This window comes from Melanostigma gelatinosum (assembly GCF_949748355.1).
Source record: "Melanostigma gelatinosum genome assembly, chromosome: 21".
Lineage (NCBI taxonomy): Eukaryota > Metazoa > Chordata > Actinopteri > Perciformes > Zoarcidae > Melanostigma > Melanostigma gelatinosum.
This window is the reverse complement of record NC_136654.1, coordinates 4,428,759-4,487,048: the sequence shown is the minus strand read 5'-3', so window position 1 is coordinate 4,487,048 and position 58,290 is coordinate 4,428,759. Positions and strand designations below refer to the sequence as shown.

General features: G+C 43.6%; 6 protein-coding genes and 1 long non-coding RNA gene across 12 annotated transcripts; 2 read left to right on the top strand and 5 right to left on the bottom strand.

The window, feature by feature from the left end:
- Positions 1-287: 287 nt before the first annotated feature.
- On the bottom strand, positions 288-1,345 carry LOC306795286. Its single transcript, XR_013772979.1, has 3 exons — positions 1,219-1,345; positions 844-937; positions 288-574 (listed from the first exon to the last, which is right to left on the bottom strand). It is a non-coding gene; the product is annotated as an uncharacterized lncRNA (long non-coding RNA).
- Positions 1,346-3,319: 1,974 nt separating this feature from the next.
- sh3bp1 (SH3-domain binding protein 1) lies at positions 3,320-13,942 on the bottom strand. 2 transcript variants are annotated; one of them, XM_079293181.1, is made up of 18 exons: positions 13,730-13,942; positions 11,413-11,455; positions 11,122-11,226; positions 10,956-11,032; positions 10,545-10,656; positions 10,138-10,214; positions 9,964-10,051; positions 9,776-9,844; positions 9,599-9,689; positions 9,373-9,509; positions 8,860-8,971; positions 8,487-8,568; positions 8,323-8,403; positions 7,993-8,106; positions 7,370-7,467; positions 6,355-6,523; positions 5,873-6,222; positions 3,320-4,505 (listed from the first exon to the last, which is right to left on the bottom strand). In XM_079293181.1, exons 1-18 carry the CDS (start codon positions 13,777-13,779, stop codon positions 4,219-4,221), a joined length of 2,142 nt encoding a protein of 713 aa, XP_079149307.1. In that variant the 5' UTR covers positions 13,780-13,942; the 3' UTR covers positions 3,320-4,218. The 2 variants fall into 2 exon arrangements, with proteins under 2 accessions (XP_079149307.1, XP_079149308.1); XM_079293182.1 differs by having other exon boundaries at positions 11,122-11,264; positions 13,730-13,765.
- A 2,136-nt stretch (positions 13,943-16,078) lies between these two features.
- pdap1a (pdgfa associated protein 1a) lies at positions 16,079-20,924 on the bottom strand. The gene is made up of 6 exons (XM_079293135.1): positions 20,756-20,924; positions 19,744-19,826; positions 19,590-19,664; positions 19,116-19,240; positions 18,819-18,970; positions 16,079-17,872 (listed from the first exon to the last, which is right to left on the bottom strand). The coding sequence occupies exons 1-6, from the start codon at positions 20,766-20,768 to the stop codon at positions 17,838-17,840; spliced, it is 483 nt and encodes a 160-aa protein (XP_079149261.1). The 5' UTR covers positions 20,769-20,924; the 3' UTR covers positions 16,079-17,837.
- A 635-nt stretch (positions 20,925-21,559) lies between these two features.
- On the bottom strand, positions 21,560-24,192 carry cby1 (chibby 1, beta catenin antagonist). Of its 3 annotated transcripts, none has more exons than XM_079293120.1 (5): positions 24,132-24,192; positions 22,896-22,994; positions 22,533-22,638; positions 22,270-22,382; positions 21,560-21,929 (listed from the first exon to the last, which is right to left on the bottom strand). In XM_079293120.1, exons 2-5 carry the CDS (start codon positions 22,971-22,973, stop codon positions 21,849-21,851), a joined length of 378 nt encoding a protein of 125 aa, XP_079149246.1. In that variant the 5' UTR covers positions 22,974-22,994; positions 24,132-24,192; the 3' UTR covers positions 21,560-21,848. The 3 variants fall into 3 exon arrangements, with proteins under 3 accessions (XP_079149246.1, XP_079149244.1, XP_079149245.1); XM_079293118.1 differs by lacking the exon at positions 24,132-24,192 and adding an exon at positions 23,230-23,304; XM_079293119.1 differs by lacking the exon at positions 24,132-24,192 and adding an exon at positions 23,145-23,290.
- Positions 24,025-30,115, top strand: plbd1b (phospholipase B domain containing 1b; the record flags this gene model as incomplete). The annotated part of the gene is made up of 11 exons (XM_079293117.1): positions 24,025-24,132; positions 24,811-25,033; positions 25,551-25,634; positions 26,046-26,187; positions 26,279-26,425; positions 26,944-27,088; positions 27,404-27,604; positions 29,046-29,186; positions 29,292-29,477; positions 29,558-29,664; positions 29,939-30,115. Exons 1-11 carry the CDS (start codon positions 24,066-24,068, stop codon positions 30,113-30,115), a joined length of 1,620 nt encoding a protein of 539 aa, XP_079149243.1. The 5' UTR covers positions 24,025-24,065.
- Positions 30,116-31,604: 1,489 nt separating this feature from the next.
- Positions 31,605-44,662, top strand: kctd17 (potassium channel tetramerization domain containing 17). 3 transcript variants are annotated; one of them, XM_079293481.1, is made up of 6 exons: positions 31,605-32,011; positions 37,073-37,181; positions 37,522-37,613; positions 38,552-38,647; positions 40,210-40,335; positions 42,342-44,662. In XM_079293481.1, the coding sequence occupies exons 1-6, from the start codon at positions 31,661-31,663 to the stop codon at positions 42,369-42,371; spliced, it is 804 nt and encodes a 267-aa protein (XP_079149607.1). In that variant the 5' UTR covers positions 31,605-31,660; the 3' UTR covers positions 42,372-44,662. The 3 variants fall into 3 exon arrangements, with proteins under 3 accessions (XP_079149607.1, XP_079149606.1, XP_079149605.1); XM_079293480.1 differs by having other exon boundaries at positions 38,549-38,647; XM_079293479.1 differs by having other exon boundaries at positions 38,549-38,695.
- A 748-nt stretch (positions 44,663-45,410) lies between these two features.
- gucy2cb (guanylate cyclase 2Cb) lies at positions 45,411-56,279 on the bottom strand (the record flags this gene model as incomplete). Its single annotated transcript, XM_079293715.1, is given in 28 exon segments — positions 45,411-45,624; positions 45,780-45,856; positions 45,997-46,091; positions 46,239-46,337; positions 46,548-46,722; positions 46,799-46,991; positions 47,140-47,298; positions 47,453-47,544; positions 47,632-47,708; positions 47,879-48,016; positions 48,122-48,306; positions 48,308-48,318; positions 49,072-49,158; positions 49,345-49,449; positions 49,613-49,678; positions 49,781-49,840; positions 50,036-50,138; positions 50,452-50,533; positions 50,666-50,774; positions 50,910-50,992; positions 52,165-52,306; positions 52,813-52,927; positions 53,241-53,343; positions 54,015-54,133; positions 54,261-54,476; positions 54,686-54,753; positions 55,174-55,284; positions 56,082-56,279. Coding segments are annotated over 28 exon segments (3,282 nt in total).
- Positions 56,280-58,290: the final 2,011 nt, after the last annotated feature.

Sequence of the window (58,290 nt, the reverse complement as noted above, 5' to 3'; positions counted from 1 at the left end):
CCAAAAGAAGACGAGAATGTACAAATATTTGAGTGTAGTGTAATATTAGGTAATGCTTCAGACTGGCAGTGACACGGTCACACCACCATGTGGGGAAATGTAGTCATTGAATTCTGACGGTTCATAACTCAAGAAACGTGTTCCTTTTCAAAGAAATCTCATTGCATTTTCATATTTTATGAGACTTAAAAATTACACCACAATATTATGAGAAGCACAAATGTCTTAATTACCAATATTGCAAATGACACTTGCTTTTAAATGAGATGATATTATCTGTAGTTGTTTTTTTTATAATTATTGATTTATATCTTCATTCCAGTCATCCATCCACACATCATGCACTGAGCTGATGCTATCTTTGTAGCCCAACATTAGCCAGTCACACACACACACACTCTCTCTCTCTCTCTCTCTCTCTCTCTCTCTCTCTCTCTCGCTCTCTCTCGCTCTCTCACACACACAGTCCTTTAACCCTGCAGTTTGTGTTTGAGGAGGGTCAGCTGCTCCATGTCGATGTTGCTGCCACCGCACACGATCACCAGCAGGGGGCCCAAGAGAGCCGGCAGCCAACCTAAAAAGTAGTGCAACAAAACTGATAATCTTCTCCAGAAGTTTCCCCTCATCAGAAAGGAATTACTACATACAGTAAATTTAATCATGATCACTGTTTTTCAAACATATTCTGTGGATATGGCTGTAGTCTGAAAATATTTGCTCCGAGACATTTGGCCTCACTGTGACGAAGCAGAGGAGGAGGAAGTCAAGTTCCGGTTGCATTCGATACAACTTAACCGCCAGAAAAAAACAAAAAAAAGCATCTGAACACCCTTAACCTCTCACCTGGTGATGTCATCCAGGGTGACCAACCTCCCCGCCTTGACCGCAGCGTTGAAACAGTCGGCCCCAGCCGTCTCCATTGCGACGATGGGCACATCTGTTAAGTTAATAGGTGGTCACACTGTTTTCTGGCGTAATAATAACAGTAAAAAATAATACACAAAACATTTTCTTTTCTTTTCAGGTCTGTAAAGCGAATTTCTTTCAAACAGAAGAATTAAAAAATAGAAGTGTAAGAACGCAAGCTGGTTGAACAAGAACGTGTGACGCAGAACAATCTTACAACAACAAAACGTGACGTACAGAAAGCTACTAACGTGTACTGTAACGTTACGTCATTAGGTCACAGCGTGTCTAAAGTATAAATTGTTGACTTACGTTTGGATGAAACGTCTGGTTGAACGAGCCTCTGAGCTTTAAATGACAAGCTGGTTTAGTTCATGCAAAGTGAATCACAGTTTCAATGCACGCTACATGATGCTAGGCTATATGATGCAGCTAGCACGGAGCAGAGGAGCCCGGTGACAACAATCACGAGAAAATAGCGAAACACTGCCACTTCCGGTTGAACTTCAAAATAAACTTTGTACTTGAATTACCTTTTAAGTAATAATGGAAGATATAGAGCATCTTTAATAATATAAATAACAATAACACTAACAATAATATTGTTCAACATTTTCACAATAACAAGGCGAATAAGTATATTTCCCAAAGTGTCAAACAGTTCCGACAAAATCAATTCATATTTAAAGATGAATCAATACTACTTTTAATACTGCATAGTGCGTACCGTAATCAATCAAGTTGCTCCTACCAATCAAGACACTTATACGCAGTGGTTAATCTAAGTGAGTAGCAATATGTTGCTGCTTCCAGCCTGGGTGTACTGATGTCGTGCTATAAGCAGTGTCTGGCAGGCGTACTGCAGAATGAGAGAGGCCTGGTACAACATGGTCAGTGGTTAATGAGGCACGGCTATGTTAGGTTGACAAAGGGGATTCTAGCTATTTGGAATGGATGTTGACATTAATAAGTGAACGCGAGTGTGATTATTAACCAGACTCAATAATGTGCCGTGTTAGAGGAATGGTTCCACATTTTGGGTAATACACTTATTCGCTTGCCAAGCGTAGGCGGGAGAGAAGATTGACACCGACCTCCTATCATATGAAGCTTCGGCCACCTGATGTTAGCTTAACTTAGAGTAAATGGTGGAAACAAGGGGAACCAGCCACAATTTACCTTCTCACACCAGGTAAGACGAGAAGAAACAATTCAATTTGTCTCAGTCCGGACTGTGGTTTGCCCTCAGTTGATGACGATGTCTAAATCTGACTCCTTCCATTGGCCGAGAGGCTTCCTGCTGCCACTCCTGTCCTCTTCTGCATGGCCACACCCACCACGATAGACGGTAACAAGACCAAACCACGACAGTAACTGCCACCAAAACAACATCAACACGTGACAAAACAATGAGCACAAAATCACCATCAACATTAAGACGCCACACGACAACAAAAACAGATGAGGGAAGAGAAGAAAAAGGAGCCAACACACAATAGCTCCCATCATCTCCAAAGGTATGTCATGTGCCCCAATCACCATGGTAAACAGTGACACACACACGTGCTGTCAACTATGTGTTTCTATGAAGCAACAGCTGCTCTCAAACTCAAGACTGTCCATCACGAATACAAGATTCCACCCGAGAGTATGAATCTCAAATGCAGAAATGAGAGAAGCGATATCTCAATTGAACCTCAATGATAGTTTGTATTGGCGTGTATATATATTGCGACATCTTTGGGCAGTAGCAGCCACACTGTCAATATTTCTTGCGACATTTTCTAGTTCACTTTATACTTTTCACACTTCCTCACTCACGAGGGGAAAAGATTCTCAGTCACTAATGAGAGAGGAAGCAGGGAGCAGTAACATAGATTCAATCTTATTAATACCTTTAGGCCTCCTTACAATCTCCTGACAACTCCTTTCACTCAGGAATACACTGCCGGGAAACAAAAAGGGAAATAAAAGATCTGGAATCTCAGATAAACCAAACATCTCAGTTAATAAACGACATGGACTGATGGGATATGACAAGTACTACTGGTATTTGCTGTAACTAAAGCTTAACCCTTTAATTGCTGCAGACCTTCTATAGAGAGACTCCGTGCACCTTTTATGATTAGGAAGTCTGACTCCTGTATTCCTTTTTTTAAAGCATTGTCATTTATATGTTGTTTTATACATCTGTACATGAAGATATTAACTGACCTCCTATAAATATGTACTTACAATATGAGCACCTGCAGTAGTGCAATTCACATCCATCCATATGCTGCAGTCAGTACCAATTATATATTATAATGATGACATGAATTGACAATACAAATGTTTTTAATTAGTTTGAAGATGCATTTATGGACATAGTTTCCCCAGGTTTAAGGTTTGAAGTCGGTTTCAAGGAGTTTCCCACACAAAACCCCTTGAACGTCTGAAAGGTGGCTGTTAAACATTTGTTATTTAAATTAAACCTCACATGAATTACATCGTTTTTGTATATTTATGGTAATATTCACCCTAAAAACACCAGAAACAGAAATTGGAAGGCGGTTCTGGATGGCTGGATTCATTTATTGAGTAGCTATTATTTTTGACCTGAACGACTCGCTTTCCGCCAATTAGCCTACTTTACAGGGAAATAAAGGGCAATAAAGGTACCTGAAGAATAAATAAATGAAGCTCGTTACAGAAACGTTGACAGTCCAAACAAAAGGGAAGTAAAGTTGCAACATACGAGATTCAGAGCATTAATATAGCAGCAAATAACTATTTGCCATGTAAAGATACAGTGAATCAATATCTACCCGGGCAGAGAATAAAGTTGCAGTGTGTGTGTGTGTGGTAATCCAAGCTTGTCATTGCTCTGTTGCCATAGCTGGGCCAGCCGTGCTCTGCACTGCTCTCGGCGGTTGCAGCTGATAGCAACGTCCCGACCGACGGCGTCATGGCGGAAGCGTGGCACCAACCCACTGGTTCCCCCCTCAGGTAAACACCGTTAGCTCTGTCAGCACTTTAGCGCATTGTTAGCGCCGTTAGCTGTGAGCCGCTGGCTCAGCTGTTGCCATGTTGAGAGCCGTTGAGAGGCAATCGTAATGCTCTCAATCTCGTATTAAGCACCTTTAAGCTGCAATACTTAATAAGATATTAAACAACACAGACAGACCGTGTGGAAAACCTAACATGTTTAAATAGTAACATAACAGCGGGGCTGAAAAGCAGTGTTCTGCTGCCCTCTCTGGTTGACAGTTTCAAGCCGGTTTCACCCCCGACCACAGCCAGCGTTGCTGATATTCCACATGCGTCGTTTTCTTACTGTGCTGAAGAAGGAACCGCTTTCACCTGTGATGGTGGCGGAAGTGGTGGAGGGCACTTTGGGGCTTTGAGTCCAGGCTTTTTTTGAGGGGGCTTTTTAAGGTTGGCCAACTGAGCTCGGGGCGGGGGTATCGGCGGGCTTGCTGTGTCCACCGCGGCCGGGGCTGTGGGGGGGAGCCGAGGGGCCTGGAGCCTTGGCGGTACCGAGGGTCTGGGTTTACAGAACTGAACGGTCAACTGCTCGTTAGCTGGCTGAGATTTGGTCAGGTTGAAAGATCTTTGAGCTGTAGGGTGAGCGACAAAAGAAAAGACAGTGGGATTATAAGGACACCATGTGAGAACGACCAGATTAACACAAGGTGGTAAATGTTAGCTAAGATATTGCTGTGTAACTACATGCTGACTCTACGACTCTTATTTGAATTTAGCATTGCATTATTTTAGCATGATTATCCTGTAATTGTAAATGTTTTAGAAAAGTTACATAGTTTCACTTTCAATTTAATTTTTAAGAGACAAATGTGATAAAACAATACAATTGTTAGATGCACATTTAACATAAATTTTAAAATACCGCAAAGGCAAAGATTTAAAATAACCTCAATATTTTATGACGAATGTATTTCATGAAGTGAAAAAATGAGCCAATCTCATTTTGTCAGTCTGGATCTTGGATTGCCAGTTTCAGATTTTTAGTTTCAGTTTTAAAACAACCACTATTCTGCTTTTAAGTTCAAGGAAGGAAGTTATACCATTTGTCTGACAGGCTGCTGCTGCTAAAAACTGCTGCATTTCTATTTTGTGAGAAAAACAATCCTGAAAAACAAATTATACTCAAGTTTGTAAAATCTGTTTCGTGGTCCGACAAACATATCAGGATGGGAAGACTTACAGTAGAAGGGAAAGTATTTCAGCCTCTGTCTTATGAGTGAGGCAGTTACAACAATGAGAGAGTCAGTGGTTTGAGACTTCCTGTTTCCTGTGCACTTCCTGGTTGTTACAACAAGAGCAGTACACTTATTTTCCCGCTGTCAGCTTGACCTAACAAGCCACCCCTTTGACTTAGTGAGAGGAAACACGGTAGACGTGAAGAATCTGTACAGGACATTACACAATAGAGATAATAGATAAATGATGTGATGTTTCTTGTGCCTTCAGTCCAAAAACAACAGTGAATGAAAGGGGAGCTGCTGTTTCTGTAGGAAAATATGTTTTGGGCCACTTAAAGGGCCACTTCACCAATTTGACACTTGGTTCAGTTGACTTGTCATGAGGAGCACTACCCAGCCATAATCATGTCATATTTGGGTTGCGTGCTTCAACGTCAAAGCCTTTGTAGTGAACTTGAGAGGATACGTTTGAAACCTATGGGCATTTACCAGGCGGGAGGGTTGTAACAAAAGACACAATTGAATTGCATGATGGGAAATGTAGGATCCAGTGTTCTTTGAGCGTGGCCCGCTCTAAGAACTAAAAATCGTGATATCTCAGCTTCTGCTGCTTCAATTTTGACCATTCCTTCATTAACATGTCTCCTGTGAGACCCCCAAAGGAACAAAGGTGCAATGCTAAAATACTGGCGCGCCAAGCTCGTGTTCCTGAACAATTCAGCATCTGAGGTTTGGACAGCCATTGGACACATTGGACTTACGTTTATATGGTGAGGAGATCATCACAAAAGCTCTTGGGGAGTCTGGAGGAGCCTCCAAAATTGGCTCCAGTTGGCCTTCATCCGAGCACTGCATCTGGACGGGACTCCTGATCTGACTTGGGTTCGGCGCCGAGCCCGTTGCTTTGGGAAGGGCCGCCGTGCCACAGGCGGCCAAAGTGTTGGAGGCCACGACAGGACCGGGATCGAGGGAGGAGGAGCTGCTGGATGTTGAGCTTTGATGCGTTGGTGCCGCTGTGTCAGCAACAGGGTTGGCCCATGTGGAGGTGCCACTGCGACTCACAGAGCCAGATTTCACCAGGACGGAGGCAACACTGTCCTGAGAGGCTGTGCTGATGGGAAGAAATAGACGGAAATACTGGAATGAGCTCCAACGATTTCAAACCGTGACCTCTTGCTGCCCTTTGGAGCCGCTAGTGCGCAAACCTATAGCGCTGTCATCCCCATGATGATGTGTGTGGTACCTGTTTGTCTTTGAGAGAGCGAGGTGATAAGAGGAGCAGGAGGAGGCTGTGGAGGAGGAAGATACTGTTCTCATCACTTTCTCCTTTTCTGAGATCTGAGACTGGGCGACGGGGGCTGGCATGGAGACATCCGGGACCTCGGGAAGTTCTGGGATCTCAAAAGATACAGCTAACCAAAACAAGAAAAAAGTAACATTTACGAGTGACACATCAAATACACTGCATGTCATTTAAAGATTCATTCTAGGTTATTTGTTTAGGTCTGACCATCTTTCCCATTGGTAATAACATCATTGCACTTTATTGCTGAGATGTGACCTCGCCAACCAGAGGACCATTTGGGCAGGAAATAGGACCGATTAAAACCCAAACCTAAACATTTATCAGAGTTTACAGACTTTCTGGTTCAACTTTGACATTCCTTATTTGCAGTAGTGGTTAGTGTTTCCTGTCCAATGTGTTTCCTGACTTTCAGTTTCATCTCCACATATAGTTGTTCGGATTAGCAGTTTCCAGAGTGGTAAGATCAGTTCACTTTTTAAATGAGACATTGTCATAAACGTTTCGCTTCATTAAAAAATGAGGCAACATTTACATGAACTGAATAAAAACCTGTTTAATATGCACATCTTACAGTCACTTGTTGTCATAGTAATGTTTGGTAATACTGTCTGATAATATAAAAAAAATTCCAGGACATTAAGGTGGCACCTTTAAATCTGTATTAATACAGTTTATACGTTACATACTCCTTCAGAAATCTAGGCATTAAACAAATTGCCACAAACTAATTATTAATTACTAACTAATGCATATACAGTTGCGCAGAAAGTGGCGTCAAAAGGGGCCTGCAGCTCATAGCATTTATTAATCCGGCCTGATTGTCAAATCGTCCGAAAGTAAGAAATTATGAAATGCCAAAACTACAACACTGAAATCCAACTATGTAATAAACCATGATCGCTTAAAGACTGAATACCGACGTTACACAAAGAGCGTGCGTGGGTGTGTGTACCTTCGGGGAAGAGGCTGGCGCTGTACTGAATGAGAGGCTCAACGACCGTCACCACCTGGACTGCAGAAGCTGACGCCATGTCAAACAAAGCAGCTTCCCTAAAAAAAAAAGGTAAAGACGAAGGACATGTGGGACAGACAAAGGCTCCAACTGCAGAATATGGCGACTTCCAACTCTGTCTTCATGGTTGGAGAAATGCATTCGTCTCACGTTATTTTTCAGAGACAAATTTGACCACGGTGTCACCGAGGAAAAACACTCTGCCCATTTAGGGTTCACCACTGAGAGCACTTCTGCAACCAAACATGCACATCCTGCAATTCGTGCACAATAAAAATAAACTTCCCTGCACATAAAGTGTTTGAACAAGTAATAATAAAGCCTGGTCAACCATCTGTCACGGTTTTATCTGTTAACAGGATGCTGCGGTTCAGTTCCACGTGACCAGCCGGTCCGGTTGATGAAACGTGTCACCAGCGCTCATCGCTTTAAAATATTAGGACACAAACGTGATGAAAGAGGAAGAGCAGGCAGGACGGGGGGAACTTGTGAACTTGTGAATGGAGTATGGTAATAGTGCATGCAGGGTGAAGACAGACGGACGATCAGCGTCACATACGCACCCTTCAGCTCGTGGCCAGAGCAGGTTGGGCCCCAGGACGATGGCAACGTTGCTGGGTGTCATTTTGTTGACAGCCTGCTGCTCAGACAGCAGAGACAAGAACTGGACCAGATACCTGACAGGGAGGAGGAGGAAACAAACGAGTACTACAGGGTTTTTTCATGTTTTAAAATGTATTCGGTTCAAGTTGAAGATGAGGATGTCCTCCTTTGTTCCTGACATGCTGACCCTTTTTCAGATACGTTTTAAACCGACAGCATTGACAATGTGTGACTGCCGGAGAAACGCAAAGAGCCATCGCATCATGTGATCAATGAGGAGGCCAACACACCTGAGGTTGTTGTAGTTTTCTGGCGGCAGTTTCTTCAGCAGTACTCTGAACTGCTCCAGCTTCTCCGTCGGGTCTTTTTCCCTGCGAAGAAGAAGTTAAAACTCAACGAAAACGCCTTTAGAGTGTAGGAATGAAGAAACATATGGTGTAGATATTATACGCACCCTGCTGCTTTAAACCAGTCATTGTAGAGTTCAAAGGTCATCAGAGGTTCGGGAAGTTCTCGCAGGTAAGACTTCAAAGCTCCTGTCAACACATTCAGAGACTTTCAGTGGACCCACTTCTGTGTTGTCAGATATAATAATCTATTACTGTTCTAAAAATCCTCTAGCACACAGGAAATTGAGCATTTCAAGTTACTGGAAGCTGCAACAGTGGCTGTATTTGGATTAAACAAAAACACAGAAGAGGAAGTGGGCAGTTAGAAGGAGCCGGGAAAGTCACGTTGGCTGAATCAGCTGAGGAAGAGTGGCCGCAGCAGAAACTCAAACTCCACGAAGAGGAAATCTAAGGAAAAAGAAGCGCACACATCCTTACCGGCCACGGCGTGAGGGTCCATGCTGAACTCGCTGTAGTCGACCACCTCATGATCCAAACAATTCTTCAGCCTCTTCACCACTGAGGCGGCGGCCGCCAGACGGAATAGCCCCTGAAGGAGGAGGAGGAGGAGGAGGAGGAGGAGGAGGAAAAAAACAAAGATGGAGAAAAAGAAGAGATGAAATGGGGCAGGAGGGGATAGAACCAGGGCTGCAGTCAAAACCAGCCATGCCCAGAGCAATGCTTGTCAAATACACTTAACAGCCAGTAACAGTCTGCAAAAGATATAATTTGCTGCATGAAAAAATACACTTATTCATTTGCCTGAGCCTCTGCACATCCTTCATTTTAGATATGTATGTGTAGATATTCATACCTCCACTGCTTATATAACAACTGACTAAGAACTAATTCAACTTATCTTCGTGAGGATTTAAAGTAAAAGCTAAAGATGTCGTGTAGAGTGTCAGGATTTTAATTGAGAACCGTGTCGTCTCCTCCCGTCAGTCCCACCTCTTCAGTCATGCCCGTTGTCAGCAGCATGTAAACACACTCCTGGATGGGTGCAGCGATGTCTCTGTTGCTTCGAGACAGATGAGAGAGCAGAGGCTCCCCATAGACCCTCTGACCAGAGAGGCTTAGCGGTGGCGCTGCGGAGCGAGCACACAGAGGAAATCAGGACAGAAACACCCACCCAATGACAGCGCAGCCAACAAACCGCTGCAGAATAACTACCGACCTGTTTGACTGTGATTCTCTTTGAGCTCGCTGATGTTTTTGTTCAGGAACTCGTGTGAATGTTTGTGATATTCCGCTTGCAGCTCGAGAAGCTTTGGATTGGAGACACAAGAGAGGCACGTTTGGTTTTGACTGAGGAAGAACAAAGAAAGGGCCAGCCGTCACAACTGCAACTCACGCGGATGAAGTAGTTAGCGTAGCCGTCTTCTTTAGTTGCAAAGAGATACAGATCTGCGGAGTACTGGTCCTACAGAGACAGATATACAGAGAGGTCAGAGGTCAAGGCTACGGTACTGATCACACAGAGGTGCCACCGGGGCGGACGCTTGCTGCTGCCATGGCGGTCGGAAGAGAAAACGATGGTACCTTGATGCTCTCCAACCTTCTCCAAGCTTCTTCCACCTCCTCCCTGAGCCCGTCCTGCTTTGCCTGGGGACCAGTGCTGGCTTGGCTCCTGACCACACACACACACACACAGAGAAATGAGTATGATTTGCAGTAGCTTTGTTGGTGGATAAACACGCTGGCTGTGTAACTCACCTGGTTCTTGCGGTGGTCCAGTCTGTAGTGAGCTTTGTAAACTGCTTCTTGTTCTTGAGGATCTCTGGTAAATCATCCTAGAAGGGAAAGAAAACATTGAGTGGAAAAACTCAATTTGAATTGGTTCAATATCATTTTGTTATATTTCATGTCTGTTCAGCTACAGATAGTTGTCCATGAATATATTCCGGGACAGAAATGAACAACAAGACATTGACTCATGTGCCTACTTTACACTTCGAGATGAATACATACTGAGGATGAAAAAAAGAACACAAGCATCCGATCAACACAATTCAACCCAATACAACCAGCCCTCTGTGTATGTTCTGGTACAGATGTGGTGCAGCTGCCGTCACACCTGCATTGTACATGAAGTTTTTAGTCGGTATACGAGCCATCCTCACCTCGCTGAGCTTGTTGAGCGGCTCCAGAACTTCCTTCTCCACCTTCATCTCAAAGTCCGCCAGCATGCCGGCCAGCTTGTTCTCCATGAAACAGCACATCTCCAACACCCTCCTGCCACACACACACACACACGCACACACACACACACACACACACACACACACGCACACACACACAAGCACACACACGCACACACATTTACATTAGGATCTAGGGACTAAAAACCAATCGCCACACATGTAACGAAAAGACACAAACAGCTAGTCACAAGCTGTCAACAGTGTGTGGGATCCTCTTTCTTTTTCATCCAGAACTGAAAACTAAAGCCATGAGGGTGTCACATGACAGCAGTCAACACTGCTATTAGTCAAGACGAGTTCAGGTTTGCGGAGGGAGCGGCTGGACGTCACCTGATTGAGGACGCCGCGTCAAAGTATTTGAGGCTCTCTGCCATGCTGTTGGACAGCAGCATCAGAGGCAGCTTTTTCTGAGGAGACGGAAGCAGACGGAAACACCGCTCAGTAAGCGCTCCAACGTTTTCTGGGCGTGTGCTGGTGGATGCAATCGTTGCGGTACCATTCGTTTTTCGGCCTCCAGGCCCGTCTGACTGTGCATGCAGCCCTGCAGCTTCTTGTGCAGGACCTGAGCCGCCTTCTTGGCCGGTTCCACTCGCCCCTCCACCTTCAGTCAGGGAGGCACACACAGGATCAGCTGTTAACCTGCAGCGAAGCAAATTTGAATGTGTGCCATAGATTTCCCATAACACTGATTGGGAATTAAGTTTGAATCACAGTGTAACAAAACACAAATAAAGCAATCTCGTGTTAAAAATAAGTCATTCACAGTAGAACTTTCTCTTTTTCTCACCACAACCAGGTCCTCGTGTAGAAGTTCAGTGGCATCTTGTGACCTGTAGAGGAGTATGTTGAGTTGAGTTCGTGAATATACAGTAAACGACCCTGATGTCAAAACCAACTTTGATCCTCAAACGTCGTTTTAATTCACCGACTCTCGCCAAGAAAACATAAAAAGCACATCTTCCACAATGTCGAATATTTCTTTATGCTCTGTCGTAACCGTTCATTCATCAATTAAAAACACCAAGCGATTTGCTGCTTTCGCTCTCTTTTATATTATTGTGCATTAAATATCTTTGGTTTTTGGACCAAGACCAAGACCAAGTTTTGAGATACAAGACTTATTATTGATGCAGAGACGCAGAGAGTTTAAATTTAAAGTACACCGCTTCTGCTCTGAGCTCTCAATAAACTGGCTGATCATTTGGAACATTTTTAGGCCTGAACGACAAGCGAACATGAAGCCAGCCACCCAAACCTAAACCTGCGAGGGCAGCTGCTGCTGCGGTTCACTTCAGTACCACGACACGCACCATCTCTGCTGCGACACGCAGGCCTTTAGGGAGATGAACAGTGGGAACAGAGAGGTGACACCACCTTCTCTGAGAACATCGAGCTGGTGTCACACCAAAAGGAAGCCCGACCCAGTTCGCAGAGAGGTCAGACGAGCTTGAAGCAGCACCTCCACAGCGCAGCTTCCTCCAGTCAACGCCTGACGTTTCAAAAACATAAAAAGGAGAATTCCCCAATGTGTTTGAACCGTGCGCCAGTTCCTATTTTTAAAAAAATCTCCGACTCTCATTTCAACTTTTCCTTCTGAGGCGTAAAAAGCAAATGATTCCACAGAAGAGAGTAAAATCAGAGCGTGTGAGCAGAGGTGTCGTAATGTAAAAGTCTTTGTCTTTAGGCTAATAGTGTAGTTCAGTGCTGATTACTCCCTGACCACGCTGATGTATCAGAATAAACGTGTTGTTACACTTCAAAGTATCAGACTTAAAACTGTTATGTTGACATATAACATGCAGTACATGGAAATGTACTTTGAGTGGGTGACGTGTTTTATTTTTGTACATATCAGTACAAACTGTGAACTGGGTGCTGCTGTGGTAAGTGAAGCCCACGCTGCACTGCTGCAGATGCACGCTGTGTAGGTTTATTAATAAGTGTGTCAGAGGTAGAGGCAGCATGAAACACGCACACACACCCACACACACACCCACACACACACACACACAAACACACACACGCACACACACAAGTTTGTACCAAGAAAAACAGGGTGTAGATGTGTGATTTGGTCAGCCTCTCATTTACGAATGTCAGTCAAGCACAAGCTCTCCAGATCAGAGGGATTCAAACGCAGGGAAACAAAGTGGCGCCTGTTGATGATGCAACTGCTGAAATTTCAATGTGAAAAAGTTGCAACAAATTCTTGCTTCTGTTACAAAGTTTTGTTTTCCTCACAAAGAGACGTGCGTTGCCAACATGTACCACAAACTGCAGTCAGTTTGTGATGGAGCCCTGAAGTTTCCCCTCAAACAGCCTCCTTCACTTTCAAGAGGAACCAGCAACTGTTGTCATTCCAGCTCGACACACTTTTCAACACCGTGTTTGCGACAAAACCAGAACATGGAAACCGAAGCCGAATTCAACGGTTCCTCAAAGCCGAATATTGTGCTGAAATGAAAACCCTCTCCGGTATGGCAGAGCTCCTACGGGCTTTGAGAAAGGTTTCTGGATATGAGGAAAATTTAAAAAAAAACGGGCCTTCAAAGGTTTCACAACTGAAATGATCCATCATTGGATAAACACTCAGAATCCTGAGATTGTGTGTAGGTTCAAATGAAGCCTTGACTTTTGTGAGTGGCAGTTAGGGGAAGAGGGTGAACGATGACAACAAAGTGTAACGGTTGCACAAGTGGAGGAGAGTCGTGACGGCAGCTAAACTAACTCAATCGTCTGTTTCACAGCGGAATCTGTCTGAAGTCTGATGACATTAGTCAACAAAACCAGTCATACAAGACCAAGTAACACAGCAGCAAAACCTCAAAGTGTTGCTTATGAATTCAACTCTATTTATAAGAAGTTTGTTTCAATAATTACAAAGTGAAGCTTTTAAAAACACCAAGAAATTGAAATGCTTCAACCCCAATGTGTTCGTCACGAGACCAAAAGCTACACGTTTGGGTTCACTCATGGCCTTGAGAGCCCTTGAGTTCAGTGTACACGCGAGTCCGAGAGCCTTGATGTGCTTACGACAGTTTCAACGCAACGTGTTCGACAACAATCCTCATCAGAGGAGGTGAATATCACATTAAAGCACTTACTTTGCCGCAGAGCCAAACTGCTTCAGGATGCTCAAGGACTGCCGGAGCATGCTGGCTGTGGAGTCTGACCCGCTTCCCTACACCTCGACCTTCTCAGTCCTGCTTCAAGGTACACCTCTGCTCCAAAGACGTCCAGATGTGTCACTTCATATCGGGGAGAGCTCGGCACGCACCGGTCGCCTCTGTGGTCGTTGCTTTTGTGCGTCTGTTGGCCGTCAGTTTTCCTTCTTGTTTCAGGAGATTAGCTCTTAAGTCACACCGAACACAAGTCAGCGAATGAGGAAGTTGCACAGATGAGGTGTGAGCTGTGAGGGGGAAGAGAGATTTGACTGTCACACTATGATTTAAGAGCTATCCAATCAAGACACTCCACTACTGTATTCACAGAGTGAGTTGTTATGTTTTATTGAGGTGTAATTGAGGTGTTTTTTTACTCTGTAGTTTCCCAGACAACAAAAGTACTATTTCCTCCTACTGTCGATACATCTGTAATGTTTCTGGATTGTAATCAGACATCAGCAGAGCGACGCTTCTGCTGTTAAAAGATACCTCGAGCAGGCAGTGGGTAGTACACACTTCTGTAAATGCAGACAGTGTGCGCTGAAGAATTAAACGGATGTGAAAAGGCCAAAAGAGGAAACTATCAATGCTGCTGGTTGTAGCAATTTTGTCAGTCAGTTTAAAAAATAAAGTATTTAAATGTGTCTCTTCTGGAGCATTCTAATTGAACCGAGGTGTTCTCTGATACATATGTTACTCTCATTAGTGCTCACATGAACACCAGCACAGGCTGAGTCATGGCTCCACAGATGTGTGCGGGGAATCGTCATGAGTGCTATTGTTGCCATCTTTGGTTTGTGGTGAAATGGCATCCGAATTGAATTCCATGTCATTGCCGAACGTCAACCTGTTTAGATGCTGGCAGTGCGTCAAGAGCTGCGCACAGAGGTTCAGGCAGAAGGCTGTAAGTTAACCAGTCAGACGCTGCAGTCTGGTGGTGGGAACAGCTGAATGCACCAACATGCTTCTCCAGGTTCGCACCCAGGATTTGTTCATATCTTGTTAGTACCCAATCATTTCTCGGAGTCGCCATTGGTTTCTTATTTTTGAGCTTCTCGTAGGTGAGAGGAAAATGTTACAAGCGATCAAAAGCACTCTTACCAAGATTTTAAAAAAAAGAAAATCTTTTGATTGAGGAAAAGAGAAAGATGGGGAACAGTCAGAGGCTTGAGTTAAACGTTGTAGTTGTGCAGATGAACCAAAGTAAGCAGAGTGTGTGAAGGAAAGAGAGTTAGAAAAAAAAGATTATTAAATAACTAGATGACCAGATGCAGTACATCCTGGTATTTGTGGCAAACTGTATTTGATATACTATGTATTGGGACATACTAGATATTTTTTCTGGCACACTAATAGAATGGTGTTATGGTAATTGGAACACACACATATACACCTTTATTCGACTCACTTCTTGAGTCGGGACAGCATCAGTGTTTAGCACAGAAATGCAACACAAATGAACTTTTATGTTGGTGGTTTGGGATTTGACCAACAAATCCACTGAAAGAGGAGATGATGGTTTCCACAACTCTGCACTACTACAGGCATGTGAGATCAAATACACCCAAGAAATAAGTGTGCAACGAAGGAACCCATTTGAAAACACGACAACAATTGTAACGACTGACAGGGAGACAGAGGCTTCCTGGCTACGGTTTCATCTTCATGGAGGTATCAGGTAAAGAAGACTGTGTCATTACAAATAGGTCTGATGAAGTCTGTAGATATATATTTATATATAGAAATGTACTATGTATATATATATATAGTCCTTTAGTCATTTGTCACATAGAACACAGTATGTTCATATAAACTGTATGTACTGTATGTATACTGTTTATTTACAGAGTAGCACAATAAAAATCAATGTATGACAAACTTTCTAAATATGTCTTTGTATTAGAAACAATATATTTCTGAAATTATTCTAAAATCTGACAATATACGACAATTAATATACAATAAATATTGTGCAAATTATAATCGAATATCTTTTTAATTGTCATTTGACTCAAAGGCATTACTGTTGGTACGGTTAAGTATTGATAAATATAATATTACATGTTGATATGAATAAAATGGGGAAAGCTTTAGATTACGGCAACGTAATTCTTCCCAATTGAATTCAAATTAAATCATAAATCATTGTAATCTTTACTGATGATACATACATGTAGGTGTAAGGGAACAAGATGTGACATTAATGAATAAGGGGGAAACAATGTGGGAACTTAATGAATTCACATCATTATTTTTTATAACTGCTGTAGTTTGTTACATGATACAACAAATCTATGACAAACTGACTTTGTATTGAAGTTGATGAGAAAATGTACCCTCCATCTCACTTCATCCATTACCGCAGTAAACGTTGCTAAAGTGAGTTTATCGTCTCAATCGCAAGATTCAAGTCTTCTTTAGTCATCCAAGTTCTACAACATTCAGTGTTTTATAATCTGCCTTCACGTTCAGTGTCAAAACAACTAAGACACTGAACAGAATGAATCATAAGAAACACATATTCCAGCTGCTTTAGGAGAGTAACTGAAGAACACAAGTCATTTATCTATTAATGAATTTATTTTTAAAAATGACTTCAAATACATGATGGAAAACTTCATTGTTTTATTTTTCTTTTGCGCTGTGGCTCCATTTCTCTCACTCCGGGGTTTTCAACAGTTTGTTCTTGAAGCCGTTTCCATGTTATAGGGATCACTGTTTTCCTGATCAGGGCGTTTCTGACTCCACACACTGAAGTAACAGTTTATCATGTACACTCTAAACATTACTAACGCCCTGCAGTGAAAGATCTCTTTGTGGAGCTTATTACTTTGCGTTTTAGTTTCGCTGTCTGTCCATTTTGGAAACTTACTAGTGGTGACGATGTAAAGGATTTGATCGGATTCTAAGTGTACCTAATAAACTAACTCGGTGCAGGTTCTTTGTAGGACTTTAATCGCAGGAGAAAGACAGTGAACTGGTCTTGTGTAAACTTTGTAAAAGGCCACAGAAGACACAATCCCTCCTATAGAACCACAGAGGACCCCATCAGAAAGAAGGCAGGCCACAGTTACTGAGGCGGTTTGGGACAACGCTTTCCAACTGACCAACAACTTAAAAATGCTTATTAAAGGCAATTCAAGTAATATTCCAAAACACACTGTGAAACACTTCTGAACTGACAGCAATAAGAGGATTCAAGTGAGCAAAGTGTGACTTTGGAGAACAGATCCATGAAAACTAAAGAATAAACTAAATATGTTGTAGACGTGTTGTGATAGGAGGACAGCTTATTCCTCCAACTGGAAATTTCCCATTGAAAAAAAAAATAAAGGGGATAAAAAAAAAACCAACACCAGGACAAAAAAAAAAAAAGAATATTTGTTTGTATGCTGGGTGGGGGGCGGCGGGGAACTTAAATCTTTAGAAAATTATACCAATGTCTTGTGCAACATATCCACAAATACTAAATTACATATTGTATAATTCTTATACATCAGTTATCCTCTGAATCGTGTTATTTTTCTCCAACTGTCACTGATTCTTACAAATCACGCAAGATTGAAGGAAAAGCAAAGCACCAAAGATATCATCCCCCCCCATGCACGCTCACTGTAAAAGCCGTCCAGTCGTTAAGTAAACTCGTATTTGGTAACAGTGTACAAATGTTTGAATCAATGGAAATAAATGATAATAACTTCAGCAGCTTCAGAATTAAAACCCTGGCGGGTGGGGAAGAGCAAAAGAGGCAGTGAAGCACTTGGAAAACCTGCGACCGTCTCCTCTTGAGGAAGAAACCTAGAGGCATCCCAAATGTTGCATTCCTCTTCGGCTCCCTTTTGATTCATCCGTTTTCCCCCCCAGTCCCGACCGCGCCGTTACGGAAGACCCACGCCCCTCCGATTTGAAATGACGGACAGGAGTTCAGGATCGCCCCTGATCTGATGCCACTCGTGTTGGTCCCCCTCCCCCGTTGTCCTCCTCCAGATCTCCTTCTCTCTCCGGCCCTCTGAGACTGGAGTGCATGTCGAAGCTTTCAGGTGGAGGACTAGCGCTTTGCTTTGGATTCGTCAGTATCTTTATCTGATAAAAACAGAAGAAGCAACACAGAGAACAGTGTGAGGCTCCAAACAACATGTGAAGCACACAAGCGTCTTGGCCAACTAATGTCACGTTGAGCGTAATCTCGTCATATATCGCCCGTGCCTAGTTGGAAGTTCCCGACTTCTTCTCTAAACTTAAACACATCTGCATTTTTCGTGCTTTACATGCCACAAAGTATCCAGTACATGTACCAACAAACCTTACAACAACTCCTCAAGCGCCACAATCGGTAGCTTTTTGCATTGGAGCTCACCTCACTGGTGACTGAAAGCAGCATGATTACATGGCTGTCAGGGATGATTGGGTGATATTATTGCTTTAAACCACATGTTCTCATGTTGCTGCCTCACGTATCCCGCGTCCGTTTGGAGCATTGGTCGTGTTCATCCTCAGAAATGAATGCAAAGCGAGATTAAGCAAGTACTGTATATCTCCAGTCTGTAATCCACCAGGGGTGCAGTTCGTAACTATAATAAAGTCAGCTATGTGTAAGCTGCAGTAAGTTAGTTAGCTAAAGGCACTTGCATTTGCTGCACATGTGATGTTAGGCACACAGAGAGACAGGATCCAACAGTTTTTCCTGCTGATACCTCACGTCTTATTGCCTGTATCCACTTTTGTCTTCCTAAAAGGTTCACTTTTTTGGTTCAGTGGCTTATAAAAACTTACTTCTTTACCCTGTTGGTGGTGCCTCCCACCACACAGCAGCTTTAAAGCATGCGTTTTCTGTTTGCTTGCAGACCAAGGGACAAGAAGGTACCGTCACACAATACAAAGTCAATGGAGAGCGATTCATTGCTTCCCCCTCCGGTGTGGGCAGCACTAAGTTGGGCTGTTTCTATGCAACATGCTGATTAAAAGCACAATCTCCACTTTTAGTCCACAAAGTTTTAACTTTACAGAACTGTTCGGTGTGTTCCATCACCTTTCTTGAGGTCGTCTCTCTTCTTGGCAGCATCCTCCCTCTGTTTCTTGATGATGGCCAGTCTGGCCAGGTCGGCCCTGGCCTGCTCAGTCTTCCCCTCGAGATGGAGCTTCATGTAGCGTTCCTTTGATTTCTGCTTCTCTATCTCCTCTCTGACAGAGACAACAGGAGGGCATACACATAAGACAAAAGAATACTTACCAAGAGTCCTGGTGTCAGCAACAGTGCACATTTTCAGAAGCCAAACAAAATGCAATAAACACAAATACGGACAGTCATTTGCTGCGCGCCACCTACCGTTCCCTGCGAGACAGCTCTCTGGGAGCACTGACGTCTAACTCAGCAACCTTCTTGCTCTTCTGAGACATACGGTTGGGATTCTCAATCTCGATAAGCCCCTCCACTCCGCATTTTTTCCTGGACTGTGTGCAAAAAGAAACACCTTTGTAACATCAGTGAAGACAGGAACACATCATTACAGAGCTTGTAAATTATGGCAGAGGCTGGTAAACCTGTTTGTCTACCTGCAACTACACAACCATTTTTTTGAGTGTAGCTTTGTCCTTTAAAAACACATTTCCAGACATTTTATTGTTCAACGTGCATTTTCTTATCCCCTGTGGCAAAAGGAAACAACGTTACATAAGAACATTAACAGCAGTTACAATGGAATTTAAGCTAAATGCATTTGAGCAAGATTAGGTGCAAGTCCTTCAACCCCACCAAGTAGTTTCCCTGCTCAGTCAGCATTACACCCCTTCCCTCACTCACCTCATTTTCGTCCTCACTGCTGCTCTCATCCTCAGAATTGGCAGAGTCCACCTTCTCTGCATTAGGATTTTCTTCCTGTGAACATAAGACAGTCGATGACAACAGGCCTCGATTAAAGCTGACTCTGTGTCTGTAACAAAGACCGTTCACTCACCAACTCTTTCTGTGCCTTCATCTGTCTGTCGATCTCCTCTGGGTTGCTGAATTGCTTCCCTCTGCCCTTGTGGCCCCTTTTCCCTGTAACACAGAAGTAAGAGTTGTTACTAGCGGATCAGCTGTATCCCACTGTTTTTAAGTTAGTCATTCAACGAGCAAACGTTTGTTGAATAATTTTCAGTACAGGGACACATTCACTCCACAACAACTTTATAATGACTTGTGACTATTTCTGGCCCTTGATAAATACTGCCTTGGTGACGCTTGTTATTGAAATTGCGAGGCCTAAACTGGACACCATGATAATTTCGTCAGTCAGAGTTTGGGGTGATGCAATATTGTGGCGCAGGTATAGCCGATTTTATATACACCCTCCATATGTGGACACATCTGTCCCCAACCACCTCTGAATCACAGATCTCAATACAGTTCAAATTATAGTTAATTTAAGATTTCATGCGATTGTAAAGTGTGAAAAGGTTTCAGAGTACGTGTGTGTGTGTGTGTGGTGGGAGATGAGTCACACATGACGTTCACTGAGGGCCAGCTACGTTCACCAGCAAAATGTCATAGCTAGTGAGAGTTAGATAAGACGAATACAAAGCTCGAGAACATGTTAAACGGACTTGTGAACGGATCGGGTTATAGTAACAACCGCCATCTGCCAGGAGTTAAAATAAATGATAATACTGTGTTTACGTTAGCTGTCTCTTGTGCACATGGTAACGCTGGCAATTACACACAAAATGGCCAAAACAGTTAACTATTCAGACCATTTAGCGACTGAAATATACCAACAAGTGTTCACGTTCATTAGCTACTCACTATTGGTACATGCCGCGTCTTCTCTGAATCGTTTAAACCCGCATACACACCATGCTAACCAGTTAGCATGCTAATCGCTAAACATGTGAGTTCAACGGAAAATCATACTACTTTAGCTAACAATTCGCGAGCTAGAATTAGCTTGCTAAATATTAGCATGTTACATTTAGGTTCATAATACTCACCGCCCCGAGGCATTATTAAAAGTGAAGTGGACACAAATGAAGTCCTCTTCTATATCGCTGAGTAACCTGACAGTTGTACAGGCCAAGCCGGCAGTTTAAAGTGCTCAAAGTAAAGGCTAAAGTAGAGACTACTTCTTCTCTCCCGCTGTCGGAAGCACAACCGTCGAAACGCTGCATTAACTTACGACCGCCTGCGCCTGCGCAGTTAGAAAGAGCCTGTCAACCACTCGCTGCAAGGAGCACTTGACTGACATGTGCATCTACCAATTAGGACAACCCAGAGGGAGTAAAAGTAATTTATAAAGCTCCGTACCTTTAATTCACAGAAAACCAGTAATCCTTTTTAATACAGAATATGATCAACAACAGATCTACTTTATAAAAAAAAAAAACACATTTAGGAAAGTATATCCTTACACAAACATTGAAATTCCAAACTACATTTGACAAAGGATTTACTTACTGGGCTCTGAGTAAAAGCAAAGCGCTAGTAGTGGACCTTGAGATAACATTTTTGTCAAACTTCTGTTCCCTCGGTCAAAAATAACATGTCGAACTACTAGGATTATATATACAAGCGCAGGCAACATTACTGCCCAAATATTTTGAGGAATTCATATTTGTCCTTGTCTTCTTGTGAATTTGTCAATGATTATGACTCAATTAAGTATCAATTTAATAAGATGTTTGGGTAATATTGTTTTCAAAAACTTTGAATGACAATAACACAACACTCTCTCTGATGGATTTTACTTTTAATCAGAATAGAAAATACAATAAATACAAAAAATCTTAAAAGTTGGCCATTACTTGCCATACATATGTAGAAACGATGCAGTGTCTTGAACAAAGATGTTCACAGTTGTTTCAGATTCACAGTTACGAATGCAGACAGAAAACCGTAGACAGAAAAAGTATACAGAAAACCTGATTAAGGAGTACCTGCTTTTCCGATTAAATACAAGCAGGGCCGAGACCTACGGCACAAAAATCCTCAAAAAACAAAAACAAAGTAACAGCTGTTTTTTTTATCAACAAACTTCAAGCTCTCTGAGAATGAAGAACATTTATTGTGATGAAGGCATCCGATCTTTCATTTCTTCCTTCGATGTTGAGTCTTTATGTCTTCCACTTCTTTCTCTATCAGGTGGTACTCCACAGTAGTCTCTGTCAGCTATAAAGAAAAGATTAAATATGCTGTTATTTAAAAGATTTGGTAACAGAGTAAATTACATCAATCACTGAACTGGTAATTAAGTGTGTGATCAAAATGTATTGAGCGAGCCTTTATTATAAATCTAAGTGTTACATGTTCTAAACTGAAGAAAAGCATGAATATGGAGACTGACGGTTATATTATCTATTTACATAACAAACAGGTTTATCCAAGATCACTGCATCCGTCTGAAAGGGGTATGAGGAGGAGGCCAACATACACTTTCCTAGTACTTCCATACAGCATATTTAACGTTTTTATGAATGGAAGGGCAAAATCAAAGCTGCTCAGTTCTTACCATGTCCAAGAGAATTTCAATTTTAAGTTTCAGGAGGTTGTTCTCTTCTTCCAGCTGCACATTTTTTTTCTTAAGCCGCTGCAATTCCCTACCGGACCCATTTCCACCAGATTCTGGTTCAACAAAACAGGAAAAAAGCAAGGGTTAATGTTGCTTTGGCTATTCAGGGACCACCAGTGAACAATCAGCAAGAAGATTGTATTGTTTTCTGTGGAAGTAGCCACTGCACTGGTCTGTATTCTGATTGTTATCACACTCATTACCTGATATCCACTGCCCCTCTTCAAATTTCCAACTCTGACCTCCAAGGTTCATCACAGGAGGTCCATACTCAAGACCCAATTCTACGTCTCTGGTTGAACGATCCAACTAAACAGACGAGGGGTGAAAACAACAGATCAGTCTGCATGCAAGGACAAACACAATGTCGAGCTGCAGCCCACTGAGCACAATCCACACCTCAGCGGTCTCAAAATGTTATTTATTTAATTCCCTTATTTTTGTTTATCCCCTGGGTATATGCGATTAGAAGAAGGGGAACTGGTTTTATTTGAATTCATCCACCAGTGCAACTAAAACAGCGTGTTTGTTGTTAGTGCATGATGCTGCTCTGACAGTTCTCTCACCGTGTGGAGGCTGGACAGAGATGCAGATTTTCGGGGGGGAATCTTCTTCGGACTGAACGTGTTTCCAAAGAGCGGCATCTTTAGTGATTTCTTAAGGTCCTGTATAACAGATGGTACACCAAGGGTAGCATTAGCGGCTATTTAATAGAAGCTAATATCACGTAGCCACAGTTGTTTGTCGTTGCTATCGCTACATTACCGAGCTAATGCTAGGTGGCTATAACACTCGCGAGCTACTCATACCGTTACCTGACATTTAATTGAAACGGACGACTGCCTCACAGGTGGGTTAGTAGTTGTTTATTCACTGAGAGTGGATTTATAATATATTTACCTCCATACAGACTATTTACTTAAATTCTTAACGTGGTGGTTGAAACTATTTTCTCTCCAAACAAAACCATACTTGCCACTGCGCAAGTGTGAATGTTCCATTTGTCTAAAATAGACACTGAAATCTTGCAGGGTTAATATAAAGTAGTTGGAAGAGATTTGCCAACACAAGTAAGTTTGCGACATTTAGAATGTAACTATTTACTTAAATATTATATCTAGGGCCCTTGTATGCATTTTGTAATGGTCAAAGTTGCATTAGGATTATATAAATACCCCTATTTAGGCGAGATAATGGAACCATCCATGAAACCTGAGCACATAACTATGGTGCATATAACGAGGCACCCGGTCTTTCCAAGCGTTTTATTCCTGAACAGATGAAATCAATGCAAAGTGTTGCGTTTTATTCCTGAACAGATGAAATCAAGACAAAGTGTTTTGTCAGGACTTGTCAAACGGGAGGTTTTGAGTTTGAGAAAATACAAACTCTACAACGAAAATCGGGTTGCGATAAATCCGGATATAAATTACGATGACTCCGCCCCTTTCATATAGTGCCCCAGTGGCCTAATGGATAAGGCACTGGCCTCCTAAGCCAGGGATTGTGGGTTCGAGTCCCATCTGGGGTGGTTGCTTTTTCTGAAGATCAGGCAATCCATCAACAGGATGAACATGGTGACGAATATTGTCTCATGCAATTAAAAAAAAAGCAACCGAAAACAAGGCTTTATTCGCTCTGTGGAAATTATGCTGCACCACCGTCGCTCTCAAAGAACCAAGTTTACTCTTTGAAGTACATGTAAGGCAGAGATTCGCAAGAAAACATCAGTCGACATGGAGAAGCAAAGCATCAAGCTGTGCGTACTGCTGAGCACTCTGGCTGCATCTGTGCAAACTTACCGTGAGTAATGTTGCCTTTGGGTCGTCTGAAAATGAGGAAAACTCATTTTAATCCAGCATAATTCAGTTTAACCTGTTGAAAACGGAAAAGCTGTGTTGTTTAGATAGATAGAGATAGATATGTACTTTATTTATCCCCAGGGGGAAATTTGTAAAAGCTGCTGCAATAGGCTGCCGCTGGCACGGCACCATTTTTTCCATTTTATATGGAATTGCATAGGACCCACATATATAGTTAGCAACAATATGCAAGATGTAATGGTGGATTGTTTATTTGTTCTATTCTATTCTGCTCTACTCTATTCTATTTTACATATATTATCATCTTTTTTATTTGTATTATTATTTTTAATAATACATTATATGTTTACCAATATTTGCTGGGAGAAAACCTTGTATGCTAACCCATACAATAAATCAGATTTAGTTTCAAATAGTTAATCATCTTCTTCCTGAATCACCAATTAACAACACAGATCAATGGGAACCCCTGTGCTAGTCTATAAAGTTTAATATTCATTTGACAAAAAACAATCCAGTCCCAAATAAGAAGAAGTAATCTTATTCATGAGCTGCGTTTTCCCTGTAGTTCATTCTATTGGTGTGATGGCATTATCTTATATAATGCGTGTTATCCAACCTCAACCCTGTAACCCTGCCCATCCTCCTACAATGGTAGAGCTCCGAGAGGCCACTGTGTACTGGGATGCTGCCCAGAAAAGTGTGATCCTGAGGGAAGGGGTGATGGAAACAGAAGGGGGAGCCTACGGGTACTTCAATGACACTCTGCTCCTCTCTGGATGGGGCGTCTTGGAGATCTGCGCAGGTCATGGAGGAACCGCACAGGAAGATGAGACCACCTTCTTCCTGGCTGGGTACCTGGAAGGCTATCTCACTGCTGGGTGAGTGTCGCAGGTCGTCTAGTGAACTGCAAACAAAACAAATGTGTCTGAAATATCAGAGTCAGTCACCTGTAGTTCACTATCAATGGTCAAACTGACCTGAAAACGTCATCAATTCCATTGTGTGTGTTAGATAATTCAGCAGAATCAGGGAATAGCACAACATGTATTCTGTTCTCGGGAGTATTTGCTCTTTAACTCGATTAACATTTCACCCACCATGACTGATACGGTCCCTGTCAGGACCAATCAGCATCATTTTAATGACCATAGACTCCATGGACTTTATGCCTGTGGGTGTGTCAAATGTTGAATATGTATAATGCAAAAATATTTTATATATTGACTTTACATCAGTCAGCTGGAGGATAATAACAAAAATGACAATTTGATTAATTGGATAACAGTTCTGATTACAATCTTGACAGTGTAGCTATTAGCTGTCGCTGAAACTGTGCGTTACTTTTAGTGACCTAGAAATGGTTTAAGTCCCACTGTTGGTATTCTTTCTCCGCAGACAGATGTTCAATCATTACTCCAACATGTACCCTCAACTCCTGAAGGATGACAAGGTTTTGAATCCTCTGAAGAGCTTCTTAAGGTACATTCTTAAAGAGGTTCTTCCCGTTGGCTGCAGAAAAAAAAGGTCTCTAAAACTTGCAAGGAAGGAGAGAATGTCATTATTTTGAGTTTCCATGAAGAGCTATCATGTCCAACAGACATCAAAGGCCTCTCCACCTGACGAAACAGATATACTCAATATTTGTATGATTATTTGTTTTCTTATTTTGTGTAGAAATGAAAAAATGAACACATTGATTGATGAAATATTGTCAGCTTCAGCAGTATTGACACGAGTCTATATACTAAATACAAATGCATGCAGTGGTTGTTGTAATTCTGAATTTACACAGCGAAATCAGGCCGCAGACAGCAGCCACATGCACTTGTTAGGAACAGAAAGAGCCCAAAGTGTCTCTCAGCTGTGAGGAATGTGTGGAATGATCCGCAGCAAGCAGGACCAGTGGGCCAGCGAGCAGGTGAAACTGAGGAGACACAGCGACCCCTTGTGGAACCACCTGGGACTGATCCTGGCCCAGCTGGACGGACTCCACGCCGGAGCTGCACGGTGGGCCAAGAGCAAACACAGAGAGGTGTGTGTGTGTGTGTGTGTGTGTGTGTGTTGTCGAAAATGGTGAAAGTATCCTCTCATTCATCTCTGCCACTTCCACACATTCCTCCCAGCCTCTATCAGCATTTGCCCTCCAGTTTCTGAATGGCGTTGGTGACCTCCTGGACCTCGTCCCAGCTCTGACGCCTCGCTCCAACTCCTCCACAGGGACCGGTGCTTTCAGGATGCCAGGAATGGGCCACTGCACTGCTCTCATCAAGGTTAGGCCAAGCTCATTTGGCTCAAGATGTGAGGGAGCACTTGGTAGGCCTCAGCGCCTAATTAGTTTTATTGTGGGCGCTTGTGCATTGGTAATTACCTCTTTTTTAAGTGCAGAAAGCCATTGGGAGGAGGATGTATCCTCTCCTCCTATAATCATTTCGGCAAAACAAAGTGCAAATAGAATGAGGACACTTGGGTAATGTGCAATCTAAAAATCCTACGTCATTAGGCTTTAATTAATGAGATTTTAGTTCTTCTTATCTGGTTTGATTACAGGAACATTTTCAAATTCGCACTAAACACAAATCACAGCTGATGGGATTGTCATTAGTTCTGCAGGTATGGAAGAATAACATTTTGTACGAGATGAAAAGTTCAGGCGTCACGTCACCAGATTACAATCACAACAATTCAAGAGTGATTCAGTGAAAATAGCACACGTGCCCGAACCAGTCCGTTGTTTCAGCGTCAGGCACTTCTTCACCACAACCCATTCTCCCCCTCCTCTGCGTCCAAGGTGCTGCCAGGCTATGAGAACCTGCTGTTTGGCCACTCTAGCTGGTATACGTATGCGGCCACCATGCGTATCTATAAACACTGGGACTTCAGGGTGTCTGACACACACACGGCCACTGGAAAGATGTCGTTCAGCAGCTACCCTGGTACGCACACTCACACTTACATCACACATAAGAGCTGCACAGGACTGCATTTACAATTATGGCAGATTATGGCAGATTAAGGCGTAAAAGAGGATAGCGGTAGTAGCAATAGTAGGAATATAAAAGAAGAAATATGATTTCTTCTTCCTTGATGTCGTAATCTTGACAGTAAAGTAAATATACAGCTAGTTCCAAACCAAACTTTGTTTAAGGTCTACTGTACACGCAAGCTGCAGGTAGTTGAGGATATGACATGATCTCAAACATTCCCTCTCTGATGTTTGTCCTCCCCACCACTTGCTCCTCCGCCTCCAGGCTTCCTGATGTCCCTGGACGACTTCTACCTGCTTGGGAGCGGCCTGCTGATGACTCAGACCTCCATCGGCGTCTTCAACGTCTCTCTGCTCTCCCAGCTCAGCCCTCTCAGCCTGCTGGCCTGGCACAGAGTCCGCCTGGCCAACAGCCTGGCGCACAGCGGAGAGGAGTGGGCGCACGTCTTCTCCAGATACAACTCAGGTGAAATATGAATCATGTTGGCTCGATCACACAATCTCAAAATTAAAGAAATGACTGACAACCTACAGCGGGACCATGACTCGGGGCCAGCTGACGGTGGCCTATACCAGGTATGCATAATAATGCATGAAAGACTTCCACACGTGTGATTTAAATCAACAAAAGGGTTCATGGTTATTTATATAATAGGGAGAACCATTTCACTTGAGACCACATGCCAACCTCATGGTGCGCTTGAGGAAAAGTCTGAAATGAGAGCAGACACGAGGAAAAGAAGACTTGAATGATTACTTTAGTCTGGAACTAACTGCCTGACTCAAAATCCACAGGACACATTTCCATAGAGATTTAACAGACTCTCAAACAAACCATCCCTCTCGTTACACAACACTTGTGTTAATTGGGCAGCTGCTTTGATCTTTCACGTCATGTTGCTATGGGAGGGCAGAGGAGAACAGGACAGCGTGTTCTTGAGACTGACAGTCCTCTCGTTGCCCGTCGGCTTCCGCTCTCCTACTCCCCGTCCTGCTGAAGAGCCTTTACCGACCTTTGGGTGTTTTTTTTTATTACATGTAGATAGGCGAGCCAGAAGTTCACCGTGTTTTTTCTCTCCTGTATCAGATCCCTCAGGCGCATGCGAGACTGTGCATGTTATCTTTCCTGTGCCAGTCGCGTACCAGCAGCAACGCAACTAGAGACGATGATGACACGTTCTGTTATAGGTCTTTAGCCGCCATACTGCCCAAACCATGTATGTTTTATATTACTGCGAACTTTCCAACGGTTATAGTTGTTCTTAAATTGATTGCCTTCCTTCTAGAAAGTCAGGAGTTTATGTCAATACAGTATTAATGTACTTGCAGAGAGACAGTCTAAGTTTTTTTTGTTCAAGGGTGTGTTGGCATCAGATATTTGGAAGATCCTTGTGTTTGGCACGCCTGTTTGGCAGCAAGCTTCAGGATTTTTTTTAGCCAGGCCACAGCAGCCCGGCTCTATGTCAAAGTCAGTCCATCACTTTGGTACAGAATGAAAATATCTCAACAACTATTTAATGGATCAGAGTGAAATTGTATACATTCATGGTCCCATGAGGATGAATCCCGATGACTTTGGTGATTCTCTAGCACCACCAGTAGGTTAAAATGTTTGCTTGACCTGTTTAATATCTCGACTGGATGGATTGGCAAAACATGTACAGACATTCATGGTCCCCAGAGGATGAAGGCTACTGATTTTGGTGATCCTCTGACTTTTCATCTCGCACCATCAGTCGGTCAAATTTCTTTAACTTTGTCCAATACTTGACGTAGCCTTTTAGCTCAAAGCACAGCCACACAGAGCTGCTAGTGTGGCTGTAGACTCTCAGTCTTGTTGTGTCAAAAATCCGCAGACACAGCTTCTGTTCGGCAGCAAACAGAGCATGTCCCCCTCTGTATTGTAGGTACGTATAACAGCCAGTACATGCTGGTGGACCTGAACAGGGTTTCTCTGGGTCACAGTATCAGGGATGGAGCTCTGACTGTGGTGGAGCAGATTCCCGGGAAGGTGATGCACTCTGATCAGACTCAAGCTTTACGCAGAGGTAAGAAACAAACATCTATCTGTATAGTTTCGTTTTTTTATCCAGGAGGGCTGTTTCAGGTGTGTCTGGACAACCTCCACCTTCACTGTGCTATACTTTTGTCAGGTTATTGGCCATCCTACAACGTACCATTTCATGTTGAGATCTACAACCTGAGTGGGTACAGTGTGATGTGGAAGAGATACGGAGAGGACTTCTCATACGACCTCTGTCCCCGAGCCAAAATCCTCCGCCGGGACCAGGCCAAGGTGTCAGACCTGCACTCCCTCAAACACATCATGAGATACAACAGTAGGTGCAACAATAACTAATTCTGGGTATTTTCAGACTGTAAGCAGCATGACTAAAAAGTCAGACTGGTTCTGTTGCAGACTTCAAGAGAGACCCCTACTCCAAGGGCCATCCATGTAAAACCATCTGTTGCCGAAACGACCTGAGACCAAGGAGACCACGGCCAGGAGGTTGCTATGACACTAAGGTCAGAGGTCATCAGCGCATTAGTGCCAGCATCAAGTTTGAGATGTGATCTGGGATAAAAAAATGCTGTTAACATTATGATGAATTGTTTAGAGCTGCATTTATGTGTTTTTGTGTAGAAATAATGTGGTCTTCTGTCAATTTGCCAATGACTAAACTCCATTAATGGCTCCAGAACTTTCTTCATGGACGTCTATTTGATATTTGAACCTTATTAATTGGCCTCACTTTATACTCACTCCTTCCTTTCTGCCCTTATCTATCTCACCTTACAGGTGACGGACTACCAGATGGCTGTCCAGCTGGCCGCGGAGGCAATAAACGGCCCCACGACACAGGGGGGCCTGCGTCCGTTCTCATGGCAATCGTTCAACCTCACGACTCACCAGGGTCTTCCGCACACCTACAACTTTCCCTTCGTCACTATGAGGCCCACACTGCATCGGCCCTGAGAGCACAGAGGCAGCAGATACGACCAATCCAGGAAGAATAGGTCGCGCTTTCCTGTTCAAATCAGGTATAAATGTTTGTAACCTGGCTGGACAAAATGTGAAAGCTGGAAATGATGATAAAAATGTCCCTCTAATTTGGTCAAAAATATAATTGAAATATAAGTACAGTTTTAAATTTTCACACTGAAAAAGGATTAATATACGGGACAATCTGAATGACTTCATTTCCCATCGTCAAATATGAATTTGACTGGAATGTTAGTCATTTATTTATATAGCTGATTGATGCCAGCCTGGGGCTTGATCAAACTATTTACTAATTCATTCATCCTAAATTGCATTTTGAAATGTATTTGCTTGTTTCATCTGAACACCAGCCAGTAGACACAGACAGATGATCCTGTTGGAATCACTGCTGCTTTCATTTGTCAGTATCCATCCAAGAGTGTTAGCATTATGAGTCTGTACGCTGAATTAACATGAGACTTATTCATTTATTAGCAGTGTTTTCACATACTGTGTAGAACTGTGTTCCTCAAAATTTGGGATTTTAGCCTTCAGGGGAATGCTTTTACTTTTTTTTTAAATTAATACTAATATATTTGTCTTGTTTTTGTTTTAAGTTCTATGCAATGTTTCCTCAGGTTTATAGAGTGTGGAAATAAAATGATCTTATTGGTAGTGAGGTATTCATGTGTTGTAAACTGATGTATGTATTCCTCTTTATTTAATATCATGAATAATTTCACAAAAACTACAAGACGCAATGTTTTGGTCTTTGTCAAATTGCCAGAACTAGACTACAACCGAAAATCAAGCAACTTTCAGAATAAAACGTCACAAATAATATTTCACATTCACTTCTAAAAGCTCAACCAATTCCATAGACAGTGGACAGAATCAAACTCATAACTTGGATATTTAATACTTATTGAAGCATACTTATGCAACATGTGATTGTATGACAAATCAATGTTCTCCTCCATTACTTCAGAAATATATATTTAATTTGTTACTTTGGATGAACACACTGCATGCTCATTTTTACAAAAGGAGGCTGTCAACTAAGTCTGATAAACATTTAAACTATTAAACCAGCCTAAATAACTGTAAATATTGTCAAACAGAAATATGTCATTTGTGACAGTATTTGTGCACTTGATAAATCAAGCAAGAGGCCTATTTGTTTTTATTATTGTACATTATTTTAAGTTATATTGCTATGAGAGGTACGATTACTGCACAAACACCCCACATGCAAAGGTACCACCTGCTTTAATATCTAAAGATACTTAGATTACCTCGATTTTTTTAATGCATACTTTCCATTCTTAGTTAACTGGGTAGAGCTCTTATTTTGAAAGTATTTCTCGGATGTACTATGCCTCACTTCCTGTACCTTCACGCGGCTGATCTTTGAGTTCGTGCGGCGTTTCGGGGCGGAGCGTGCTCGGCTGGAAACGGAGTGAGAGAGCCAAGGTAACAGCGGACACGGACGGACGCCCTCGCTCGTCTTCTTCTCGTGTCTAGTGGGACGGTTTCCAAATGGCAACGACAGCGGACGACCAGCGGGAACCGGCGGACGTCGCCGCGCTGTCGACGCGCCCGGGCTGCCGCCTCAACGGCAACAACAACAACAACAATAACAACAACAAAGACAGCGAGGCGGGAGAGAGCGTGACGTCCGCCACCGCCAGCGCGTCTGAACCCGGCGGGCAGGCGTCGCAGAGCATCAGTAATGGCTCGGTCATCAATCCCAACGGGGGGAATAACGGGAAGTGGGTCCGGCTGAACGTCGGTGGCACGGTGTTCCTCACAACGCGGCAGACCCTCCTCAAAGAGCAAACTTCGTTCCTGTACCGGCTGTGCCAACAGCAGGACCTGCACTCGGACACGGTGAGTCCAGTCGGGACACTTTAACCCCCCGGTGAAATACCATTTTAGTACTTTGTCTGTACGGTATGTGTATGTGGCAGCCAGTACTCGATTACATTTAAAGTTGTGTTGTGATATTTGTTAGTGTTAGCCATCGTTTAATGTTCCTTATACTTACAGTAAGAAGAAGGGCTGGTAGTAGCTGTATGGGAAGGGCACGTGCAACCCTACAGAATATATCGCCATGATTTATTTTGAAAGGTTGATTTTCTCTCATCTCACTAAAGGGATTATTTATCTATCTATCCCTATACTCTATCCCGTAGAGGCTGAATGGTACAATGCTAATGACCGACTTCTGCAATATGATGTTTGTTTTTTTACCTCCAAAGGTATCACAGTCGCCTTAATAACTACAGTACTGTGTTCTCTGTGCGCCATTCCCCAAATGTACTACTACAAGTCTGTTCTGCCCCGGAAATGCACGTCTGCATCTCCAGAGCAGGCATAGAGCTGTCTAATGACCAGCTGATATACTGTATAATGTTCAGTATGGAGCTCTCTCCTCTATATGTGTGTCTCAGCATCCTTTTGTGGTGTGAATGTAGCTTTAGTCAGATGGATGAACACCTGCCTCCTCTTCTACAGGAGCTGTGCAGCTGGCATCGAATGAGAGAGAGAGAGAGAGAGAGACAGTAAAATAACTATCTGAAATAACAGAATGTCAGCTAAATTTAACTTGAATGTCAGAAAATTAACACATTTTTTGTAAAACATGTGTTGTTACTGTAGAACAGTCCCGCTCATTGGTTAACAACACCACCCGTAATGAGCTAATGCACCCACAGATACTAAACCACAGGACACACTCGTATCATCTCACACATCGTCATGTTGCTGAATCCTAATCGGCTCACCTTAGATGTGATCCAATGGAGGGTTTTAACCGCCGTCCATGGTTTGCAGAGGAACAACCTCGGATGAAGAGTGACTAAGCCCAAAAATAAACAACCACCGAAATTTGGAGTTAGGAGATTTGTAGCCGCCAGCAGCTCGGCTCCGTGGAAAGAAACATTCCCGCGTGACCTTCAGCCGCGGCCCGACGGGAGCTCCCTCTGCACCGTCTGAGGTCACACGGCCAACCTGTCTCTGTCTCACACAAACACTTACACTTCTTTCCTTCTTTCCTTCACTCTGTCCTCTCCTCGTCCTCGCTCACGCCAGCTGACTCACACCGGATCCATTTGTCCGTTCCCCGTCTGTGCCTTTTATTGTGTAAAGTCAGCGGTGTATAGCAGAGATATGGAATATATCATGTTAATCCCTGACTATTTTGAACTGTGGAATTGCATATCTTAACATGAAGACAACCTATCTGCCATAACACCAGCTGACTATAAACATCACACCCCTACAGATGTCTACATGTATAATACTCGTGGATCACTGTTATGTGGCATCACGTTGCCAAACTAGACGAGACTGCGCGGGTTTCTCCCTCCGCCACAAAATAAATAAATGAGTCAAGATCTGGGCTTCTTACCACCTTCTACTCTACGTTTTCCTGAGGAAATCCTGTCTTGCAACCTTCCTTGTTCTATTAGGGAAACAATAAAGTGAGCACACTGCAGAATCCTGTCCCGAAAATGAGGTCTGTGAAAAGCATGGAGTGCGTATTGGAGTGTCTTTTGAAGGGGCTCCTTGTGTCAGCTGGTTCAGCGAGTGTGTTTTCTTCTCTCACCCAGGAGGGAGGCTGATTTTATCCGCGCTGGCGTCCTCCTTTTAATCCGCCGGCGTTTTAAGTTTGCTCAGGGGTTCATGGCTGTTTAAAAAAAAAAAAAAAACCACAGACTGTCTGGCTGTGCGCGACTGTTTTTAATGAGATTACTGCACCCTCGGCTGCCCCCTCAAAAGCAGGGCTATACGGGCCGTTAATGCGTCCCACGCCAATTACATTATGTGGCTTAGATTGGGTTTTGATGATGCTGGAGAGGATGTTAGCTGCACAGGTGCAACAGGGCGGCCAGTTCTGGGCTGTAACCGCATCATCCTATTCCCACGGATTTACGATCATCAGTGGCTTCATTCATATGAGTTGTGATGGCCCGATGCGGTAACGGGGATGATCTGTGAAAATGTTCAGATGTTGATGTTTTTATAATTAAAATCTCTGCATCATCTCGCAGTGTCAGCATGAATTCCTCGACACGCCTGGACTCGCTTTGTCATCTTATCTGCGTAGTTGGATGTGTAATATGAGGCGTTGGCAGAGACCAGTAATCATGGAAACAATGCCAGAGCCGCGGTTTTTATTTGAATGAACAGAGTTGTGTGGACTTGTCCCCGCTCCACCTCCAGAGGACATGAATAAGAATCAATGTATAAACTTTGTTGCAATCTAGGGCTGAACACCAGGGAAAGAAATCATCACCACAGTTTTTGATCATTTGCTGTTTTATTTACTTAAACTTACTTTCTTAATAAATTCAATACATATGGAAGTAAAATAAGTTGCAGCCAGAAAAGAAAATCCACTTTAGAGGCTCACAGTTTTGCTGAACCAACGTCCAAAGAAAGCATCTTTTTGTAATCCACAACGCTTTTCCCCTCACCCAGCAAGGAAGCGGAAGGACATAAAGTTAAACGTGTTCATCAGTGAAGAGCCGCTGCGATGCCTCCGACATCAAAACATGTCACCAACGCTCAGACGTCGGTGGTTCAGCCAGACCATCTGTGGTGCCGGAGATGATCAATTCAGTTTATCCCGAATTAGAAATCACAGTCATGTCAGAGTCTGGAGAGCAGCATCACGGCCAAATGTGTGTTTTCTTTTCACATTTCCACTAAAGCGTAGCAGTATCTCCAGTCAGCATCGACATCACAACGCATGCATGTGTTAAATACAGTTAAACAGCAAAGTTAAGCTCGCCACCTTTTTAAAAACACTTTCCTAAACATGTATCTGAATTCCGTTGGTTGCCACAACTTTACAGTAACTGTCAGACGAGGGAGTGATCGACCAGCGTTGATTAAATCAGATTGATGGGCGTGTGTGGTGTAGACTCAACCGGAGAATTGGACGACTGCCCTACTTTCTCGCCTGTTGAGTGATAACAAGTGGCATACACACAAGTGATGTTAAAGAATGCCACAATGGGGAATGCAAAAAAAAAAACACAACAGTTTGCAATCACACACGTGCTCAATCAAGTGTGTTTTGAGCGGTAGGCGGGGCTTATGTGTGGTGGGCGGGGCTTATGTCTGGTGATCGGTGATCGCACGTGGGGCGTATTTACCTCTGTGGGGAGACGCTGTGGAGTCTCGCATCTCATTACCCGGAACAAGTGCTCCGTAAACCATCAACTCAACAACTGAATCGTACTGTCGTACTGAATAGCCATGCTAATATTGTATGTGTGTGTGTGAGAGAGGGGGGGAGAGACGCATGCAGGAAGCTTCTCCCCGCTGTCGTCACGCCCATTCTGTCAAGTCACGTTGACGAGGCGTCGCTCCGTCCTCCACTGCGGCTCCGTTCGTTTCGGCTGGTGTGTGCGTGCATCAGTCTGCAACCTTTCCATAGTCATTGGGATTTTCAGTGCAGATGCATGCTGCCTCTTATGTCTTCATATCCCGTCCCCTCCAATGCGGTCTGTCCTGATTCCGTCTTTGTGTCTCTCTGTCACACGCACAAACACAGAAACCCCCCACGTGTCCCCTCCGTCCTCCGTCTTGGTAGGTGCAAGTGCGTCTACACGTCGTTTCTGATGGGAGGTTATTGTCAGTGTTTCTACACACACACACACACACACACACACACACACACACACACACACACACACACACACACACACACACACACACTCTCGTATGCCTCCCTGCTGTTCTGTCGGTCTGCAGGTCTCTTCTTGTCGTCACACCCATTTGTCTTTTTCCTCCACTAATTCCTCGTCCCTCATGGAGCCGCGTCGCACATCCTCCGGACTGCTTGACAGTCTGAAAACGTCCGTTCGTGTATGAAGGTGTCGTCGTTCATTTTGAGTGTCGGGGACAAAGAGGCACTCCTCTTTTAAAATGATTCGACAACACACCATCGACCATTCAGAAATGTCTTCTGGCTGGCCCCCCTTTCTCCCGATTCTGTTTGTTCGACTGCGGCTTAATTCTCTCACTAGTCACACTGAAGATGAAGATGATGATGCTTTACGAGCATGCATAATCTTTAACCACTTGCAAAACAAGTGGTTTACTAAATTAATACTGAAGGAATGCCTTTGCAAGTAAAACACCGTAGCACTGGGTAGGAGGAAGTATCTGTTGCTGTCCAATCAAAAAAAACAGGAAGTCAATGGCAACACAAGATGTTAAACTTTCAATCTTTTTTAAAATCTAGGCATTACTTATGCATAGATGTATAAATGTGTCGGAGTTAGTCATATTCACGTAGTTTAGAATGTTTATTGCGCTCAACTTTAATGGGTCAATTTGCAAAATGTTTTGTAATTTTAGGATGTGTGTATTTTTGTGAAATGTAATTTAAAATGTCTCCAAGTGTGAGGTCAGATGTGTCGACCATGTTCCTCTTAAATGACCTCTTTTGTATCAGCAAGCTAGCGTTAGCTAACACTGAAGTTCTGATAGACCTTGGCCTCCATGAGCTGGGAGTGGAGGCAGGACTGTGGGGCTTTTATTTTGAAAACAAAACCCTCTGCGGTGCATCTTTTCCTACATACTTACGCTCTGAACCGCCAGCGCTGCAAACGCAAGATGAAAAAAAAGCCGAACCAGGATGTTGTTCTCCAGCTCGTGAACTTTTGGGTCTAAAAATACTGCAACATATTACAAAAGAGGTCCATTAATGGTGCAGTCCAAAAATAACAGTGGCCAGATCCTTTGTTTACACAGATATTACACAGGACCACAAAAATAAGTACTATAACAAGTTTAAAAACATCCACAGCTTGTAATAGAATAACCTCCCACAATCACACACACAAGAAGAGAGACTTTCTGCAGCTATGTACATACATGAAGATGTGAACATGCTTTCACAGTGTTGTCTCTCTGATTCTCCGTCTGCTGCAGGATGACTCTGGAGCCTATGTGATTGACAGAGACCCCACCTACTTCGGCCCCATCCTCAACTACTTGCGGCATGGCAAGCTGGTCTACAACAAGGAGCTGGCTGAAGAAGGTCTTTCACGTGCTTTGACTCTGCTCACATGGGTCCCGAGTGCATGAGCTGGTTTTTATTTGTTTGTTGGGCAGGTGGAAATCAGGAGAATACTGTGGGCCTCCATACTGCCCCATGTCCCTGAGGGTCTCTCATCACTTTAGATTCTAGTTTCATTCCGCAGCAATAACTGTTAGATACAAATTCCCTGGCTGAAAGTAGTGGATGGACAGTTCAAATAGTGAGCTTAAAGTAGTGCATAAATGGTTGACGTCGTTCAATTCTGTAAAAATGCGGGCTTGTGTCTGCGTTCAGTGTGCACACGGCAGCTGACCCGTGTGTTGCGTCCTTTGTTTTCGAGGTGTCCTGGAGGAGGCTGAGTTTTACAACATCGCCCCGCTGATCAAACTGATCAAGGAGCGGATCGTGGAGAGGGACTCCAAAGCCACGCAGGTAAACACAGAACTCAACAACCCAACAGACGCTGCAGTCGTCGTTTTATGAAACCGATACAGCGCGTCATGTGTGTGTAATGTTAAAGATGCAGTGTAACGCAACAGTTGTGTTAATATTCTTAAACCATCATGGTTGTTTTTCCATCTAATGGTGACAGTATATGAAATGAAATTTATTTATAGAGCGCTTTTCACAGAAATTTAAAAGCATAAAAACCCACAATGTGACCCTAGGGTCAATCAATTACATACACAGAATTAAATTAAATTAAATTAAATTACATTACATTACATTACATTACATTACATTACATTACATTACATTACATTAAATTAAATTAAATTAAATTAAAAATTTAATAATAAAAAATTTAAATATATTTTAAGAGCAGGTCTAGGACATGGGTTTTTACTCAAACGCCAGCCTAAAGAGGTGGGTTTTGAGCTGGTTCTTAAAAGTATTCAGGAAGTCAAAAGTACAGAGTGTACTACATATTTCAAAACTGAATCGTCTGCATTTGAAACAAACAGACACACGCACGCACACACACACACCATGATGGTGGTGGTGGTGTAAGTGCGATGTCTGTCAGTGCTGCAGTCTTTGTTGGTGATTTCACGCTCCTGTGCTTCTCTGAAGAGAGCTGTGCGGTACATCAGGCTTCTTTTCTTTTCTCAGGGTGTTTGCACTCACGCTTACATAATCTCACTGCCCTCTCCAACATCCACCCACTGTCTCTGCGTTCTATTGCACTGTACTGGACTCGCTGCTGCTGTTAAACATAGTGCCAAGACATGAAAGCGCTTATCTCACAGCTAGCTCACCACCGCATGATTGTTTTGTCTCTTCGGTTTGGTCCAGGCAGATACATATGTTTGCTGTCTTCTCAACTCCCCCCCCCCCTACCCCCCTCTCCTCTCCTCTTTCCACAGCAGGTGCCCCCCAAGCACGTGTACCGAGTGTTGCAGTGCCAGGAGGAGGAGCTCACCCAGATGGTCTCCACGATGTCGGACGGCTGGAAGTTTGAGCAGGTCAGCGTGCGCGCCTGCAGAAAGCCCCGCACCGGACTGCTCTGGACTGTGGGTTGGACTCACGCTGCTGCTGACCCTTCAATCTTGACCCCTTTGGCCTGACCCCTTGGCCCCCCCAGAAACCTGAGCCCTGCTAGCTGCACTCCCCAACTGAGTTTAGGACTCCCAGATTGCATTAGTTTGCATTGGCTCTGTTGATTTATTTACCTTAGGTAGGACTTATCTAGTGAGTCCATGACCTATAATGACATTTGTTTCGTAATTCAAATGTTAAAGATATTCCATTGCACTTCTTCTAACACAGACATCATGTCACCGCAGGCACAGCACTCTATCTTCAGTATCTTGTACCTTCAGCCTCTTCCGAAGGGTTCAGAACCCAGATAAGGCCCATGTCCTGCGCTGGTTCTGGAGTGTTCCCGGGTCATTGTCTTTGTGCGAGAGGTTTGTCTACAGCTGGTAGATTTACTGTTTATTTATTAATGTCGTAGACCAGATGTGTTTGTTCAGTCTGCTGCAGGTTACAGGACAGCGTTAACAACAGAGCGTGTTCACATTGTGAGCTACAAAATCCAATGTGTCACAGACTAAAGAGTCGGTGTGTGCTTCTGTTGTGGACGCATGAAACCTTTTGTGATTGGCTGAGCTAATGGCCATGTTCTGATATCACAACCAGCAAGGGACTCGGACCACTCCATACATTTATTTTGAGACGTGTCAATTTTTTGCTGTGATAATTTTCTCTTATGTTGTATTTCAGAAAATTAATTCGTTAAATTCTTTCTTTTTAGCAAAATTTATTTGATTTTTTTCAAATTTGCTGTTTTGTTGGTCGTCTAAACTGGTTAAACAAAACAAGCAATTGCAATATGTCCCCTTTGGCTCTGGTAAAATGTGATGCGTGTGGTTTTATGATATTTTCAGACCAAATGATTCATTTGAGACAAATAATCTTGAGTTGCAGTCTTCTATTAAGAGTTCAAAACTGGCTCACAAATGTTTTAAAACGCTGCAGACCAGCTCTTACTGTCACACCATCGGCAGTCTGATAGAAGAGAGCGACCCACCGCTCACAGTGTGACCACACAGTAAAAATAGACTCAATTATATTGATCTTTGGAGTCGCTGTAATGTCAGGCGTAGGGGGGAATTAAGGTTATCTTTTGAAGTGATGGACTGGCCCCTTAAGTTGAGAGGCTGCAGTTCATTGACCCGCGGACTTCAGAGCCTGGTGGAGTCTTATTAGGTCAGCCTATCCACAATGTAGCCTAAAGTCACATGGAGACCCCTCCCCCCCACCCTCCTCCCCTCCCACAGCTTCGGCACCAAGCTCCCTGCAGAAGCTGACCCCCAGTTGTTTGTGCCACTTCCCACAAGTAGAAGATGCTCGTTGTTTCCCAGCTGTCTCCGTTACTTTCCGTCTCATGGTTTCTGTTTTTCTCTGCTGTGATCTGTAATTCGTCCTGACACTCACCATCTCTCTCTCTCTCACTCTCTCTCGCTCTCGCTCTCTCTCTCTCTCTCTCTCTCTCTCTCTCTCTCGCTCTCTCTCCCTCCTCCAGATGGTGAACATCGGCTCGTCATACAGCTATGGAACGGAGGACCAGGCTGAGTTTCTGTGCGTCGTGTCCAAGGAGCTTCACACTCCGGGATCCGGCCTGGCTACGGAGCAGAGCCACAAAACCAAGGTGAGTCTCCGGAACCCTCGGTCGCGGAGGGATCGATGAGTTGTTGTTGTGGTGTGTGTGTCTCCTCTGAAGCGGTTGTGCTTTGATCCTGCACTCAACATTGAAAGCTCCAAATGTCACCTGCCCGTGAAATGTCATTCACGAACACATTCACTCCATCATTCACGCAGCTCTCCCTCTCTTTCCGACTGTTATCAATCCCTCACTTAGTCTTCCAGTCTATCTCTGACACTGTATCAATCTCTTTCCTCTCTCTCTCTCTCTCGCTCTCTCTCTCGCTCTCTCTCTCTCTCTCTCGCTCTCTCTCTCTCTGTCTCTCTCGCTCTCTGTCTCTCTCGCTCTCTCTCTCTCACTCTCTCTCTCTCTCGCTCTCTCTCTCTCTCTCTCTCGCTCTCTCTCTCTCACTCTCTCTCTCTCTCGCTCTCTCTCTCTCTCTCTCTGTCTCTCTCGCTCTCTCTCTCTCTCTGTCTCTCTCTCTGTCTCTCTCTCTCTGTCTCTTTCTCTCTCTCTGGCATATGGATGTATAGATATATATATCTGCCTTTCTCTATAGTTACCTCTAAGCTTCTCACAATCCACTCACTGACACTCATCAGCCTGTTCATGTTTTTGTCATTTTCTGTCTTTTTTTTTTCCCTTTTCTTTTGTGTTTCCCCCTCCGTCCTTCATGCTGAATGAAGCCGGCGGAGACGCAGGAGGAGGAAGCCGCTAAGGAGGAGGAGGAGGAGGAGGAGGAGGAGGAGGTGGTGGTGGTGGAGGAGGAGGAGGAGGAGGTGGTGGTGGAGGAGGAGGAGGGAGGGAGAGGTACCACGCCAAATGAGTGGCATAGAGAATGAGGGAGTCATGTTTCCTTTTTCCAAAGAGAGGCGGGAATGGGTGAGGAACTGTGCGATAGATGTGCTAGTGAGTAGACCTGGTAGATTTTAGTGTTTGTATATACAGTACCGTGTATATGGATATAGATATCTATATATATATAGATATATAGATATATATATATAGATATGTGTGTGATGTCCACAGAGATCTGGGGTGTTTCATGGCGCTGCATTGAGAATGAGATAACTGGACACTGAAGTTTTTCTGAGCTCAAATAAGGCTTTAATATAGTTATTTATATATACGGTAAGTCGCTTTCTGGCCCGATGCTTTTATTTTGAAAAGCCTAGCGTTGTCTTTTTTTCTGTCATTGGGCAACCAGCAAAAGAAGTAGAAACAGAATTGTAGATCTCATTTTGAGACAGATTTTAGTTGATAGATAATTTAATAATAATTAATAATTTCACAATAAATTGACAGAAAGATGACTCCACTGATGCTTAGTAGCTGCCCAGGGGAGTGGGGATTAAAATAGATTTGTTCCCGCTTTATTTATCTGTACAATGCATCAGATTTCAAGTATTGAAGTTTATAATGCGTGGTCCCTGTCAAATACACTTGCAAATAAATGGTCAAGAAAGCCCCCACATGCTGTCTGTCGTGGTGATCTGCACCGGCTTGTTGTATGTGTGTAAACACAGACATGTGGCCCGGCACGGCAGCCTTACGAGATATCGATTGAGCCGCGTGTCTCTCTGGGCTCTCCTTACCGATGCTGCGACATGAAATATCCCGACCTTTTCAGTGCAGCAGCAGCAGCAGCAGCAGATGTCCTTGCCAGTCTGTGTACATGCTGTATGTACAGTCTCAATGTAGAGCCACACACAGTCACACCCAGCACGTAATAAACACACAAACGCAGACGTTTAAACATGCAGAATCAAGTACATGTTAAAGGGGCACACATCTTAAACGTGTAGTAAGTGGTGAAGACATGACTGTGTGTGTTTTTGTCGATGTTCCCAACCATTATGCATGTCAGTGGAGTCATGTGCTCTCATTCCGTCACCATTTTCATCATCAGCATCATCACAGCCATACCATAGCATAGATTGTATACAATGTGAATAGATTAGAAAGCCGTGGATCTACTTTTCCCTAATCTCTGTTTTTCTCATATTCCACAGCTCTTCCAGATCCATGGGTCCCGGATGTAGAAATCCCAAGAACTTTAAGTTGTTTTTTTTCTCGACATGGTGTATATGTGCGTCAATGGACAGTCATCAAAACAGATTTGTAGCATTATCAGTTCATTGTTACAAACATTACCAGATGACCAAAAACTAAACAAATCCTAAATATCCCAGTCAGGCACAGCAAGATGAAACTAATTTAATCAGTAGAATTAAACATGTGTGCGGCCGTCATATGGCCAAGGACAGTAGTGGAGCTTAGTAACCAAAGATCCAGATGAAAGCTGGCTGAACCACGGTGCGCCTTCGGTTCTGTGTTGCGTCGGGTGCGTCGACCCGGGCCTATCAGCATGCAGGGCGAGTTATTTGCACTCGGTGTGAACATGGGGTTAGCGCCGGTGGTTTGAGCTCACCGTATTGGATGTCAGCTTCGCTGTTTCTCTGTGCAGTTGGCTCTGAAGCGACGGATTGAAACGACGTAGCTGCAGACGGACAAAACCCTCGCGCAGGTTTCATCCGGCTCCAGACAGAAACGGTCATCCAACAGAGCTCACACATTATCCCCCTGCACCAGCGCCCTGTCGCGCACTGATACACACCTGCAGCAGCAGCAGCGTCTCAGTCTGTCGCCTTGGCTGAGATCCACAGCCAGCTTTGGACCCAGCTGACAGAGAGCTGTCGGAAAAGGCTGTAACAGAGAAGTGTAAGAGGCAAGAGGGGGGGGGGGGGAGATGGTCACGTAATGTCTTTTGTCGTCATCTTTGCCTGTGAAATAAGGAGCAGCAGATCTGCCGCAGTGCAGGTGTGTGATTGAAAAGGGGTTTTGAGAAGCAGTTGGATCAGGCCGGACTTTTAACAGCCTCTGTTGGCAACTTGTAGGAACTGCACCACGGATCGAAGTCGTATCCCCTGCACAAGTCTGTGTAACACTGTCTGACCAGCAACATGTAGTATGGAAACACGGGCTGCTTCATACAGACATTAAGCAGTCCGAGTTTCAACTTGAGACAATCAAGAATTAAGATCATAGTCGGCGACTTTTTTTGATAACATTTTGATTATTAAATCTGAAGAAAAAAACAGGCCGCGAATACGACGTTGTGTGTGTTTGAGTGTGCGTGCGTGAGATAAAGTGTCTCGTCCGTTTCAAGTGTAAAATAGAAACCGATGTCCCGGACATGTAAGGCTCCTCGCAATAAATACTTTATTAGCCGGATGAGCGGAGTACACAACAGATGTTAGAATGGTGACGTCACACATCAAGCTTATGATAATAACCGTGACACGAGCAGGGAGAAGAAGACTGTTTATTGTTTTGTCACTTCAGCTTTCCCTTGTGGCTCTTCTTAACACGGGCCAATCGGTGCCTTGAGTTTAAGCAGCAACACTGACACGTCAAATGACCGACATGGTTAAATGTTATTCCATGCAATTCTTTTTAAATATGCGTTTTAATATTTTAGTTTACAGTCTCACTGAGAGTCCAGGTTTGGTGTTTGTGTAAATTTCTTCCAGTGCACGTTTGTTTGTTCATGTGTTGGAGTAGAGACACAGAAAGCACACGCTGCTGCTGCTGCGAGTGAGCGGTGAAGCTGCTTTCAAGCGCTTTTCTATAAAAAGCCTTTTTCATTTATTTTTGTACGTTCAGTTATCTAATTTATTCTCGCTGTTTCTTTATGAATGTTACAGTCAAAAATATTTTTTTAAGTGTGTGTGTGGGGGAGGGGGGGGGGGTCTATGGGTGACTTATTTTCTTTTTTTCTACTCGACTCGCTTTTATTTTTGACTGACTTGATTTTCATCAGGTTTACTAAATACACTCGTTTTGAGTTTTAGCTCACGAAGATGAACGGACTCTCAAATGACAACGTGTTACCATGAGGTCAGTTTTATAAACACATGTGCAGTTTCCTTGTTTGTTGAGCTGGATCCACTCTTCACTTTCTTATTGGCACACTGTATGTGTTGAGTTGTTTCCGCTGTACAATACTGTGTTTTCACTTTGTATTTGATGTGTAAACGTCTGCTCAGCGGTCTTCTTTCATTATTCTGTGCAAAAAAAAAAACGTCTTTCAGGCAGCTGTGGATAGAAAACTATTTTAATCTGATGCTGGAGTTTTTCTGTCCTCTGTGTCTGTACACATAAAACAATGTGACACACGCATTGTAACGCCTCAGATGAACCTGAACAGGCTTCAAGAAACGCTGTTTTCATTTCATTTCACTTTTCTTTTCACCTGAACACACATTTTGACAACAATGGGACAGGAGGTGATTTTTTTAAATTTTTTTATTTAAAGTAAATGAATGTCACTATTCTCAACAAAATAAATCTTTGTCCTTTGTTTTAAAATACAGATTTGAAAATCTCATTTTTTCCCAGGCAGACATCATAACCCTGACGAGGCCTCATGTCAGTGTCCACCATTATCGAGTGACACGTCTGAAATAAAGCTGGTTATACAGACAACCGTTACAGCAGCGCAGTAAATCATCTCGCAGTAATCTCAGAGGTTGAAATATTTTGACCACAGAGACACAAAAGTCTTCAGTCATATCACCTGATGATGAAACACACGTGAATATAAAGTAGCGAGTTAAAGAATGTCAGGATGTTTTACATTACAGCAGGTTTAATCCTTGTGTGTGATGGGCTATTCATGCTTAAAGCATACATGTGATTATTAATCATATCTATAGATTTAAACCAAATCTAACACTTGTTATAATAACAATACATTTATTTAGTATAGCACCTCGTAAAATATGATTCACAAAGTGTTTTAGACCAAGCAGTGAAAGAAAATTGCATATTTAAACTATCAATGAACCTGACAAAAGATATGCAGGAGAAAGGTCCACATGTACGTTAAAACTACTACATTAACGCTCATCAGAGCCTCAGTTTAGCCTCGAATGGATGAAACTGATCAATTATAATCTGCTTGGTGGACTTAAAACCAGTCACACAGTCCTTTTCTTCCCTCTCCGAGTCTGGCTGAGTCGTGTACTGACAGACAGGGATGACTGTGACAGCAATGCACTCTGCAGTACAGCTCTGTGCTACAGGAATGTACTGAGGGTGTTATCCACGGTCGCCAGGTGCAGGTACTCGGGGTGGTCGCTCTCAGACTCCACCTCCGATTCCCGGTCCTCGTCGTCCTCCTTGCTCTGACTCGACAGCGGCTTCTTCCTCCGGATGGAGCCCCGAGAGCGCCGCTCCAGACACGTCAGGATCATGTTGGCGAGGTCCTGCTGGAGCCGCTGGAAGTTCTCACTGGAAAAGCAGAAACCGGTGCATGAACAGTGGAAAACAGCAAAAAAAAAAATACTTTGCTGATTGAATTTTTGCCAGATGGTCAGGCCTGATACAGGTTATTCCCCCCAAGTATTTGGGGGGAATACCTTTCAGCAGGTGGCGGGTTTACTTACGTTGTGGGCGGCGTTGGGAGGTCGTAGTCTTCGCCCGTCTCGCCTGTCAACCAGTAGGTTGTCTCTGTGCCTTTACCCTTGAAAAACACACATTCATACTGTCTGCAGACGCCCACACTTCACTCGATGCTTTCTGCAAAAATGAGTGTTTCTAGGTTCCGTTTACAAATGGTTCATCTGTGACATGTTTAGTAAATGTAAAGAGGCCCATCTTTACCTTCAGATACGTTTCTCCTCTGACCTCATACTCAAACTTGCAGTCTGTCCTCTGCAGGATATTTATAGTCGGCTGACTGACGTGGATCCGCAGGGCTGGAGGATATTAAACATAAAAACAACAACAGGCGTGAATTGATTTCATTAGGTAGCTTCTGTAACTGCACGGGAGGGATGAGCCGTACGGAACTGGACCACACTAGATGGCAACATGAATACGTGCTTTTCATTTTGTCCACTCACGGTGTCCAGTAGACTCCATGCGAGATGCCGTGTTGACCGTGTCTCCAAATAAGCAGTATCTGGGCATCTTTATCCCCACGACACCTGCAGCACAGGGACCTGGACACACACATCGGTTTGTAACGGTTTACAAGATAAAGGGAGATGAGTGGACAGATCAAAGGAAGTGGAGATCTCAGAAGGAACCGGGGAATGGTTGCACTTTAAAGGCCGATAATGAACCTTCAAAGCAATTTAAAGGTAGAGGCCTCACACTGCATTTGTGAGTGTTAATACTTTAAGCACAGTCCAGAGTGTAGTGCCGTCTACCTGAGTGAACGCCGATGCGTATCCACACCGGGATACCCGGCAGGTGTCGGAGCTGGAAGTTACCGATGAACGCCAAGATCTCCAGCGCCATGCGGCAGATGTCCACCGCGTGCCTGTTCCCATTTCGCTTCGGGAGCCCGGAGGCCACCATGTAGGCGTCGCCGATAGTCTCCACCTGAGTGTGGGAGCGGAAGACACGGTGGGTGTCTGCGCTGTCCACCTATATTTGTCTAGCCATTGAATTACAATACCTTGTACACGTCGTGGTGGTCCACGATGCTGTCGAAGCACCCGTAGATGTCGTTGAGCATGTCCACGACTTCCATCGGCGTGCTGTACTGGCACAGGGTGGTGAAACCGACGATGTCGCTGAAGTATATCGTCACCTCGTCGTACAGCTCTGGCTCCACCGCACCAGTCTCCTTCAGGCTTTTCACCGCCGGGCTGCACAGAAAGACGCCAACGCAGAGGAAACACGATGATGCATATGGCTTTACTTCAGATGTACCCCAACAAAGTGTTGCCAGACTTGGCCCACGTGGGCTACCTTTCAGGTAGGATGTATTTGTTATTGTATCATCTGTTAACAGACCCAGGAAGCAGCATGTAGTTGAGGCGGTCCGCTCTGTCCCGCTCGGCTTTGTAGAGGGTCGTTCTCTCCTCCACCAGGCGCTCCAGGTTCCTGGAGTACATCTGCAGTCTTCTTATCATGTTGTCCATGTAGCTCTCATTGTCCTGGTTATGAATTTCACTGAAAGGACAACAGAAGAGGAGGATGAAGAAAGGGAAGGGTGAAAAAAAACATGAACTTTCAAGAAAACAAACGACAAAAATGTGATCAATTTCTCAGACCATAGACGGTTAAAACCGCAACGAGAACCCGCTAAACTCAAGACAGCGATTACCTGATTATTTTCCCCAGATAGGATTCTATCCTCTTGAAGTCGGGTCTTTTTTCTGGATCCTCATCCCAACAGGTCTTTATCAACATGTACACCTACGAGACGGAGGACACGAAGCCTTAAAGACACTTCAGACACACAGCACGGCAGGTAAAGTTGGCACACGACCAGCATCACCTCACCTCCAATTCCTTCTCCGACGCCGTCTCAAAGTTAAGATCAGGTCTGAAGTAGGACATGATGACTTTGGCAAGCTTTTCTGTGTGCAAACACATTATGAATGAAAAATGACTCAGTCATCTCAATCATTTTCACACAGTCCCTTAAGATGAGGAATAACTTTCTTCATTCTTTTGGTTTTCAGGAGCTCAACGTGTGAGTGTTGGGGGGCTTCATGTTTGGGACAGCGGTTGTGTAAGCGTGTCGCACCTGCTCGGTCGGAGCAGCCCTCGGTGTAGAAGGTGCACTTTCTGAGAACGATCTCGTGAGCGATGATGGCAAAGCTGTACACGTCTCCTTTCTGAGAGGTGCCGTGTCTCCTCAGGTGCTCCGGAGCGGTCCACAAGTCTGAAGAGGAGGAAGAGGAGAGAGAGAGGAAGGGGAATGTGAGAAAGTGCTGAGATTGACCATGAAAATGTCAGCGAGGGAGCAGCAGGCACGCTGCTGCTTTACCTTTGCCGGCGCTGAGAAAGCTATTGCAGCCAAAGTCCGTGATCTTCACCACCATGCGGTTGTCCACCACACAGTTGGTGGACTTGAGGCGACCATGCACCTGGATGTTACTGGCGTGGAGATAGGACATGCCCTGAAACAGAGGATTCACACACCAGAGGGTTTCGATTGAAGGAGCGGTCCATCATCTGTGAGCTCTACTGACCTCTACTGGCTGTCAGGGGGAACAGCAGCAACACGTTTACAGGTCTGAACTAAAACATTCAGCTGGATATGAACCTTATAAGCCCTCCAAAATATGATTCAATCTGAATATTATTACTGAAGAAGTTGTGTTACATTCTGTATACAGTACTACTGTATTGTGCTTCTTATAATATATGTCAGGAAAACCATGTACTTTTATTTTTTGATTCAGATTGATAAATAAAAAAGGAACTCATGGTGTAATAAATCCATCAGAGAGGAATGACTTAAATATTCCCATTATGATTTAAATGTAATAGTCAAGTTTTTAAATCGGTTTAGGTCCACTTTTCTAAATACATGTTTATGTCAAAATACATATTCAGGAAATGCAAAAGTAATAAAATTACAATTTAGGAAGCAACAACCGGTAATAACTGATTGCATTACAGATTCTGTTTTCCAATTGCTAGAACACAATTTCTAAAACTGGGGCTCTCTCTGCCCTGAACCCTATTTGTGGCGTTCAAGCGCTGATTGCTCAGTGATCTAATTGGTTGCAGGTGTTTCCACAGGTGCCTTCTGATTGCAGGCGATTGATAATCGAGCGTGGTATTTAAATGGCAGCGTTTAGCAAATGTCACACACTGGCTTATAGTTTTGAATGATGTGTCTATTGTAGATAACTGTGTATCGATACATAAGTCAATGCTTTCAGCAATTGTGCCACAAGTAGCAGTTTGTCAGCAGAGTTTCTGTCTTACCTTGGCGATGTCGTACATGACGGAGATCTTGAACTCCCAGTCCATGAAGGTCTGCTCTGGGTACGAAACCTTGTCATTCAGCACATACTGGAAGAGGGAAGGGACAAGACATCTGGTGAAACGATTGCATTATTTGAGCTTTCTTTTGCTTGTCCTGTCCTGAGCTACAGATATTAATGACTTGTGAATCAAAGTAGTGATTTGATATGTGCAAACTAAACTTCCATTCAAACCTGAATGGACTTGAGCTGCAGGTGAGCCTGCCGTACGTACCCTGAGCGACCCCCTCTCTCCATACTCGAACACCCCAAACACACTCTTATCAAGCTTCACTGTGCCATAAAACTTTGTCAGGTTGTAATAGTCGATTTGCTTGAGCTGCAGAGAAAAGACGAAACAGAAGCTCTTTCAGTGGTCTGGCTTGGAAAAAACATCAACACAGGATGGGCACACCCACAAAAACACAGGCCTGGAAGCATAAAGACAATGAATCAGTCAAATGCTGACATCACACAAACCACCTGCTGTGTGTGTGTTTTACCGCGTTGAGTTCTATCATCTGGGTAACGTCCTCATCCGAGTACTCCAGCTCCTTCAGAATCACAATCTGAAAACAATCGCAGCATCATCAGTCACACCAGCGATCAAATCTCCACGTGCGAAAGCATGTCGATTGATGAGACAAACTACTGTTGTGTCCGGCTATGACCTTCTTATCGTAGAGCGCACGGCGGATCTGGAATTGCATGATTTTCCTCTCGTCTTCAATCTGACGGAGGCAGATGGAGGACAAAGTTAACAGAGCAAACATGTCCAAACTCCTTTACTTTATTTGATGGTGCGCTGTAGTGCGTTCATGTTCGAGAACGAGGTCATTTGATCATAGATTTGTGACTGCAGGACAAGTTAAGAGTGTGTTGAAAAGGAGCCTCCATGCTGACGGAGAGGTTTGCGCTTCATTTACCTTCAGAGAGATGACATTGAGCTGGTCTTTCTCCAGCAGTGCGACCAGATCAGAGGAGATGTGGAACCAGCGCATCTTCATCCGGCGTTGTGTCTTGTTCCGTCTACACAGGGGGAAAAAAACACATCATAAAATGCTAAACGTAGCATAGCGATCCACATCCATGAGCACCCAACACGCGCACTTTCAATATCTGCTCACCCTTGTTTAGCTCCCAATTTGTTTGTTTTTTTACTTTCTCTGTTCCTTTGCTGTTCATCAGCTCATCCAACCCCATGACATGGAGTTTCCTTTTGCTTGTTACCTGCCTGCCTGCCTGTCTGTCACACGCCTGATTTAGGACTCTCGGATTTGTGAGTTCTTTGTTCATTCAATAATTTACCGCACACATCTGCCCCGTCTGGTCTGCGACTTACCTGTAGAAAATGAAGGCGATGGTGGCCACCACAACCACGGTAACAGCCAACACACCGACAATGATGTTATAATATGTCGGGCCTAAAGGAGTGAGCACATATTAAACAAACAAAAAACAATGTTTATTATAGCAAACCCAGACTCATCTAGGGCATTGAACAGGTACGTATGTCTACAGCCAATGGTCGATCAACACCGTCAGCTACACCGTACCTTCCCCTGGTCTGGAATCAGGAAGTGTCGGTCCCCAGATGAAGGAAGGCTCCGTCTCAACCACTTTCGTAACTTTGTGCTCAGTGTCGAATGTGAATAAAATGCGGTACTGTGGATCACAAGAGAGGAAAACACGGTGCGACAGCAGGAGATTCAGCACGGAGAGGTTTGATTGCTACAGATAGAAGAGATCTGTGTTTCTTTTCACAGTCACTGCTAAACGGCATCACGATGAACAGTGTACCTTGTGGTCATTTGTGGTGTAAATGACTGAGAGATCCACGTCTCTGTCTCCATGCTTGTCCAGCTTGTAGTTTCCGGCACTTCCTGAGAAGAACCGTAGAAACGTCTTTATGCACAAACATAATGGCAGACACACCGCAACAGTTTAGTTTCCGACTGTAAACTAGTGTGCTGTCGACTCATTCCGCTTTCATTGGCCATGAGGTCCTATCGTCAGCATTTTCAATGGACGTTTCTTTTTTTAACCTCACACCTTTTCAGTACTTAATGAGCTGTTTCCAGCATTTATAGACTCCATATGTTTAGAACTTTTAGGCCAATTAAACCAGACCTAGGAGTCCACAGCCATGGTACCCGTGAGGGTTAACATGCTAATATGCACACAGAGTTCTGCAGGGATGATGTATTTTTGTAGGCCCACCCAGGAAGTTAGCATCTCACTCGTTCTCTCGACAAAAGATCATTTTCACAAATGAGCACCACTTACACTTGCAATCGGCAGAAATGAAAAGATAACGTTGTTAGGCTATAAACAAACTACACCACGGTCGCATGAGCACATGTATACACAACACGGCTGTAAAGGCGGACCAATCAGCGCGATGACGTCTCATAGTCCCATTTAGCCTTTTTTTAAGACTTAAAAGCTTCCAAATTTACGAGAGAGGTATTTACTGATGTATTTTATATCGTAGAACAAAACATTGAAATCCCTGAAGTTTTTGCGAACCACAGACCATAGACTGAACAGACCTGATATTTCAGGGATCCAACAAAAACCCATTTCAGCAGTCACTCCTGCAGTATTATGAGAATACTAACATGATAATGTTTCGCAAGTATATTTTCTTGTTTAGCGTGTCAGCATGCTAATGTTTGCTAATTAGCACTAAGCACAAAGTCAAGGTGAGACTCATGGGAAAGTCTTTAGTTTAGCAGATATTTGGTCTTAAACCAAAGTGTTTGAACAATTTAAATTTGAATGATGGCTTCAGTATCTCAAAAATCATCTCCACCGCCTTGTCTGGTCTCTGTTAATCAATGCATTTTCACTTATCCCTCCACCAAATACATCGATTTCACTCTTTTTCATCTTTGGTTTCTTTTATCAAAGTGTTTTTTTGTCTCTTCCCAGAAATTGATCCAAAATGATTTATGCAGCATTACAACCATTCTGACTGCAGGCAGGAATTAAAGTACATTAGAGGTTAATTTCCTCTCTCCCTTCCTCCCACTATCTCTCCCTCTTTCCTTACCATTAAAGGAGATGTTCCTGAAGTTATTCACATTGGCAAACTCCATCTGATGAATGTCTGACTGAGGTTTTTTAGCAATTCTCCTCATCACCTCGCCTATCAGCAGCACTGAATCATGGTACGCGGCCATGTAATCATTCATCTGCAGAGAAACAGACGGAGGGAGAAAAATTGATGATTGAAACTACTCTCTAGAATAGATTATGGTCACTATAAGAACAACTGCTCTGTAGATTATTCAGAGGAACGGGAACACTGATGCTGGAAAGAGATGTTGCCATCTATGACCATTACCTATGACTTTCCTAGAGTGAGATAAAGTGCAACTACAGCAGAGTTGCCATAAGAATCCAGGAAGTCACTCGGCAGGTCCCACATAACCCCTGAAAAAGGACACTTTTCATACGTTTGGGTTGAAAGATCAAACAGATTAAACTCACAAGATATAACATGTTCGTCAGTAGGGAGACTCCTTTAGCGGTTTCCCTCTCCTTCCTGCCTTAATAAAACTTCCTGTTTGATTGCTGAGAGTGACAGTATATAGATGCAAAGAGGCAATGGAAGCGTATTTCCCAAAATGTCAACTACTCCTTTAAACAGCAGTAAACGGAAGAAGGGAGTTGAGTCATTTGGGAATGGTGTCCTCACCGTGTTGTTGTCTTTCAGGTCTGCGTTGATCGTGTAGTTTCTGGTGCGGGGCATAGTCAGCACCAGCACGTTGCTCATGGATGGCATCGACGATGTGTTGGTGTAGTATTGATCACTGTGGAGAGGAGGCAGGGGAGGCGATATTTCAAGGGCTGTACGTGCACGGACAAACTCCAAGAGGTAACGAAAAAAATAAGAGGATACACATCAGTACAAACAGAATCGTCGATGAAGTGCGCGATGATAATTGCTTGTCATGTGTGATATATCTCAAAGAAGGGTGTGGGAATGAAAAGAGCCATTTCTAACCAAACAATGTAATAAGTGCCATCATGTTTACAGCTCACACACCTGCAGAAAGAACCAAGATCAGAAACAAGCCACAGATGGAAAAAAAGAGATTGAACGAATGAATCACGAGCACTGACTTGTAAAGATCAATAAGGACGAAGAGAATATCGGGGTTGTCTGCCTCTTTTGAGATTGTTTTCACCTCCATTACGTCCAGTGGTGATCCACACATGATAAACACTGCAGACAAAGAAGCTGTATGTCACACCACAGACCAGTAGTGTATGCATTTTCTTTCAACATTGTAGCCTTGGAGGGCGTCAAACGCTCTGTTCAACCCTCTGGCTTGAACCACGAGACTCCAAAATACCAAAACCCCAGATGCATCTACGAGAAACCAAAAGCTATGTGCACAAGTTAACATTCCTATCGAACAGTATCCCTCCCAGGCTACATCACAGGTCTCAGTGGTTGTTGGGACATCATTTGTCCTGCGTCCAATTTGTCCCCTCCACTATTAGATGCTGCAGTTTATTTGTCCAGGTTTTGAGATGCTCATCTCTGAGGTTTTTGCCTCAACCCAAATACAATATGGAGGGCAAAAGTCAAACTGTTGTCAGTGTGACCCGTGCATTATCCATTTATCTCCATTATGTTGGCCACTGATACTGGAGAGAGATGATCTCTTGTTATACGACTACATAAGTATATGAAGTATTTAATGCTGCGAGCTGCACAAATGAAATCCCATACACCTCCATTGCATTGGGGAGGGGAAGGACATTTTGTCTCTCAAGCCAAAAGCGTGAGAGTTGGCAACCCTGACTACACTCCTGTATCAGTTCTACTCAAATACTGCAGTTGAATCAGACATCAGGATGTATTGTGCACTTTTTAAAGAAAAGTCTTACGGTTGCTTGTCCTGTTTTTGGGCGACAGTACGTTCTTCAGGTCATCTGGTCTGCGCAGCACCGTTCTCTGAATACGTTGGGCAAATTTGCTCAAGGCTTCATCCAGTGCATTAATATACCTGGGGAACAGCATGACTTAATAGAACAGATGTGTGTTATATCAATTCAACACACACGCCATAATGCAAGGTTGATCCCAAAGAGCACCTCCACTGTACTCTTTAAGGACTTCTCTTGGTGACTCACCAGAAGCAATCCTCAGTGTTGCTCTGTTTCTTGTAAACATAGGCCGTCTCCCATTTGGGTTTGAGCTTGTTGTCGTCTTCCCAGAAGTTGACGAAAAAGTCCGAGATCTTGCGCGCCGGCGGCAAGAGGCGCTGCAGGTTGTGCGTGTAGTCGCAGGAGAGACCAAAGCTTCCCGCCGAGATGATGGGAATGCTGAGCTTCAGACCCTTTTCCGCGCTGACGGAGAGAGAAACGAGGAGAACGACACATACACGGAGGTATACAATGGTAAGGTGGATCCACCGAATGTGTTTGAGAGTATAGATCCCACACGCACTGTCCTTTACCATATTTAGACAAGTCAAACGTTGTTTCAATATGGAAACATTGTTTTTTAAATATATTTGCACGAATGTGGAGTTGAGCTTGGAAACACATGCACTTACTCAAACATTTGGAAAGTAGTGTAGGTGCAGGTGGGACCGAGCACGGCACATCCCAGTGAGCCTTCGTTCTGCAAGGGAATACAAATGAGCTTGAGTGTTTTTGTCCGTCAGTGCGGCTGTTTGTTTCACATTTGTGTGCACAGCTCACTAGGCGTGCTGTTGTACTTGCTATTAACTCCATGTGATAGCTCCCCCTGTAAACACGTGCTCACACATTAACTCTATGTGTCCACACATTGCAATTAAGTGAGCAACAGGCTTTAAACAAACACAACATTTAGAATTAACACTGTAGCTCTTTGGAGTGGCTCTTTGGCTGTTTACGTTGTGCAAGATCAGAATGGTGCAGCCTCTGGTCTGACCCCGAGTGGATGTAGCTTTTAATCCTCAAGGTACCCGCTAAGCACACGCGCAAGTCTATGGCCACATGTTAAAAAAGCAAGTATGTCATTATCATGAGTCTAAGTTGGATGAAGATTTTTACTTACAATCAGGCGCTTTAGCTCGTCCACTCCCTCACACGCGCTGCTCCGGCAGCCTCTGTGTCGATAGAAGGTCGGTCTGTATCCGCCAAATTTAGCCGTGAGATTAAACCCTGTCTCAAAAATAAAAAAAACTGAATTATGAGTGACTTTCGTTCCTTAAATCTCTTCTCCAAACAGCAATTGTCATAGTTTACAAACCATGAATAGACACACAAGCAGGTCTTTCAAGCTTTGGATGATCTGCATGTTGAAGCTGTGTGGATGGGACTGTTTTGTTGTAATGAGCGCAATAATGTGTCAAAAAAGAATTTGGAAGGTTCATTTTTTTATCTTTTATTTTACGCTTTCATAAACCAAAAAAAGCAAGAGCAAACATGAAGTGCAACAACTTGTCTGCTCTAACACGAGCAGTAAATGTTAGCATTTCAAGCTAACTAGCTTACCACCAAACTAGTTTAGCTCATTTTTTTTCAAGACCAGCGGCAGTTAATTAATACTTGATAATTCTGTTTGTTGTTATGTAAAAAAAAAAGAAGCCCTGTTCATGACTAGCACATCCGCTGTGTACTGTAGTGTGGGAACCAGTCCTGGCTGTTACTTCTGTCATAGTGTAGGCTAGGCTAATGTTAGCGCGCTACCTTACTCTGTTGGACTTGGGGGCGTTTACACTCCAGCAACTTCAGTCAAAATTGTGACAGTAAAAAAAACACTGCACACACACATCATTTTATGACACAACCTGATGTTTCATAGAATAAAATACGAATGTATTTTGCAAATGTTTGCTGTGTAGTCCCAAATCTGTACTGCAGAATGCAGTTTAATATCATTTGGCTCCATGTTTTAACATAATTCTGTAAACAAATGCAGATGTCTTAGTGTTGTTTTCCTCAGTATTGTTATACTTCATTACCTGCTGCAGCATTAATGGCTGAGTCCGTCTCAATGGCCTCCAGTATTCCGTCCTTCACATACCTCAGACTCCATGGAGACTCTTCATCTTCCAGCAGGATCACATTGATTGTAAGCCCATCCAGACACTCTTTAATGCCCCGGCACGGAGCAGCAACAACCCCCAAGACGCACAACCACCACCAGCCTGTTCCCATTTTCAGCTCTGAAGTTTTTTGAGCTGTTAAAGAGAGCCCATGATCTGCTAAAGGCTTTCGTGATCGTCTTTCTCACTTCTTCTCTTCCAGAGCTCAGCACATCTGTAGTGCAGTTAGGTCACCAAACACTCCAACAACTTCCTCTTAACTTTTGTTTGTTGCTGTCTGATCCACAACGGAAAGTTGAATTTACAAGAGCAACATCCAGGTGCTGAGTCCTTGTCTGTGTTCTTCTCGGAGTCGTTCACATTCACAATCTCTCTATGGCTGCTCACCTGTCCTTTCCACATAAAGTTGTTAATATACAACCATGTAAAGCCACAGAGGCGGGCCATATAAGCTTCTCACTGGTGTCGTGCCAAGGTCTGCGTGAACTACAAGCTTCAAACACACAAACACACAGAGCACAGATTGAAGCTCTGCATCAATTTATGTATCTATGCATTTCAAACTTTCCCTGAGGAAAAGTTTGTGTCGTCAGACCATAACACATTTTGCCACATGGTTTGGGGTTGACTGAATGAGTCTTTTGGCATAATTCAGATGGGCTTGGATGGTCCTTTATGTGAGAACAGGGTTCTGTTTCGCCGACACGTGCAGAATATGGCAGATGTTGGTCCCATGCTAGAAGTGACAAGTACCAGAAATCCCTCTCTCAATGTTGCTGTAGGCCTCTTGGGAGCCTTCCTGAAAAGTTTTCTCCTCATCCTCTCATTAACTCCATCGGGTTGTCCTGATCTCTGCAATGTATCTGCGGTGCCACATTGTCTCCACTTACTGGTAATGGTTTTGATAATGCTTCATGGTGCATCCGACGCATTCAATATTCTTTTATGCCCCTCTCTGATTGGCACTTTTCAACAAATAGATCTTGCCGTTTCTTTGGTAACTCTTTTTGGACCACGGCTCTCTCAGCAGAATCCTACAGCAACAGCTGCTCTTCATTCTGAGCACAGATAGAGAGCCACCATTTGAAAAGGCTGTACAGACTTAAGCAATCAGGGTGTTGGAGTTTGTTTCATTCTAAATGATCCTAATAATCAGCTGCTTGTTTTCCCCCCCTCTGTTTGTTGGAGGATCACAACAAGAGAAGAACGAATCTGACCACTGCGTGTGCCACTTCATTCGGGTGTGGCGACCTTTTTATAACCACTGTATGTGTCTGTGTGTGTGTGTGTGTGCTCTCACTGTATGTGTCAGAGAGAGGCAGACAGCAAACGGACACACAGCTTGTAAATTTTCTGAAAGACAGCCTGGGGAAAGAAACGCAAGGGGAGAAGAGCAAAGGTTGGTCGGGCCATAAAACTCATGCCAGATAACGTGTTGTAAAACAGCACACACTTCTGTGGTTCAGTTCAGAGGCTTTTTGTACAGTTTATCTGAACCAAACACACAAACACAAGCTCCTGCTCTCATCATATTGTTTCACTGTTATTGATATGATCGTTAACATTTCCTCCGTTCATGGGCTGGGTAAAGGATTCGTGTCGGACTTTGTTGTTTTGTCTGTGATCACACCGATTGGCCCAAACGGGATGTAAACGGTTAAAAATCCCATGTTTGCGATGCAAATGAAAACACTTCAAACACGTGTGTTTGCCCCTGTGACATATGGCTGCAGTCGTCAGGTTTAAAAGATGTAAGCAAACATTGTGTGTATGAATCTGACCAAAGTCCCATCTTTTCCGCCTCATCATGCTTATCGTTGTGTTTGCTCTCCTCATTCGGTTCATTGTCATTGCCTGTTGTATTGATTTGTCATCTCACCTGAAACATGCTCAGTTTTATGGTGTCAGGCTAATTATTATGTTTCCTTGTAAAGCTTTCAACACTGTTCAGTATATTCTTTTTTCTAGTGTATTCAATAACCTTTTCAATTTGCAATCATTCAGTCACTGTTTCTTTCGCTGTCTGTCAGCACGTGCATGTCTGTGTCTGAGCTTGAACAAAATCAAAACACAGCACTTAAGACTAGCTCTAACGTCAGATCCTGGTCCTATCAAAGATAAAC

Bases quoted from the DNA above. Each gene is read 5' to 3' on its own strand.
- sh3bp1 (XM_079293181.1), bottom strand. From the start codon at position 13,779: ATGCTCCGGCAGTCCTTGAGCATCCTGAAGCAGTTTGGCTCTGCGGCA. The intron at 11,227-11,412 runs GTGAGAAAAAGA...CCCTGACTGAAG, and splicing joins TACACGAGGACCTGGTTGTG to GTGGAGGGGCGAGTGGAACC. The intron at 9,510-9,598 runs GTCGGTAGTTAT...CTCGCTCCGCAG, and splicing joins AGAGAATCACAGTCAAACAG to CGCCACCGCTAAGCCTCTCT.
- pdap1a (XM_079293135.1), bottom strand. The intron at 18,971-19,115 runs GTAGGTGGCGCG...TGTCTCTGTCAG, and splicing joins GAGCTGTCTCGCAGGGAACG to AGAGGAGATAGAGAAGCAGA. The intron at 17,873-18,818 runs GTGATGGAACAC...TGTTTTTATCAG, and splicing joins GAGAGACGACCTCAAGAAAG to ATAAAGATACTGACGAATCC.
- cby1 (XM_079293118.1), bottom strand. The intron at 22,383-22,532 runs GTAATGAGTGTG...TTGTTGAACCAG, and splicing joins AGAGGGGCAGTGGATATCAG to AATCTGGTGGAAATGGGTCC. The intron at 21,930-22,269 runs GTAAGAACTGAG...TTTTCTTTATAG, and splicing joins TTGAAATTCTCTTGGACATG to CTGACAGAGACTACTGTGGA.
- kctd17 (XM_079293479.1), top strand. From the start codon at position 31,661: ATGGCAACGACAGCGGACGACCAGCGGGAACCGGCGGACGTCGCCGCG. The intron at 32,012-37,072 runs GTGAGTCCAGTC...CGTCTGCTGCAG, and splicing joins AGGACCTGCACTCGGACACG to GATGACTCTGGAGCCTATGT. The intron at 40,336-42,341 runs GTGAGTCTCCGG...CATATTCCACAG, and splicing joins AGCAGAGCCACAAAACCAAG to CTCTTCCAGATCCATGGGTC.